The sequence below is a fragment of the Alnus glutinosa genome, chromosome 1 (assembly GCF_958979055.1).
Source record: "Alnus glutinosa chromosome 1, dhAlnGlut1.1, whole genome shotgun sequence".
In the NCBI taxonomy this organism is placed as follows: Eukaryota; Viridiplantae; Streptophyta; class Magnoliopsida; order Fagales; family Betulaceae; genus Alnus; species Alnus glutinosa.
Window position 1 is genome coordinate 38208301 of NC_084886.1, and position 71279 is coordinate 38279579.

General features: G+C 38.2%; 7 protein-coding genes and 1 non-coding gene across 8 annotated transcripts in view; 4 read left to right on the forward strand and 4 right to left on the reverse strand.

Annotated features, from left to right (window-relative positions):
• The first annotated feature begins 16771 nt into the window (after positions 1-16771).
• Positions 16772-17821, forward strand: LOC133880346 (protein SRC2-like). The gene has a single exon (XM_062319306.1). The coding sequence runs from the start codon at positions 16837-16839 to the stop codon at positions 17692-17694; it is 858 nt and encodes a 285-aa protein (XP_062175290.1). The 5' UTR covers positions 16772-16836; the 3' UTR covers positions 17695-17821.
• A 2575-nt stretch (positions 17822-20396) lies between these two features.
• On the reverse strand, positions 20397-20467 carry TRNAG-CCC (transfer RNA glycine (anticodon CCC)). The gene has a single exon. It is a non-coding gene; the product is annotated as a tRNA-Gly (tRNA).
• Positions 20468-25446: 4979 nt separating this feature from the next.
• LOC133858862 (flowering-promoting factor 1-like protein 3) lies at positions 25447-26175 on the forward strand. The gene has a single exon (XM_062294322.1). It carries the CDS (start codon positions 25545-25547, stop codon positions 25887-25889), a length of 345 nt encoding a protein of 114 aa, XP_062150306.1. The 5' UTR covers positions 25447-25544; the 3' UTR covers positions 25890-26175.
• A 9242-nt stretch (positions 26176-35417) lies between these two features.
• On the reverse strand, positions 35418-39444 carry LOC133880387 (vesicle-associated membrane protein 724). The gene is made up of 5 exons (XM_062319341.1): positions 39088-39444; positions 37352-37493; positions 37137-37260; positions 36076-36138; positions 35418-35990 (listed from the first exon to the last, which is right to left on the reverse strand). Exons 1-5 carry the CDS (start codon positions 39275-39277, stop codon positions 35841-35843), a joined length of 669 nt encoding a protein of 222 aa, XP_062175325.1. The 5' UTR covers positions 39278-39444; the 3' UTR covers positions 35418-35840.
• Positions 39445-50385: 10941 nt separating this feature from the next.
• Positions 50386-53462, forward strand: LOC133858863 (uncharacterized). The gene is made up of 7 exons (XM_062294323.1): positions 50386-50693; positions 50784-50822; positions 51005-51058; positions 51185-51238; positions 52797-52850; positions 52942-53013; positions 53148-53462. Exons 1-7 carry the CDS (start codon positions 50640-50642, stop codon positions 53268-53270), a joined length of 450 nt encoding a protein of 149 aa, XP_062150307.1. The 5' UTR covers positions 50386-50639; the 3' UTR covers positions 53271-53462.
• Positions 53463-55601: 2139 nt separating this feature from the next.
• LOC133858864 (heavy metal-associated isoprenylated plant protein 35-like) lies at positions 55602-57031 on the forward strand. Its single transcript, XM_062294324.1, has 3 exons — positions 55602-55834; positions 55928-56003; positions 56178-57031. Exons 1-3 carry the CDS (start codon positions 55787-55789, stop codon positions 56906-56908), a joined length of 855 nt encoding a protein of 284 aa, XP_062150308.1. The 5' UTR covers positions 55602-55786; the 3' UTR covers positions 56909-57031.
• Positions 57032-61639: 4608 nt separating this feature from the next.
• Positions 61640-64920, reverse strand: LOC133859813 (uncharacterized). The gene is made up of 2 exons (XM_062295356.1): positions 64417-64920; positions 61640-64309 (listed from the first exon to the last, which is right to left on the reverse strand). Exons 1-2 carry the CDS (start codon positions 64918-64920, stop codon positions 61640-61642), a joined length of 3174 nt encoding a protein of 1057 aa, XP_062151340.1.
• Positions 64921-66881: 1961 nt separating this feature from the next.
• LOC133880398 (probable protein phosphatase 2C 40) overlaps positions 66882-71279 on the reverse strand; it is a 5476-nt gene continuing 1078 nt past the window's right edge. The window contains exons 2-4 of the mRNA XM_062319349.1: positions 68938-70134; positions 67943-68207; positions 66882-67280 (exon numbers count right to left, since the gene is read on the reverse strand). Coding sequence (XP_062175333.1) covers positions 67153-67280; positions 67943-68207; positions 68938-70128 — 1584 coding nt within the window. The 5' untranslated portion in view covers positions 70129-70134 and the 3' untranslated portion in view covers positions 66882-67152. The remainder of the gene's footprint in view (positions 67281-67942; positions 68208-68937; positions 70135-71279) is intronic.

Consider the following 71279-nt stretch of genomic DNA (forward strand, 5'->3'; position numbering starts at 1 on the left):
AGCAAAGAAAAGACTGCCCAAGTACAGATACATCTCGGAGGCATAACAACGTCTCGGTCTTGACACTCCAAGTCACGGAATACGGTACGGCCCGAGATCTTCTAACCAGTGAGTGCATCTCGGGTATTTATATCTCGGAGTAACATCATCTCGGAGGCAATATCAATTCGGTACAGTAACATCTCGGCCTTTTATGACTCCTTTATGGTGCGGCGACATCCCGAGGTCTTCAACCCAGAACTGACATGTCTCGGACATCACCATCTCGGCGTTTGGTTGAAAGTTTACAGCGGATGTATCAGAGTACGATAAGGATAAAGTGTTGAAGAAATAATCAGTTCCAAAGACATGTAGGCTTGAGCTTCTCCGCCTATATACTGCACTCTTCCAAAGTAGCTGCCAGCACCTGCAAAAGGACGAAACTCTGCAGAAAAGCGACATCAAGACAACATGGACGACACCTTTCTCCATTCCAGGCGGCACTTTCCCCAAGCCTCTTGGACAGCACATGCACTCAATAAAATAATCCCACTCAGCTATAAAGCAACCGTCCACTCGCTCCTCCCAAGATCATGCACCTTTCTACCAACCTCTTTCCACTCATTACCATTTCCACTCAGCATAAAGTAATCTCCAAGCCCTCTCTCCACTCGATGACACTACAAAAATAGGTATTAAAGTGCTGGAAAGCAGCAGACATGGGGGATGGACGAGGAATCAGACTCCCAGAAAAACAGGACATGAAGAATTGAAAGAAGAAAAACTACAAGCTTATAAATAGAGATCATGGTACCAGATACAAGGACACATGCAAAAGTGGGCAGAAAATAGGCAAAAGAAAAGGAGAGAAGAAAGAAATACAAAAGAAGAGAAGGGAAAATACATGAGCAGGCAGGCGAGATAGATAAAGAAATGAGTGAAGGAAATCAGGGTGTATCGGGGCTTCGGGCTTAGAGTGATTTCCTCCTTGTAACTGTTTTTAATAGTGAATTTTCTCTGAGTCACCTACAGTGGATGTACCTCGGTCTGAGGGAACCACTTAAATCTTTGTGTCATCTTTTACCTTATCTCTTCAATTTTCCTACTCCTCACTGATCTCAGAAAGTAAGATCAATTTCCTGACTTAACAAACCGCCAAGCGACACGTCACCATACCGGAAACTGTACCAACAGTTTGGCGCCGTCTGTGGGAACGATAATCGTTCTTACGAAAAACAAATCCGCGATGGTGACTACAAGGCGTTCCAAGCCAATCCAAAATGAAGCGCTGTCTACCAGCCAAGGCGATGTTCGTGGAGAAGTAGAATCTGCCGGACTAGAGGTCCGAATAACCCAACTGAGTCAACAGTTGATCCAGGCACAGAAGAATGTGGAAGATTTGCTGGCCCAAAATGCTGTGCTCCTAGCCGGGCGAACTCCGCCGCCGTCCAACCACGATGCAGTGGATAGGACAAACCCCGAAGGGTCAGGAGAGAGAGCCGCGGATCATGGGAATCCCATCAACCCGGTTCCACCCAGTGAAGCGGAAAGAAGGTTGCAGAAGATGGTCCAGGATCTGGACGCAAAATACGACGTGCTGTCAAAGACGATGGATCAGCAGCGTGGTGGGAAGGAGTCTCTCGTAGACCACCTCTTTCAGCACAAGGAGTCGATATTCACCGAAGAAGTATCCAACTTCGATCTGCCTGCAAGATTCAAGGTACCTGACATCCCGGTTTTTTCAGGCAGTGAAGATCCGGTGGAGCATTTGGACAATTTCCGATCACATGTATCACTACACAAGACGCCAGATGCCGTAGCATGCCGAGCTTTTCCTCTCACCTTGTCAGGAAAAGCCCGAGACTGGCTCAGAAATCTCGCGCCAGGGTCCATCGATTGCTTCGATACCCTTGGTAGGAAATTCCTGGCCCAGTTTGTATCCGGGAGAGTTAGAAGAAAACCCCGAGGATACTTGCTCTCTGTTCAGCAGGGACCAAATGAATCTCTAAAAGACTATCTGTGGAGATTCAACCAGGAGAAGCTGGACACAGAAAGTGCACCAGACGACTTCATCTACGGTGCAATCTTTCAAGGCTTGAAAAAAGATGGACCTCTTATGGCGGAGCTGGCATTGAAGCCGCCGAAAGATCTTCATTCCTTTATGGTGAAGATGGACAGGTACATCAACCAGGAGGAAACGCTCCGAGCCCTCCTCAATAATTCCCAGCAACAACAACAGTCCCCCTCCGAAAAGCCTAAGAAAAAGAAAAATCCTGAGCCCGTGCAGGATGCTGGTCCCGCAGAATATAAGAAGGCGAAAAAGGGTTTCGGGGATTACAAGTGGACACCATTGAACACCTCCGTCACCGAGGTGCTCATGGAACTCAAGAAAGACCCGAATTACCAGAAACCGAGACCCATTCCAGGGAATCCCCCTCCGTACTTGGCTCACAAGTACTGCGCCTTCCATGGTTCATACGGTCATCTGACCGAACAGTGTGTCTCGTTAAGACAATTGATTGAGAAATACATTGAGAACGGGAAGCTAGTCCGATTTCTCGCCAATGAGAGGAATCAACAAGAGCAAGACCGTTATCCGAGACTGAGGAGGGAAGAAGATCGGGACAATAGAAGAAACTACCAACCGAGACAAGAAGAAAGGAGAGGAAGAAGCCGAGATCCAGCCCCTCGGCCTCAGAGGGACCAAAGAAGGGAGAGAAGTAGAAGCGGGCCTCGGAGGGCGCAGCAAGGCAATATCCCCATCATCCACACCATCTCGGGGGGTTTCGGAGGAGGAGGTGAGACCAGCTCGGCTCGGAAGGCGTATGCCAGACAGCTAGAGGATTTCGAGGTTTACTCGGTTCAGAGGCCTCCAAAGTCTCGAAAATATAACCCTCTGGTTATAGGATTCTCTGATGACGATTATGCTGGAGTTTCACTTCCGCATACCGATGCCCTAGTGATCACCTTGACCATAGCGAATTATCAGACTCGACGGATCCTCATCGACACGGGAAGCTCAGCTGATATTCTTTTTAAATCAGCTTTCGATCAAATGGGTGTTCCATCAGAAAAGCTGATTCCTGTCTCATGCCAGCTACAGGGTTTTGCTGGAGAAAGAGTGTTGCCTCTCGGTTCTATCGAGTTGCCTGTGACAGCCGGGACTTACCCGAGGCAGAAAGTCATCATGGTAAAGTTCCTGATAGTTGATAAGGTCTCGGCTTATAATGCCATTATAGGGCGCGCGGCTCTTAATGACTTCAGAGCTATAACCTCAACATCACATCTCAGCATGAAATTTCCAACGGAAGAAGGAGTTGGAGAGGTAAAAGGAGACCAGAAAGAAGCTAGGAGGTGCTACAATCTGTCCTTAAAAGATGCCCCGAGGCAGCATAGTCGGGGGGAAAAATCCAAGGAGGATGGAAAATAGCAATCACCGTTGGGGGAGCCTGTGGAAGCCTTGGAAGAGTTCGAGATAGGCGACTCGGGGAAGAAAGTTCATGTAGGCTCACAACTCCCTCAACTCATAAAGGAAGATTTGGTGGCATTCTTAAGGCGCAATAAAGATGTATTTGCCTGGAGCCATGAAGATATGCCCGGGATCGATCCCTCGGTTATTGTCCATAAGCTAAATGTGGACCCAAATTATCGTCCAGTGAAGCAGAGAAGAAGAGCTTTCGCTGCCGAACGAAACAAGGCTGTTGCCGAAGAGGTAGAGAAGTTGCTAAAAGCGGGATTCATCCGAGAGGTGGATTATCCCGAGTGGCTGGCCAATGTAGTGCTGGTGAAGAAATCCAACGGGAAGTGGAGGATGTGCGTAGATTTCACCGACCTGAATAAAGCATGTCCGAAGGACAGCTTTCCCCTGCCTCGGATAGATTTATTGGTGGATTCGACAGCTGGACATGAGCTTTTAAGCTTCATGGATGCCTTCTCGGGATATAATCAGATTTACATGGAGGAAACAGACCAGGAGAAAACTGCCTTCATCACAGACCGAGGGCTTTACTGCTATAAGATGATGCCCTTCGGACTGAAGAATGCTGGAGCCACATATCAGCGACTTGTGAACCGAATGTTTCAAGGTCAAATTGGTCGAAACGTGGAGGTATACGTGGATGACCTGCTGGTTAAGAGTGCTCGGGCAAACGGGCACATAGAAGACATCCGAGAAACTTTTCGGACTCTAAGAAAGTACAACATGAAACTCAATCCCGCGAAGTGCGCCTTCGGAGTTTCTTCGGGCAAGTTCCTAGGGTTCATGGTGTCGCAGAGGGGCATTGAAGCTAATCCAGAGAAGGTCAGAGCTGTCCTCGAAATGGAGGCTCCAAGAACAACAAAACAACTCCAACGGTTGACAGGAAGGATTGCGGCCTTGAACCGTTTCATATCACGGTCGACAGATAAGTGCCTACCCTTCTTTAAGATTTTACGAAAAGCATTCACATGGAGTGAGGATTGTGAGGAAGCTTTCAGGAAATTAAAGGAATATCTGGCCAACCCACCACTGCTGAGCAGCCCAACTGAAGGGGAGATTCTTTATCTCTATCTGGCAGTCTCTCCCTCAGCCGTAAGCTCGGTACTAGTCCGAGAAGATTCAGGAGTTCAGAAACCGGTTTACTTTACAAGTAAAGCGCTGCATGGAGCGGAAGGAAGGTATCCTCGGATCGAGAAGTTGGCATTCGCTTTGATCATTTCAGCCAGAAGATTGAGACCATACTTCCAAGCTCATGCTATTAGAGTTTTGACCGAGTACCCAATGAAGAAGGTATTGCAGAAACCTGACCTCTCGGGAAGATTAGTCAACTGGGCGGTGGAACTCGGACAATTTGACATCGAGTTCCATCCTCGGACAGCTATCAAAGGACAGGTCCTAGCAGATTTCCTGGCAGAATTCTGCAACATTCCCGAGGCAGAAGAACTGCCTAAAGAGTCGACCTGGGTGGTGTTTGTTGATGGCTCATCCACACGGAGCAGAAGCGGAGTAGGAGTCCTCCTCAGGAATCCCGAGGGGCAAGAGTTCGATTTTGCCGTAAAGCTGGACTTCATTACGACGAACAATGAAGCTGAATACGAAGCTGTGATAGCAGGGTTGGCATTATCCCAAGAAATGGGAGTAACAAATGTCGAAATCCGGAGTGACTCTCAGGTTGTCGTAGGCCAAGTCCAAGGGCAATTCGAAGCACAAGAAGACAGAATGGCTAGGTATTTGGAGGAGGTGCGGCGATTCCAATCCCATTTCGAGAGGTTCGTTATCACAAAAATACCTCGGGAGGAGAACATCCAGGCCGATGAACTCTCAAAAATCGCCTCGGGAACAGAAGAAGAGATCGAAGCCTCGGGGAAGCAGGTTATTGTTCTGACCGAACCCTCGATAGCCCCGAGAACCAAGGTTATGGAGGTAGAGTCAGCGCCGGAGGGACCAGAATGGGCAAGGGACATTATCCAGTTTCTCAGACATGGGTTGCTGCCCGAAGATAAGGTTGCGGCTCGGAAAGTGAAGATGCAAGCAGCACGGTACTGCCTTCTCGGAGGGATACTGTATAAGAGAGGATACTCTGAACCCCTGCTCAAATGCCTCTCCGAGGCCGAGTCGAACTATGTTCTGAGGGAAATTCATGAAGGTGCGTGCGGAGACCACTCAGGAGGAAGGATGCTGGCACAAAAGGTCATCCGAGCAGGTTACTACTGGCCTACGATCAAGATAGATTCAGCTCTCCTTGTCAAAACCTGCGACAAGTGCCAAAGATTTGCAAGAATCATGAAAGCAAGTCCCGAAAAGCTCATCCCCCTCACTTCTCCGTGGCCATTTGCGAAATGGGGGGTGGATATAGTCGGTCCAATGCCAGTGGGAAAAGGTGGACGGAAGTTTTTGGTTGTAGCTGTGGACTACTTCACCAAATGGGCGGAAGCAGAAGCACTAGCGGCTATAACAACGGCGAATGTCATAGCTTTCCTCTGGAAATCGGTGGTGTGCCGGTTTGGGATTCCTCATGCTTTCGTCACAGATAATGGGAAACAGTTTGACTGTGAACCATTTCGGGAGTGGTGTTCAGAATTCAATATCCGAAACCATTACGCCTCGGTACAATACCCAAAGGCGAACGGTCAAGTAGAAGCGACAAACAAGACCCTGGTAAAGCTCCTGAAGAAAAAGCTGGATAAGAAGAAAGGAACGTGGGTTGAGTATGTTCCAGAGGTGCTGTGGGCATACCGAACCACCAGAAGGACCCCGACGGGCGAGACACCATTCTCACTTACATACGGAACCGAGGCAGTGATACCGGTGGAAGTGGGATCTTCAAGCTTCCGTGTGGCTCACTACAACCCAGGACTCAACGACGAAAATGTTAAGGTACACTTGGATCTTTTGCAGGAGAAAAGAGACGACGCTCATGTCACATGGGCGGCGTATCAGAATCAAACGGCCCGATATTTTAACAAACGAGTGGTGCCCAGAAAGTTCCAGCTCGGAGATTGGGTACTCAGGAAGATGAGCTTAATGACGAAAGATCCGACAGAAGGCAAGATGGCACCCGGATGGGAAGGTCCCTACAGGGTAATCGGATGTCATTGAAAAGGAGCTTATCGCTTGATGACCGAGACAGGGAGGATACTTCCGAGGCCATGGAATGCCGAACACTTGAAAAGATATTTTATATGATTTATTGTTTTTATCAGCTTTTTCAATAAATAGAGAATATCTATTTCTAGAATTTATTAACAATGGCAGGAATTGAAAAAATCAACTTGATTTATGCCAGGAAAAGTCTCTTGGTCATTCAACACCAAGAGCATAAGAGGTCTCTCGGTTTTGTAGGTTTGTACATACCGAGAGCCGGAAAGTCTCTTGGTCATTCAACACCAAGAGCAGGAGAGGTCTCTCGGTTTTGTAGGTTTGTACATACCGAAAGCCGGAAAAGTCTCTTGGTCATTCAACACCAAGAGCATAAGAGGTCTCTCGGTTTTGTAGGTTTGTACATACCGAGAGCCGGAAAGTCTCTTGGTCATTCAACACCAAGAGCAGGAGAGGTCTCTCGGTTTTGTAGGTTTGTACATACCGAGAGCCGGAAAAGTCTCTTGGTCATTCAACACCAAGAGCATAAGAGGTCTCTCGGTTTTGTAGGTTTGTACATACCGAGAGCCGGAAAAGTCTCTTGGTCATTCAACACCGAGAGCAAGATTGCAGGTTTTCGGAAGGACAAAAATATCCAAGAAGACTCTCGGTTGAAGGTCTCCAGATGTTTAAAGATTGGAGCATTCAGAGATAAAGAAAGATAAAAATATCATGATTTTATTTCATCAATATATAATGCCTCTTGCAGATTACAAGGATTTCTGAAAAGAACCTGACTACCTACATCAAAACGACTTAGCCTGCTGTCGCAGACTAAGGTTATGGGGGGTAGCTCATTAAGGTAAACAGGAAAGTCTCTCGGTCGGTCAACACCGAGAGCAGAAAAAGTCTCTCGGTCTCTCAACACCGAGAGCAAGAAAGGTTTCTCGATCTGTCTGAAACCGAAAACAGAAAAGAAAACGCCTGAATAAAAGGCTTCTTCGAATGCCACAACCAGAAACGAAAGAATTAAAAGGTAAAGTTTCATTCAAAATGTTTCATATTTTATACAGGTAAAATTCCAAAAAGAGATGCGGCTGCTAGCTTGCGGGATCTTCAAGAGGATCGTCTCGGGGATTCGGGGCATCAATATTCCAATTCGGGACATCCGGCATGAAGTCTTTACCGAAATTTTCCATCTCCTGGAGGGCCTCTTCAGGAAAGCCTACAAGCATCGGATCAACTGTGGCGGGGTCGAATTTATATTGGGGGTTTGTTACTAAGGTTCGGAAGTTTTCGAAACCCCAATGACACCCCCGGGCCCAGCTGTGATCCCGAATGTGCGGCACATAGCTCAACTGCTTGAGATAGCGCTTAAGCTTTGCACGATCCGTGTCATACCGAGTCCTCAGCCTGATCAAGAGACTCTCCGAGTGATCCTGCGCCTTGACTGCTTTATTTCTCTCGGCTTCGAGCTTTTCAACTATATCTTTCAACTTGTCTTTTTCGGCCTCGGCACTCATAGCGTTTTTACATGCTTCGGAGCATTCATTTTGTATGGCCGACAAACGAAGATTTAACCGGTCGATATGATCCAGCTCGGCTGAAAGATTCTGAACAGAATGTGCATATCGATCATTAGCATCCTTCAATTCTGTCCGTAGATTGGCATTGACTGAGCGCATCTCGGATATGAGAGAATCTCGGAATGCGAGCTCCTCATCTTTGGAGCGAAGAAGAGACTTTAATGCTGCAACTTCATTCTCCAAGCCCGAGATACGAGCCTGCACTTCAGGGGCAGGAGGAGCTGGCGGGGGCGTCGGACGACTCTCATACTTCTGCCAGAGGGCCGTCATCTTCACAAGGAGCTGGAAAGAGAAAAGTAAGCAAAGTCAAAATTCGAAAATGCATGAAGAATGAAAAGGCTCGGTGTCGGAAACTTACTTGATAATGAGAGATGAGAACGCCTTGAGCGATCCTCTCGGGAGAAGACACCCCAGTGGTTCCCAGATATCCCTCGGGGATGAGGTTCTTTATAGCCTCCATGGGGTGCCCCAGAAGGCCTCTGCCCAAAATTTCGAAACCGGCCGAAATCCCGGAAGAAGAACTAGGACCCACCGGAGGGATGGTCCTTGCACTTGGGGCCGCCTCGGACCCATCAGGCCTTATTCCAGAAGGGCTGGCCCTAGCACGAGACTCGCCCCTTGCAGAAGTCTCGGGAAGCCCACTAGCTTCGGGAACGATATTCTCGGAATCCATCCGAGACTCTTCAGGAACTCCGAGAGGAGGAGTTGTTTCGGGTTGACTTATACCTTCAGCTCCGGAAGCAGAGCCCGGTACCTCCTCATCAACTACATCCCGAGATGCGCCAGGTTCTTCTACATTTACAGCCTCGGATGCCCCAGCAGGAGCCTCAGTTTGAGCAGGCGCAGAACATGAAACTTGGGGGGTAGCATGCCCCGGTTCACGGTTTCCCTCATGAATTGGTGACGACTCTGAACGATCAGAAGAAGGAGTTCGAAGAATACCTTCGACTTCAGGTTCCTCGGCAAGAGGCTCATCTCGGGGGGTGCTGACTTCCTCCTCTTCAAAAGATTCCTGACGCACTTCCTCGGCGTCGGAAGGTGTTATGACCACCTTACCCCACAGTAGCTCGGCGTCCATAAGACTTTGAGCGATTCGGTCTTGGGCCGAAGGCTTCCGCTTCCTTGCTGGATGCTTATTTGTAAAATCATCAGCAATAGATAGTTCATCCAGTGAGCTCATTTTATTGACTAATATAGAATAATGCACGTATCACTTTCACTTCGTTAAAGCAATCGATTCATTTTTCTTGTATCTACTTTTTCCTTTTTCTTTTTTTCTTTTTTGTCTTTTTTGGTCTTTTGTCTTTTTCTTGTTTGTTTAGATTGTTTTTTTTTATGGTTGGTTAGTTTTAATCTGCTTGTTTTTGCAACTCTTGCACTTGGATGTAGTTTTAGTGTCTTGCTTTATATTATAATGAGTTTGGATGCTTACTTTGTTTTGTCTATAATTTTTTTTCTTTTTTAAGAAATGCTAGGGGTATCAAATTTTTTATAAAGAGATGGGTACCAATATGATGTGAAGTTTATTTTTTGGAGATAATCAAAAATAATTAATAAAAAGAAATGTTATATGTATTAATAAAGAAGCTCCACATCATCTTGATATTTATTTCTTAGTAAAAGATTGGTACCTTTAGCATCTCTCTCTCTCTCTCTTTTTTTTTTTCTTTTTTTTTCCACAATCCCATCCGCCTGCAATTGCGCATGTTGAAGTTTAGTTGGAACGGAACCTTCTAGGACACCAATCTTGATCTGTTAAAAACAGGAGCTTGAGAAAATATTTAGGAGATTGTGGAAGAAAGAGTAATGTTACATATCATCCCTTTGTCTTCCTTTTATCAACACATAATTTTAAAAGTTAATTTGTAATTTTAAAGGCTAAATTGTGATTTTGTCAAAGAGTTTTTTAAACTTACTTTTTTTAAATCGCATATTTTAAGAATCGCTATTTTTAAATTACACTTTTTGAAATCGCATATTCAAAAAGGGACCCTTAGTTTCCTCAACCTCATGAGCCCCTCTCTCTCTTTGGTCTCAATTTTTTCTCCCTCAAGTTTTGCCCTCTGATTTCGAAATGCAAGAAAAAGGGAGTGAATGAAAAAGAAATCCCAAAGACTTAACGGGTGCTGGAGCAGCGGAGGATAGGGTTCCTGTTTGGTGGTAACGTTTTGTATATATATTATATTTTTTTTTTACAGCACTTCACCTAAATTTGAAGGGTACATAGCTCTTAGAAGTTGGAAATATAATAATTTTTATTTCATAGTTAAAATTTTATTTTATTGCATCTAATACCGTGCATGTTGACACATAATGAATATAGGGAAAAACATATTTTAGCCCCCTAAACTATCACCCTTTCTCCGGATGGCCCTTCAAACTACCAATGCTTAGATTCTGGCCCCCCAAACTACCACTTTCTGATTTTTTGGCCCCATCCGTCCATTTATGCCGTTAATTCTGAACAGAATTTCAAAAATACCTCTCTTATACTTTGAAATTTTCACGGTTAAAGGAGGGGTATTTTCAGGTTTTTGGTCAATTTCTGTTAGAATTAACGGCATAAATAGACGGATGGGGCCAAAAAATCAGAAAGTGGTAGTTTGGGGGGCCAGATCTAAGCATTAGTAGTTTGGGGAGCCATCCAGAGAATGAATGGTAGTTTGGGGGCTAATATATATTTTTCCCATGAATATATTATCACACCAGTTAAAAATTTCAAATGATGTGATATCTTCTATACTACTGCATGAACACAAATTGTTGACTATAAAATAGTTTGTTTTAACTTCTTTTGTTTTTTATTTTAAAAGAAATCCTTATCTAATGGGTCTCTTTCTTCTTCTTCTTCTTCTTCTTTCTTTCTTTCTTCTTCTCTTTATTTATTTATTTATTTTTTTTAAAAAAAAAAAAAAAATTGGTCTTATCTAATGGGTCTTAAATTCAATGGAACGGTGATGGTAACCTCGGTCGGCCTGTACAAGACCACCATTAGTGAGGTGGTCGATTAAAAGTAAAGATCGTTTGGGTGTGCGGTGTGCGATGATATTATATTAAAAATTGTGAATATCGAAAAATTTGTTTTTTAAAATTATGTTTGGATGATTTAAATAACCTAAAACAAAATTAAAAAAAGTTGGATAAAACTTGAGTAGAATTTAAATTTAAAAAACCTACCCAAACATATTTTTAAAATATAATTAAAAAAAATACTACCCAAACATGTCCTATGATATTCAAAAACAAAAATAGGACTGGCTCTATCATCTACAATATCATTTTCCCAACTTTTCTATCATTCGACCAATTTGGACAGCCACTCATTAAAAGACAAAAAATCAACTGCAATAGCCCAAAGATGTGGACTATTCCGTCTCTTGGATTGGAGTTTAATATTTTAAAATTTAAGGAGCTTTCTTTCAATTACAAACAACATTTTTCTGAAAGCTACATATTTTATTATTATTATTTCAAAAAGGTTAAGTTAGTTAAAATAGAAAGAGTGATTTTGACATCCATATCGTCTGTGTATGAAAATGGATATATGCTTATATGCATATTCACATATTTTTTGACATAACGTGTTTTAAAGCCGTGATGACCATGAATCTATCAGAACTCTCCAATTAAATATGCTTTTGCGAGTGAAGTACTGGAATTGGTGACATCATGGGAAGTCTGAATCGAGGGAGCAAAAAAGCGGACAATATTATGTTGTTGTGATGGGTCGTTACAAATGGTATCAGAGCCATTACCCAGCCTAATATGGTGGAGCGTGCACAAGCCATGAGGGTCACTAGTGGGCACTCGCTAGGATGCCAAGAATATGGTGATCCCATAAGGGTCGCTAGCGAGGACGCTGAATCCCAAAAGGGGGTGATTGTGACGTCTCATATCGCCTGAGTATGGGAATGAGTACGCGTTTATATGCATATTTGCACCATTTTTGATACAACGCGTTTTAAAACTGTGATGACCATGTTCCTATCAGAATTTCGCAGTTAAAAATGATTCCGCGAGAGAAGTACCGAGATGACTGACCTCCTGGGAAATCTAGATCGGTAGAGCCAAAAAACGGACAAAATTATGTTGTTAGGGGTGAGTCATTACAGTGGTTCACAATTCACTCTTTATGGGTTTTTTTTATTTTTTTTTCTCAAGAGAAAAAAAAAAATTCATTTTGTGGAAAATTGTTTATGTGCATTATTTTCATTGAGTAATGCTATACATCACTCATCATCTTCTCAAAACTTATGTAACATGGTCTCCTATGGCATTTGGTACATGTCATATGTGTTGTAGTTTTTTTAATGATTCAGATGTAACTCCATATTATAGTAAATCTAAATCATTAAAAAAAAACTAAAGAATATATATTATAATTTTTTTTCGCACCTAATTTTTTTTATTAGTCCTGGCGCCTCTTTGTTACAGGGAAAAATGATAATGACTTTCAAAAATGGAAAAAATGGGTGGCATCTAATAATATATATATATATATATATATTATATTATTTACCTTTTTTGAGTGACCATACGGTGATAAAGACGTGAAAGACTAAATTTAAAAATTGTGTATATATTTTAACTTCTCCTTGTAACTTTCACTCCATCTAAGAAGTGATATTGGTGATGACTGCGTGGTGGCATCTTGACCATACACGTGTCAGCCAAATAGCTGAATGCCTACTTGAAAAGGTAAGTAATTTTATATGCCATATAAATGTTCATAAAGTATTCATGAAATAATGAGATGGCTTTTTAAATCATCATTGGGCATGTAATTTGTTGGGGATAAAATTAACCCTAGAGACACGTGGCTTCAGAAACGTCTCGGGGCTGTGACTCGGACAATTATTCCAACCAGCAAAGAAAAGACTGCCCAAGTACAGATACATCTCGGAGGCATAACAACGTCTCGGTCTTGACACTCCAAGTCACGGAATACGGTACGGCCCGAGATCTTCTAACCAGTGAGTGCATCTCGGGTATTTATATCTCGGAGTAACATCATCTCGGAGGCAATATCAATTCGGTACAGTAACATCTCGGCCTTTTATGACTCCTTTATGGTGCGGCGACATCCCGAGGTCTTCAACCCAGAACTGACATGTCTCGGACATCACCATCTCGGCGTTTGGTTGAAAGTTTACAGCGGATGTATCAGAGTACGATAAGGATAAAGTGTTGAAGAAATAATCAGTTCCAAAGACATGTAGGCTTGAGCTTCTCCGCCTATATACTGCACTCTTCCAAAGTAGCTGCCAGCACCTGCAAAAGGACGAAACTCTGCAGAAAAGCGACATCAAGACAACATGGACGACACCTTTCTCCATTCCAGGCGGCACTTTCCCCAAGCCTCTTGGACAGCACATGCACTCAATAAAATAATCCCACTCAGCTATAAAGCAACCGTCCACTCGCTCCTCCCAAGATCATGCACCTTTCTACCAACCTCTTTCCACTCATTACCATTTCCACTCAGCATAAAGTAATCTCCAAGCCCTCTCTCCACTCGATGACACTACAAAAATAGGTATTAAAGTGCTGGAAAGCAGCAGACATGGGGGATGGACGAGGAATCAGACTCCCAGAAAAACAGGACATGAAGAATTGAAAGAAGAAAAACTACAAGCTTATAAATAGAGATCATGGTACCAGATACAAGGACACATGCAAAAGTGGGCAGAAAATAGGCAAAAGAAAAGGAGAGAAGAAAGAAATACAAAAGAAGAGAAGGGAAAATACATGAGCAGGCAGGCGAGATAGATAAAGAAATGAGTGAAGGAAATCAGGGTGTATCGGGGCTTCGGGCTTAGAGTGATTTCCTCCTTGTAACTGTTTTTAATAGTGAATTTTCTCTGAGTCACCTACAGTGGATGTACCTCGGTCTGAGGGAACCACTTAAATCTTTGTGTCATCTTTTACCTTATCTCTTCAATTTTCCTACTCCTCACTGATCTCAGAAAGTAAGATCAATTTCCTGACTTAACAAACCGCCAAGCGACACGTCACCATACCGGAAACTGTACCAACATAATTGATCAAATTGTGATTTTAAAATCCACCTCACTATTTGATGGACTTTTATATGACATTTAGAATTACTCGTAGATTTTATTGAATTTGGAAAATGTTAGATTTACAACATCAATACAACAACTGTATAACAACCCCTCATATGAGAGTGGACCTCACACACTGGGACCCATCCTCACGTGAGAGATTGTTGTGCAGTTGTTGTGATGGTGTAGTGCAAGAATCAAATCCCATTGAATTTTGATCAACTAGTGATTTTAAAAGCCGAGAAATGATTGTTGTACAACTCTTTACACAATTCTTGTACAACTCCAACAACTTTTTTTCAAACTAACCATTGGATATGTTTTCTTACATGTGGTCCTACATATCCAATGGTTATTTTTTTAAAAATTGTTGGAGTTGTACAAGAGTTGTAAATGTATCATATATCTTAAAAGACACTTCATTTTTGGATGAACACAAGATAAATACAAGACGGACATTTAGAATTACTTGGACCTATAACTATAAGGAAATAAGAAATTCCCGTTTTACTAAATTAACCCCATTTGATTTATTTCTATATGAAGCCTTTCTTTTTATATTGTTAAAAGAATAAGGAAAAAAAAAAAAAAAACGAAATCTTACCCCAACAAGAGCTTAAAAATATTTTACGTCAAATATATATCATATATGTAACTGATCCTCATAATATTTTATAATTTTTTTTTTTAATCTAATTAGACCCTAATTACACACGGACAATGTTGGTAATTAACTCCAATCGAGCATTAAAACCAAACCGAACATCCTTAAAAACTAAACTGATCGAGTCAACTATAAGAGAAATTTTTAATTTTTAATTAAATAATTAATTTTAGCTTAATTAAAGTTTTAAAATAAATGATAATTTAATATTTCTCTCGACCTAATAATATTTTCAAGTATTATCTTCATAACACTGCATCGTTTGGGAGCCAACAAAGTCAAACCCCTGACATGAGCTAAAGCCTCTCAGGCCCCGACTGATTCTACCATAGAGAGAACTAGGAAGGCACCCATTTATTTGAAACGATATTCTTCCACGGGAGTTGTGTTCTCAATTTGTCATTACTTACTAAGTTACTACTGACAAATTGATAATGTATTTTTATAAATGAATGAAAAAGTTTGTTTATAGTAAGTGTGCGAAGTTATACTGTAAGAATTTTTTTTTAAAAAAAATGATAATAAGGATGTACAACAATGAAGAGAATTAGGATTACGATCGATAATAACTACATTCCGAGAGGAGCAGTGATAGGCAGGGGTAAACCAACCTGCCCTTGCCAGTCCCTTTTCATTAAAAAATTAACAATTTCTGATATCACATAAGAAGTTTTTTCATAAGAAAATTATTATTTTTTATTAAAAAAGGCTGTTGGAAGACGGTAAAACATCCCCAAATATCATTTCCCTTCCGAAAGACCTTAATTTGTTGTCCTTTCCCGTTTTCAATTTAAAAACCCATGAAGAGAATTAGGAACACGACAATAACAACATTCATAAAGACATTTGTTGTCCTTTTCTGTTATCATTTATCAATTAAAAAATAAAACATATATAACATTAAGAGAGAGAAGTAAATATATATATAAGGAAAAAATATGCATACTTTTCTTAAACTACTACCCGATTTGTAATAGTAATAATTACACAACTGATTCTTAGGGTTGGCTTAAATTACAAATTACTACTTATGGTACTCTAATTATAAATCACTCTATAACCCTGTTTTCCGTCCACCAAGTAAACAAAGTTCGTTAGTAGATTACAATACAAATAATATTTAGAGGTTGTCTCACTATTTATATGACGTGACAAACAAACGAATTCTGTTAACTTGGAGGACGAAAAAAGAGTTTAGAGAGTGATTCGTAACTTAGGTCAATCCTAGAAACTAGTGGTGCAAGTATCCCTTTGTAATATTCTCTCAAACTACTACATTATAAAGTTATATGAGAATTGCATTTACAACAATCCATTAAATAATATTACTATTAAAAATGAAACCAACACTACAAGAAATTCTTTCATTTTTTTGCGTTTATTTTGAGTCAGGAATTAGTTATTAAAAGTCAAGAAACCCTCCCTAATCTTTAATTCCTGACATTAAATTCCCTGACACATCAGAAGATGGTCTTCCTAGCTAGCACATGGATTATGTTCAGGAAAGATAACCTATGCTTGTTTAATGTTATTCCGATTATAAAAAATTTGATTATACCCAAATTAGCGATTCCAGTATAATCAAATTTTTTTAAACTTTGTAAATAATATTAAACAAACGTCATTTTCAAAAAAATAAAAAATAAAAATATTAAACAAACACTAAAAATGAAATTCATGATAACTCATTATTAGAATTCATGAAATTCATAATAACTCATCTTAAAAATAAAAATAAATCGAAATTGACAAACATATAGTGTCAAGCATTTTATATGTTTAATCAATGTAACAAAATAACATCAAATAATCTCAACTATTAATTAAGAAATTATCAAGATTTTCTATCAATTTGTATTTTTCTTTTTCCTTTATTCCCGCACCTTAATTCCATACATATCATATATATATATATAGTGCACGGGGCAGGAAATTAAATGTGTCGCGGGATTATTTTTCAATGGAACCCTGCCTAAAAGCTCTAACATGGAGAACAGAACATTAGAAATAAATCTTATCTCTGCCAGAGACCTCAAAGACGTCAACCACTTCTCCAAGATGGACGTATACGCCGCCGTCTGGCTCTCCGGCGACTCACAAATCAAGCAAAAGGCCAAAACCAACGTGGACCGAAACAGTGGCACCAGCCCCTCGTGGAACAACTTCCCCATGAGGTTCACCTTCGACGAGTCTGCCGCCAACCAAAACCGCCTGATCCTCGTGTTCAAACTCCGCTGTGAGCGCAGCCTCGGCGGCGACAAAGACGTCGGTGAAGTGTACGTGCCCGTCAAAGAGCTTCTCGACTATGTAGGAGACGGCAAGTCCATGCAGTTCGTGAGTTACCGGGTGAGAAAACCCTCCGGAAAGCCCAAAGGCGCGCTAAACTTTTCATACAGGTTTAGCCAGAAAGTGGCTTATCCGGTCGAGCCTAGTGCGCCACCATTTCATGGGTCATATCCTCCTTCCCCTCTAGGAACACCCATTCAGTTTGTAAATTACCAGGCGATCAGAAAACCCTCAGAAAAGCCAAAAGTCGTTAATGGTGAGGCTCATGATCAACAGCCAGTCACTTCATATCCGGCTCAGCCTAGTGCACCGCCATATACTTTTCCTCCTCCAGTAGGATATGCATATGCTAACCCACTACCGCCGCCGCCGCCGCCATCATACCAGCAATATGGTGGGTACCCGGTACTTCCACCGGGATACTGGTACCCGCCGGTGCCGGTGCAGGTGCAGCAACCACGGAAGAAGTCTGGGACGAGGTTGGGAGCTGGACTGGTAGGAGCGATCGGAGCGGTATTGATGTTGAAGGTAGCCTTGCTGGCATGCTGGCCGCTTTGACGCCGGATCCGATCAAGTGTAACTGTGTAAGGTGGTCAGTTTGCAATTACTTTATTTTCATAAGGGAAAAATGTAAAATTAGTGCAACTATTTATTTCTTATAATCAATTTTTGTCTATTGAATTAACAGGTTCTATTAGTATGACATTGACTTAAATAAAACACGTGTCATAATTTTATTGGCTCTGACGTATCACACTATCAAAATTTGTTAATTCAATGGATGAAATTTGATTGTAAGAAGTAAATTGTTTTTTTTTTTACATATCTCATAGACCTCTAAATTTATTTTATGCTTCGTTTGTTTGGGCGTAAAATATTTTCTAAAAAATACTTTCTGTATTTTCCGGTGTTTGGTGCAACAAAAAATGATGGTTAGCAAACATCATTTTCAATTGACCGAAAAAACCTCTTTAATTTTTAGAAAACGATTTACGATTTTAAAAACTGTAAATCATTTTTTTGGATTTAAACTCTTCATTCTTACATGCACATTTGTGAAAATCCACCACCACCAGGCATTGGAGTTTGTTGGTAGCTTGAATCTACTGCCGAAGGTTCCCGAATTTCGGTATCCGATCGTCGGAATTCGTGCGGCAACCCAGAATCTAGCAAAATAGGCTGAAATCTGGCTAGTACAACTGGAATCCGGCTAGTTTGCCCGAACCAGCTGTATTGTGCTAGATTCCAAACACTTTCGTCCGAATCTGGCTAACCCAGATTTTGGCGAAATTGGCTGGAATCTAGCATCTCCGTCGAATTCTGGCCTCCATTGCCAGAATTCAGCAATAGTAGCCAGAATCTGGTGAAAATAGCTGAAATCCTACCAGCTAATGATGGAATCTCATCACCGGTAATTTTTTATCGTTGGTAATTTTTTTCGTATGACCGACGAAAAATATTTTACGTCGAAACAAACAAATGATAAGATTCTAATTATATATATATATATAAGAAGTAAAAATTGGTTGATTCTTGAACAGGGCCACGTACGTGCGTATACGATGTTCTTAAAAAGGACCAAATTTGTATATATACAATGTTCTTTCTTTTCATATCTATGCAATGTTGCCCATAGTTTCTGTTTTCATTTGATATGATGGACATGATTTTGTTTCAAGATGCGTAGTCCCCCTGTTTTTGGAAGAGGGGTTTTGACTTTTGAATACAACCGCAGTACTCTAATAATTGATCATTTTTTATTTTTTTTTTTCAGGAAGAAAATTATCCGAGTGGTTCTAGAACTAAAATTGCTCACTAACATTCAAAAATTAATTATCAATTTACTTGTTTAAGGTTATAATCTTGTTATTAAATTGTCAAGTGTCCCTTAACATGTGAGAACTACGAACCTTTTTATTAATGCTATTAAAAAAATATGTGAAAAGTATATGCTATTTAAAAAACATGTATTTTTTATATGTTAATGAACACTTCATAATTTATTAGACTAATTTGTAAAAATTAACTACAAACAAACGAGTCTTTAGCTAATTTTTATCTTTTATTTTACTTTCTTTTTCTTTTTTTTAAAAAAAAAAGAAAAAAAAAAGAAAAAAAAACTTGTAAATGGACAGGTAGTCTATGCTATTAAAGCATAAGTGTACAAATTTTCTTTGAAAAATGTTAGATTTACAACACTAATATAACAACTGCATAATAACCCCTTACATGAAGGTTGGCCCCAAACACTGGAGCCCACCCTCATGTGAGGTGTTGTTGTGCAGTTGTTGTAATGATGTAGTACAAGAATCAAATCTCATTTTCTTTTCTTATCATCTGTTTGGGTGTGATTTTTTTTTTTTTTTTTTTTTTGTTTCCTCTTCATTTAATGCCCTTGATTCCTATGTCTCCTTGCATTTAATCCCTTGGCATACATTGTCCAAAATTAAAATTTTATCTTTTAAACACTCTTACCGGGTAATTATGAGCTGAGCTATCACATGTAAACTTGAAGAAGTTGGGGTATTAGAAAGATTGGTAAATTCTAATCTTTTGCAACGGAGAAATGCTTGATATCCCAACACTTTTTATTAGAATTTAGTTTCAACTTGATGTGTCACAATCCTATAAGATTGTGGTACGTTTTTCAAAATAATAGATCTCATAAAATTGTGACACATCATGTTTGAACCAAATTCTAAAAAAAATAATTAAATATCTATCGTTCCTCTTTGCAATGGAATCTTTAAACTGCTACACAAAGATTGATACCGTAGTTGACGCGGGACAAAGGAAGAACAAAACAAAAGATAGATAAAATTCCATGCATAATCCAAGTACTGCTATTGGCCCTATTGGGAATATATATGATAAGATACAATAAAAGATTATCAAGAAAGCATAGCATCAGATCACACAAAACAAAAATTTGCATAGTTAGGAATCATTGGAAAAACTGTGGCGTGGAAGCGTAGCAGTGCGGACCCGAGGAAAATTAGAAAAAACAAAAAGAGATCCTATATATACTTTGCGCCAATAAAATGGCATACGTGTCACTTTTAATAAATAAATACAAATATATTAAACTAAAAATATTATTATTTTGTTTAAAAAAAATTATAAATATATATATTTATATATTTTTTAAAGAAAAAGGAAGGCGTCTGCGGGATGGGAAAATTGGTCCACTTCTAAAAACGTGGAGCACATGAGGAAAAATAGTGCCTCGAAAAAAGAACAAGAAAAAGCTGAAAATGATGTGCGCATCCAGGGAATCGAACCCTGGTCAGTACCGTGGGAGGGTACTATGATACCACTACACCAGATGCGCTTGACGGTTCTTCATACATTAAAGTTATACTTATCAGACATATTTGGTTTCCAAAAAGCCCAATTCACTTTCTTACCAGCAACATAGGATGGAAAAGTAGGTCAACTCAGAAGCGTCATTGATTGGATCCTGGAAACAGGCCACAAATGTAATGAAACTTACCATATTTTCAGCCACCATCCTATCACCCGCAGCTTTGGGCCCAAATGAACGGCCCATAGAAAGAGAGAAAATGGGCCCAAGAGTGTAGTTACCAATTACATAAGCTGGATTTAGCACAATATCATGTTGGTTGCCACTCTCCCCTTGTAAATGTGTTTTAGATGGTATTTTTTTTTTTTTTTTTACTTTTAGTTTGGAAAAGTGTTTTGATGGTACGGCATAAGGATAAAAACAGTATTGAATTATTTGTTAATATTTTTATTTTGAAAAAAGGAAAGAAAAAACATCAACAAATATAAGCTTGAGTATGGTTTGTCAATGTGTTTTAAGAAGTGTTTTCTGTTTCTTAAAACAGTTTTTTTGTGTTTTTGGTTGTTTGTTAATAATTTCTTTTACTTAAGAACGTACATAGAACAAAAGACAGAAAAAACAAATTTATGGAATACGACGAAAAAAATAAAATCCCCCCTTGATTTGTTTTCATGAGGGAATTGATCCTACATTCCAAATGTTTAGTACTTTATTCTCATAATCAATGTAAATGGCCTCATTCCATCCATTTTTTTAATCAAAGTTAAGCATAAACCTAACAATAGATAAGCAAATTTGTTCTGTATTATTCCCTTTAATTGCAAAGTTCCTCATTCTTTTGGGAAGAAAAATTCCCAGTGATCTGTGGACAATCACCATTAAGGAATACTCAAACTTTAATCAACCCAATGATTGTGATTGTATTATTATATTACCTTAATGGAGAATAAATTCAGACAAATAAATGCAGGGGCCGTCTGTAATTTAAATTGCAGATACTAAAGCCTAAACTACTATAGACGTTCATTTGGAAAGTCACTTTTTAAGGGAGAAAAAAATCCCTTTAATATGCAGACAGCTATTATTAATTGCACATTCCATTGAGCTTTTAGAAGCTAGAGATCAAGGCCATGTATCATGTCCTCGATCAAGTCCCCCTAATTAACAGCTTTGAAAAAAGAATGGTTAAGACTTAATTAACAGTCATTAATTACCTATAAATACATACATACATACATATATATAAAAGTTAATAAAAAAATTAAAAGAAAACTTGAAAACAAAGAGAGGTCATTGCTCCCCTTGGTCAGTGTGTAGTTAATTCCGTCAGTGCTACCACGTATTAATCATCATATAGGCGACAGTCATTCCTTGAAACGATTAGAGCAGTGTCGATTTTTTTAATACCTCTAAAAAAATGCTTTACTTTCCAACAATTTGATAAGTGTAGCACTTTCTCATATATCTATACATGACATATATGCTTCATCAATTTAGATGAATGCTAGTGATGATGATCTATGATCTTCTTTTCTTTTCTTTCTTTTTTTTTTTTTTTTTTTTCTTTTTCCAAAGGATTATGCCCTAGCTAGTTTACATATATATACAAATATTGTTAAGTCTTTTTGGGGGGAATAAGGGAAGCAAATATATATAGGAGCATAGGCTAGAGAAAAATCAACTCCCAACACTAGCTCTCAAATTAGTAAGCCAAGAGCATTAAAATCCCCACACCAACTCAAGATTTAAAAAGACTAAGGATCTACTTAACCCTAAGAACATGTTATTATAGCTGACAAAGCTGACAATTTTTGACACGATCCGCGAATCTAATACATACCAAACACGAAATTAGCAGGCCAATTAGAGTTGAAAGGTCTGGCTCGTTTAATTAAATAAGTTGAGTTAATTAAGATTGACATATATAGTCTTATATATACCTATGCCTCGACACACCCGAATCCTACACGCAACATTTAGTGTTAAATTATTACTTATCCCAAAATGTTAAACTGGTAGGAATTGAAGTGATAAATTTAAACACTTAATCAAATACTTTAATATTTAAGACTGTCAATTTTTAACATGATATGCGAATCAACCCAAGACAAAATTAATGGTTTGGATTGAGTGGTCTAACCTATTTAATTAAATGAATCGAATTAAAGTTGTAATGTTATATATACTCATACCTTAACACATCTTGAACCTACACGCAAATACGAATTGTCTCTCCTAATTAAGTGATATGTTCAAAAGACGCGATGACATATATTATATGTCATTAAGAACATTATAAATATTCCTAGAAGTTTCTATATATATATATGTTAGCTAGCCAGTTACGTAGGCATACGTACTGCGAATTGGCATAAAGCAGTAGAAAAATTGCACGTCTACTTTTTCAAAATGATTCCATTTCAAATTCAAATCCTTAATATCGATCTAACCATGCCCAACATTCATATACATGATGATGGTCATGGCATAAACCTCTGGGTCATTCACAAGATTATTGTTTAGCAGAAGACCAACAATTAGCTTTAGTGATGAAGATGGATCCTTGCTTTTCTTCAAAAAAGAAGAGGTTACCATGGAAAGGCATATGCATTTAGGAAAGATATTATGCAACAAATTAAAAGTATATTAATGCTAGTTAAACTTTGGACTCAGATTTTGGCATTTGTGAGGGCAATCACATGGGCTTGTTGTTGTATTAATTTGTTGAGTGTGAGAGCTTTCCATTAATTTTTGGTGGAGCCAACTCCTCCTTGATGATATATTCTCATTGCTGTGATAATAGGTTAAAGCAAACATGTTAAGAAAGATGGTCGGATTTTTTATTTTTTTTGGATGAATAAAAGACGTACGGTCGGATTGGGGCTATGGAAAAATGCTCCCCGTATAACTTTAATTTATATATATATATATATATATATATATATATATATATATATACAAATTCAGGAAATATTTTTGAGGTGGAAAACATGATTTAATTGGTGACGCCAACTGATCACTATATATTTACGTCAAGATCTCGAGAACTTTTAACTGTATATATTCTTTCCGTGAGTGTTTGATATATATATATATATATATATAATATATCGATGCCTGATGATGATGATCTTCAGAAAGAATGTGACTGTTGAATAAGTTCTAGAATGATCTGAAACGATTCTCATCGGTCGTCACGTTTCAAACGGAAGGAATGAAGGTGATCATGATCGAAGGAAGGGTACGTGTACATTATATATGTATAGGGAAGTAATTTAACAGAATAATTTTCCGTCATTCTTGAAAATGACCCTCTCGAGTAGTCCCAATTAATAAGCAGTCGGTGCCTGCTTTTTGGAAGCTTTTCGAGATGAGATTAATTATTGAATTTACTATAGGAAAGTTTTGGTAGCTGGAAAACAACACGTACGTACAGGGAGATAGATGGAATTGCAAGGTGGTGGTCCAAGGAGAGATTTGAGTGGAATTTAGGGAAGGTGACAAGTGGGATATTTAAGCAGAGAGATCATTGTCATCGGAAGGGCAATGCCGAGTTTGGTCGGGAGCAAGATTTTGCATCTTGGACCATGCGGCAGGAGGAGGAAGGAGCAAAATCTTTTAGTGTGTTTTGCCTAGTGCTGGATAAAGGAAGAATGTGTGTCCTTAGCCCTACACACTATATATATCCATCACCTTTCCTTTGGTTGGATTTGGTGCTACAATTAATGTTATTAACCACTACTTTTAATTAATTACATCGATAATCTACATTTCCAACTCCTTAATTCCACCTAGCTTGCTTTCCATACACACTCAGGCTTCGATCAATACCTAAGATCCGGCACGTATATATGAGATTGATTATATATAGAGTTGATTTACAGCATATATATATATATATAGTGTTTCTATATATACAATCTGTATCTATGGATTACACAAGAACTATAACTCTAAGTGAAGCTTTACACGTATAGAACTACAACTAATCTAGCTGCTAGAACTCTAATTAAGATAAACATTATCTTAGACTTGTATTTGAAGTAGACTTCCGTTGATGGCTTAGAGTAGAATTCTGATCTGATGGGGATGTGAGTGATCGAACGGTGTTCGATCTTAGCTTCTTTATCTCTAACGTACAAATTATAAGGTCTTCTTGCATTGGGCGAGGGGGCTAGCTAGTCAACAGTTAGGCAAAAACCCTTTTACCAAAAATATATAATAAAACAATAGTTAGGCAACATGACTCGGGCTATGAAATTAAGCCTAATTAACAACCAGAATTGAGAATTCCTCTTGTTTTATTCGGCCCCACCCCACCCCACGCCCACACTCAGCTTCTTCGTTGTCTTTTCCCACAACCATTCACAAGCTAGCTTCGGGTAAAGACGTATGCTTTTATAACGCTACCATATTAATGCATGAGCATCCACTTTCCAATCGATTAAGGATATTTATTAATTTATTCATGCATGTGAGACATGCATGCGCATATATATATATATATATATATAAGATTGTGAATCAGTCCCTCTAATAATTTCTTAATAATTTAATAGATTTTTAAACTAAAAGAAAGAAATATAACGATCGATGTTATATATATATATATACATATATATAGTGCGCGACTCTCTATCATGCATGTCTAAATTCTTTTGGTCGATTCCCCATATAAGAAATGGACAGTGATATATGTATATATATATAACAGTTGGCAATACTTGAAGTCTTTTTCTAATAACCTTTTCTAGAATAAGCTCGATCTTAATATTTATTTCTACAAACAAAACAAAGATTCCGGACTGCTAGTGCGGTTAAAAGACATGCATGTTAAAAAGGACCAGCTAGGATTCCCCTCAATCCGATTATATGTGCCCACACAGATGGTAAATGTTTTCCAAACACTTAAAAGTGACCCCACATGACCAATACCAACACCCAAACATCCCCCATATTTATACATTAATTTATTTCACACTTCACCTATATATATATACCCTACTCAACTCCCTTGCTGCTCCATCTCCAAGCTAACAAGCTCAATATTCATATTCTCAACTCATTTTCCTCTTTCATTCTTCTCCATCAGCTTCTCAAAGATATGTCTGGCGTTTGGATTTTCAAGAATGGGGTTCTTCGCCTGGTTGAGAACCCCGCAGCCGAATCATTGGACGGAAGCGGTGGCCGGCAGGGCTCCAGTGCTCGCCGCAAGGTGTTGGTTCACACTTCCAGCAACGAAGTTATTACCTCGTACGCAGTGCTTGAGCGGAAGCTACTATCGCTTGGGTGGGAGAGGTACTACGACGACCCGGACCTCCTTCAGTTCCACATACGATCCACCGTCCACCTCATCTCCCTCCCTAAAGATTTCAACAAGTTCAAGTCCATGCACATGTATGACATCGTCGTCAAGAACCGCAACGCGTTCGAAGTTAGGGACATGTAGTAGTATGTTCTTCTTGTCGTCGGCCTTAGCTTCTTAATTGGTTTGCTCGTGTCGTGTGTTAATGTTTGCTTCTGTTTGACCTTTTTTTTTTTTTCTGCAATTTGTCGATCGGTCCAATTTGATTTAGTCGGTCTTAATTTGCATGGTCTTTCTCTAATTAATCGAATAGGTCCCGTCGTTTGTGCTTACGTAGGGAAAGCCAAATGTAGTTCAAGGGTGTGGTTGCTATGCTTATGTAAATTCTTATAGTCATCGTGCATTAATGGAAAATTGGTTTCTTACTTAATTCTGTGATTTAATTTACACAATTTTCACAACTTTTTTTTTTTTTTTTAGTGGAAATAATGTTTGAACAGAAAAAGATTTAACGAGGAAATAAAACTTTTGGCATTAACACCATGAAGAGGTTTCAAAGTTGCCAAGTGGAAAAGTCTATCCGATTCTTATGGAGAAGAGAGGGAGAATCTGCATCCGATCTCTGTCTCTTTCTTTGAAATATATATATAAGAGGATGGGAAATCTCGAAAAAGTCCCTAGACATACATGTGAAGGCAACGGTCCAAGTCCAACTTCATGTTCACCGGGTCAAAATTGGAATATCGACAACAATTACACAAGTGAGTGGCGTTAATTATATTTTACCTGCCTGCGGTAACAAATTAAAACTTTATCTGGACCTGTCAATCTGGCATACCCAAAATAGAAATTCGTTCCAGAAATGGAAAAGGACAATATTATCTCCTTAAGAGAATAACTTCAATAATGATGTGGCATAAACTAGATCTTTTGTGCCAACCAATAGACAATGAACACGTCAGACTATTGTACCAAATGAAAGGAAGACGAAAAACATGCACAAGAATATTATTGTACCAAATTCTCTTCATTTTCCATCTACCAAGCACCTTCCCCGGTTCAAAGATTCCTCTTGCGAATATTTTGAAAAGTATAACACCCCCTTTGTTAATTTAATGATAAATCTTAGCTTAAAGGAGATGTAAAATTGAAAAAGAAAATAAAAGATAAATTTTTTAAATTTATAATTAATTATAAATGTGATGAAAGTTAAGTAAATTTAATTGAAGTTTTTTCTTATTAGTTTAATCTTTTAAGATAATTGGTACGTACATATATAACAGTCAACAATTCTTCCCCTCTCTCTCTCTCTTTTTTAAAAAAAAAATAAAAAATAAAAAATAAATTGGGCACCAACATTTTTCTATAGGGACCACCCATCTTCAATATAGATAATTAGCTATAGGTAGCGTTGCAACCATATCTTTGATAGCTATGGCATCCACGTACGTATGGCGGTAACGTTAACAGGACATGCTAGTAAACGAGTTGTGCGCAGAAAACATATATAGAGGTTTGGTTTGGTCGATCAGAATACTGAATATATATCCTGCTGCCTGCCGCCTGCCGCCTGCCGCTTCCATACTATATATCCACAAGAAACAGGGACGTACGTACAGTAGTAACAGTACTATGTATGTATGTATGTATGCATGCATGCTAGCTGTCTCTAACTTCTTATCCGATCCACACAAAAGAGAGGACTTAACTTTTGCTAATTATCAAGATCATCTTGTCCTTTTTCATATATAAAATGGACCATTTCTTTTTTTAATATAAAAAACTGTGGTCGAAACTCACTGTACGTACGTGTTAGTTGGTGTGGTTAGTCAATTCGTCTTGATGTTTCATGAAGCATTAAATGATCGATTTAAGGCTCGGATACCCTTTGAGTGCAAACATTCACAATTCTATCCTACCCGTGTGGAAGAGACTCTTGTCCCTAATATCTAATTGGGATACCTAAGTTATTTTTAATTTTTTTAAAAAATAAAAAATAAAAAATTGTGGTTTAGATGCTTTCATTTAATTTATAGACAACGTCGCCGTCCAAGACAATGCTATATACTAGCAGTTTAGCGCGTACAGCTCCTGTCCATCCCAGAAAAAGAACTAATTAAGCTGCTAATTATTAGTGATTGTATTAATTAGACAAGAATTAAATTTGTTTTATTTTATTTTTTTGGGAACTATATATATATATATTGATTGTGCACGTAAATAGTTAATTTCCGATGGAGGAGATTGGATTCCAAAGACGTCCATATATATATATATATATATATATATATATATATATATGTGCGCGCGCGCTTCAAAGGTTAAGGTTGGGTATATAGAAGATAAAGATAACAGGCCGGCATTAGAAACTCGTGTGGATAAGAGCCTTATCAACACGTGTCCAAATTGTGCATGTGAAAATTAGCTGTTTCTCTCAAATTCATATGCATATATATATATGCATGCTACTCGATCCCAAACCCATTCCTTGTTTGAATGGGCTACAATGCACTTATTCATTGAGTAGTCAGTTTCCTTGGCTTTGGGATCAGACTCGAAAATAAAGTTGCAGAGAGGATGAAGATCGAGCTGAGCTTCTTTCTTTCACCCTATCCACATCCACAAAGGGATGGGGCAAGAGAGATCTCTCTTTGTCTTCGATCTCATGATCGAGTTTGCTTTTATGGCCACTACACTGAGCTTCTGTCTTGTCATGCATGCATCCAGTTTTCTTCCACTGCTCAATATTTTCCTTTTTTTTCTTTTGAAAAGTAAAAAAAGTTGGTGCATGGCTAGTATCAGTGTATCACAGATTTTCCGTTAATATATACCTCTCTCTTGCCAAAAAGATTCCAAGTCTTTCGCATAATTAAGTTAGATAATTAAGTACAATATCTGGTATATAAGTTTTTGAATATTCTATTTTTGGAAGTCGGTTTTTAATGGTGATTTTTAGGGGTGTACATGCGGATGTGAATATGATTATTTGTATTATTCGCAACTGTATCAGTAAAATTGAGATATCACTTTTAGATATTCGCATCTACGTTATGTTTTATTAACCATATCCACACGGCTATTAACTGCGGTTATTATTCGCTATCCATATATTAGGTGATGGGTCTTATTTGGGTCTCTATTATGGCCTATTTTAAACGACTTTAAAAATAATTTAGGCCTATTTTTAGTGTTTTGGTTTGTTTTAATTTTTTTTTTTAAGCTTTAATCTTTTGAAAATATATTGATTTCACATTATTTTTTACGTTTTTGTCCAAGTGTTACACGAGAATGTAATACAACCAACTAAACCAATATAAACATAACTTATACCGTACCTAATCCAAAACAACATAGAATTTATTTTATATATATATATATATATATGGTACCGTATATATATATTCTATATAGAATTTATATATATAGAATTTATTTTATATATATATATACATTTATTTTATAAGTCGATTTTCAAATGTAAATTATACCCGAAGCTTGTATAACGATAAAGTAAGATGGCAAAGGATTTGGGCAATTTTAAAAAACTTTCTTAATTATGATAGTTGTCATTCTTAATTAAGAATATTTTTGAAAAGAACATTATTTTATATATATATATATATATATATATATATATATATATATATATATATATATATGGTACCGTACTTACACGTGCCCTATGTTAGAGTAGGTGACAAATGGTGATATAAAAACTAATCCCAAAAGTTGATTTGAAATGAAAGAGGCATAAAAGCTGTAATTAATGAGTTAAACTGGGAAGTAAAGTCAAAAAATAATTATATGTGACATTCTTCTTCTCATACTTTCGGTAATTAAAATTAGGCAAATTAAACCATGCCAATTGACAATTGACAAAGCAGATAAATTCTCACGTTTCCTCCACAAACAACCGACAGAGTTAGACCACTTTTGTAGAGCCAATCATGATGAATTGATGGCTATTGGCTAGCCATTATCAAGACTGCTCTGAGCTAGCTAGCACGCCTTTGTATATATTATATTATATATATATATATATAAGCATTTTTGAACCATATTCCTCAATAGTTTTGAATTTTAGTAACTTTAGTCAGTTTAGTGGGTTAGATTTTTTTCCTGTTTTTTCAAACTGCGTGGAATTTGAGCCATTCTTCTTGGCATATATGCCTTTTCCTGCGCCCACCTTAATTTCATGGAGATCTCCTCAAACTGAATGTACTTGCCATGTGGTATGGTTGGCAAGCAATGACTTGTGATGCTTCTAAAGTTCTAACTAATAATCTAATGCCATCCCACCCCCCCTTTTCCCTTAAGTCTCCCCATATTTAATAAAAATAAAAAAAAATAAAAAAAATAAAAAATAAAAGGGGCCCTATTCAGTAATCATAACGTTGAATAAAATTTACACCGAGTTGGAGTGTCGAAGAAAGTGGAGAATGTCTTTGAAGAGGAAAAAAACAAACAAGAAAGCACAAGAGTTCGACTGAGAACGTGGGAAGAACAAATTAAATATCTGCCAGCCGTCTAAACAGTAAAACAGAGAAATTTATTTTTATGAATATTTTATTTTATATGACTGGTATTGAAAATTATTCATTGTACATATATATACACATGCCTATGTAGTATGTATTTACCAGAATTTGCACATGTCTTACAATTAAGAGCATGCGTGCACTCCTCAATAACAAAAGTACGCATATACAAACGGGATGATTATAATTACTCTGCATGCAACCGCTTATAATTGTTAATCGATAACCACATAACTATTTTAAGAAATTGTTGTTTCGTCTAGGTAAAGGCGCGCGGTTAGAGATTTTAAGAGTAGGTGGAGGTGGTTAATAACCCTTTTATATATATATAAAATTGAAAAAAAAAAAAAAATATATATATATATATATATATATATATATTAAAAATTTGTTTGTATTTGGTTATTTGGATTCAGTTTTGGATTTGTAATTTTTGGTTTTAGTAATGTTTTGATTTTAGATTTGTTTGTTTTTGGTTATTTAGATTTGATTTTTTTAATAGAAATTTTGGATTTATATTTAGATTTGTTAATTTTGTACCAAAAGGTAAAAAATTATTTTTTTTTTTAAAAAAAAAAAAATTAAAATTAAAGCCTACACAAAAACCGGCCCAAAGCTCAAATTAAAAAACGGTTTTCAAACCGTTGGTCATAGATATAATAACCACTAACCAGTGATTATAAAAATAGCCGCTAATCGCCTAGGTGGAGGAGGTTGCGGTTGTTAAAATTCAATAACCTCTTTAGGCGGTTGCGGTTAGCAGTTTTAGCCAATAACCGCTAACCATAACCACTTGTACACCCCTAGATAAAAGCATTGAACGATTAATGCTGCTCTTCTCGATCTCCTAAAAGAAAATGCGTCAAGGATGATAATAACAAGGAATTGTAATAAAGTTTTTATCCGCACAGATAGGTCTGAGTAGGATTTGAATATACGATAATTACTTGGTTAAATTACTAATAATTTGAATTCACCTGTTCAAATATGTGGTTGAACAGCTCAAAATTTATTTAAACAAATAAATCTTATATAAAATCACTCACATTATCTATTCAAATTATAATTCGATCCGATAATTACAATAAATCTATGTAGGAGTCAGTGGGCCTCGCTAAGACATGGATACTGTCCCTTGATATAGGGTGAGGTTAAAAGGTAGCCTTTAGTTGTCAGAGTGTGACCAAAGTCCAAAGCATGGGATTTGAACGGCTGTTGTCAAATTGTCGGAGCAACCAAGAAGTAACGGTTTCAAAGTCAGAGTAAGATTATGAGCAGCCCGGCCCACATTTCAGCAGTTTAAAGGCTTAGACTTGGGCCTAATTGTGGTCCAATAAGAAAAGGCAAAAAAAAAAAGCTGATAAATGGGCTGCTTCCAATATAATTTTTGAAAACATTCTTACTTCCTGTCCCTTTTTATCTTTGATTAGAATCAATAGCAGGAAACACCCGCTTTGTAATTTTCTTTTTCCCTTTTTTAATTTCCCTTTTTTTCTCGTTTCAATAGAAAAATAAAATTCAATAGCATTCCTAATTCTTTCTTTAACATTCTACTACATGTACATGTAGTAGCTTGAGATAAGAACCAAAAGACTTAGACTTAAATAGAAAAGAAAAAATAAATAAATAAATCTATAATTAGACTTAGAAACCCACAAGCCACCCCACTCTTCAGTAAAAGGTGCACATGGACTTAATGCACGATATTTTCTAACACTTATTCATAAGGTTGTAAATGAATTGAGTTATTCGTAAACAGCTGGAGCTCGACTTGTATAAATTTGCTTGAGTTTGGTTTGTTTATAAAGTTAATTAACCTTGAACAGGAATTCAAGTTTGTTTATTAAACAAGTCGAACTCGTATAAACTTAACTCCGTTTGTATAACTTTATTATTAATTTTTTTTTTTTTTTGTAGCATTGTTCTTATCTCCATAATGAGAATATCTTAAGTATGTAAAAAGATAAAATACAATTTTCATCCTAATGTGACATATATAGTTTGAATCATTGTAATTGTAAGTCTTGGTATAGATGTGTCTGTATTCATGTATGTACGTGTAATATATATATATATATATATATATATATATATATATATATATATATATATATATATATATATATATATATATACTCGAGATTGAATTGTATAAAATTCTAGATAATGTTATAAAATATGATAGTCCATTTCGTGATAAAAAGGAATACAAATTTGATCCCTATAGCTTATTACTTTATCAAAAAGCTACATAAACTTTCAAAAGTGATAGATTTGGTTCATGTGATTTTAACCTTTATCAAAATGATCATTATGTCTATCTATACGTAAAAAAGAAACTAACATAAAATTTTTGCCACATGTAAAAAAAGTCACGTAAAACCTATAAAACGTTGTCATGTGAACATCCTTCCTATATTAGTATACTCCTTACAACAAAAAAGAAAATAATAATAATAATGAAAAGAAAAAAGGTAGGAGTTTCTCCTCCACCGGTTGTAGTGGGGTAATCATGCAGCCCTCCCTCACCCTCGCTGAGGGATATTAAATATATAAAAGCAGTGGCTTGTGAGGACCCACATCTTGCTGAAGTAGTTGCGAGGATGGGAGAGTTCCCCACGACCCATCCTCTCTTGTGCTGGAGAGGGTCGCGGGGACCTACCCTTGCAACCACCTCCGCAGGGCAAGAGGAGGTGGGAGCTCTCCTTGACCACCCATGTGGAGGTGGAGCAGTCCCTATGTGACCCATCCATGGGGTGGGGGGTCCCTTGTGACTCACCAGGGACGAAGGGAGAGAGGGGCTGGTAGGAGCCATGCAACCCCCTAATTTCTTAAAAAAAGAAAAAAATTATAAGGTTGAATTTTATTTTTTTTAAATATATATATATATATATATATATATAAAAAGTAAAAAATAAAAATTTAGCTTACTGGCCCCTGCAAAAAAAAATAAAAATAAAAATTGGCCACTAGCCCCTGCCCATAAGAGCTTCTGACTCCGTTCCTAGACCCACCGCAACATAAAAAAATGTGGGTTGTAGGAGACCCATGCTTGCAAAGGTGGTCATAGGGAAACCGCCCTACCGCCATGATGGTTGTGATAATGAGGGAGTCACTTGTCATCCACCACAACACGGGAGAGGATGGATCGCATGAGACTCTCCCATCCTCACAACAATATATGGGGTTCCTCACAACCTACCATCTCTCGCGTTAAAGCATTCACAGCAGCTTCTTTAAAGGGGAGTTATTCCCTAAAATTTAGGAAAAATTTCAAAAAAGTCATAAAATCATCTCACAGCAACTTCCCTATAATTTTCTTTCCCCTGGGAAGTAAACAGAAGCACTGTTAACTTCCCATTCATTTGTTTAATAAAAAAAACTCTCATCTCTCTCTCTCTGCACACGTCTTCTTTCTCTCTCTCTCTCTCTCTCTCTCTCTCTCTCTCTCTCTCTCTCTCTGTGCAACACGCTCCTCTCTCTCTCTCTCTCTCTCTCTCTCTCCCATTTCGTCATTCACAGCAGCAACCGCCGAGCTACAGCCTACCGACGAGCCCAAGCCATCGGATCATCAACGCCACCACCCACAACAATTGTCTCCGCGCGTCGCAGGCAGACCCTGCGCCGGCGATGATAGGTGATCGATCTTCGGCACCGAGAAGGACCAGCTGGACCACGTCAACTGTCCGTTCTACTTCAAGATCGGCGCAACGGAGATCGGTGCTCTCACCTCCACAACCAGCCCACGATCTCGCCGATGATCCTCCTCTCCAACATGTACCAGCAGCCGGGCACCCCCCCCCCCCCCCTCCCCCCACAGGTCTCAACCCTTCAAAACCAAACAACCCATCGACTCCAACCTCCTCCATGTCGGAACCCACCACATCACCACCAATCAACCATCAACGACAAACAAAAACCCAATCCAAACACAACACCCTATCCCATCGGAAACCGCCACCAAAATACACATAAAAAAAATAATAATAAAATAAAATAAAAAAATCCCCAATCAGTCCAAACGCGCCTTGACCTGGCATCCCAAATGCGCCACCGCGCCTTCACCTTCCAGAGTCCACCAGTAGCCCACGACGAGAGAGGCGAGAGTGACGGAGATGAGAGAAAGAGACGAGAGAAGCGAGAGTGACAGGCGAGAGAGGAAGAAGATGAAGACTGTAAAATAAAGTAAAATAAAAGAGAGAAAAAAAAAAAAGGTTTATGTAATAAAGTAAAATAAAATAAAAAATATATATTATTTTAATGATATAGGGAAAAGTAAAGAGAAGCTGCTGTGAGAATTTTTTTATTGGGAAGTAAAAAGTGTTTTTGTTCCCTACATATAGGGAAAATGACTGAGTAAGGAAGGGAAGCTGCTAGGAATGCTCTTAGAGCACTAGTAGCAGCTATCCTATATTGGTTCCATTCCCTATATTTAGGGAAAATTTCATGAAAAATATCAAAAAATCTCCCACAGCAGATGCCCTATATTTAGATGAGAGGGTTGGGAATGAATAGTGATTCCCTATGTATACATGTCTACTATTCATTCCCTATGTATTATTTTAATATAAAATAAGTATAATTAATTGATATAGGGAAGAGAGAAAAAGTAGGAAAGAGAGAAAAATAATAAAATAATATTAAAAAAATAATATTTAATTGATATAGGGAAAAGTAAATGAATCTATTGTGGGGTATTTTTTTATAGGGAAGCAAAAAGTAGTTTTGTTCCCTAAATATAAGAAAATAGTTGAGAATCTACTTCTAGTGCTCTTAGGGTGGGTCATGGCATGAGGGGAGGTGAAAACCATGTAGACCAATTTTATAACTTGAAAATCCAGCAAGCTTTCTGATAAAGTGACAAACCACAAGTAACAAATTTATATATAACCCTAATATATATATATATATATATATATAAAAGGTTGGTGATGTTAATTTTTATAATTTTAGTAAGTTTATAAAAAAAAAAATTTATAAGTAATTAGTAGTAAGGATTTACAAAAAAATATAAATAATGACCATATTTATTTTATATAATAAATGAATAATTAAGTTAATTGATCATAACAAGTTTAAGCTCGTTAGAAAAATAAATGAACTGAATTTAAACAAATTATCTAGTTCAGTAAAAAGCCCATGTTTGACTCGTGTTAGAAATAAAATTAAATGATCCAAACTTAAACATTTAATATTGGACTTGACTCGGCTTACCCGACCAAATTTTTGCCATTTAACAGCTAATTTCTTGGCAAAAGGTGACTGGAACCATGAAAACTAACGCAATAATGCACGACTGTGAATACACATAGAAGAATAACAACATATCATTGAACTATTTTACAAGACCGACAATGACACATCTCTCTCTCTCTCTCTCTCTCTCTCTCTCTCAACACACACACACAAAAAAAAAAAAAAGATCTACTCCAACTAGCAAAGAATTTCTGGAGCACAATTTCACTTTTGATTTTGCAGATATATCCAATTACAGAAGATTGTTTCATTCGCACCAATTGTTGAGTCGAAGTCATTGCTGTGCACTGAAGAATTTCTACTAGTTGGTGCAGTCAAATCCTTGGCAAATAGAAAGCCAGATTATCAGAACCAGAAGTAATAGGATTCCAAGAACCACCAACTTTATTTTCATGTTTTGATACCACATCTTCCGTTTAATTTGTGTTCCCATTACTTTGTATCTTTGGGCCTGAAAATTGCAACAAAGAAAGTAGTTCAGCAATGAGCAGAGCTAATTTAAAAGGCCAAAAGTTGATCCACCTCTGGTCAATTACCTGATCACGTAGATCTTCAGCCTTGTCAGCAACACTAGTTATGTGCTCCCCTCTTTTAAGAGCCTGAAAGGCATAATATATAAAGTCCAATAACATAAAATACAGCTTCTGTTACTTGGTTTTGCTATAATATAAGAGACCTTCAACCGGTGTAATTTAAGCAAGCAAGGTTGAATCGGTTGATGCATGTGAGAGGATATAGAATGAAAAGAAAAATACATTTGAATTTGTATAAAGCCTTGTGATACCATTTTAGTCATCAATTTCGAATACAAGTTTCACTAACCAAACCATTCAAAGTTTCACAGACAATCATTTAATCAAGAACATAACACGAACACTTTAATTTAGTCAGTATAGAGCAATTACGGGTTGGAATAAATTTGCCGAAAGGTTTGACGTGGTTTAGTTACTCCACAAAACTGAAACTTGATGACATCGGACAGCATGGTATACCACCTAAACAGTTATTTAACTGCAATCAAAAGATCAAACCAAAAAGCAGGGAGCGCAGAAAATTTGTTCCATAATTTTCATCATCTTTTTCGCTATCAAAGGAAAATAGAGATACTTCATTCTGAAATTGCACTGTTTAGATGAATATCTTCACTTCGTCAAGTTTCCTCCCAAGTACAGTGAAAGAGAGCACCCATATGAGCATATAATCCTCCTATTCCTCAAATTACATGGAAATAACAACATATCATTGTAAATATAACCATTCCATCCCCGCCCCCCCAGAAAAAATAAAAGAACCCCCAAACACCAAAAGAGGAGGGAGAAGAGCTCTAATTGCATCTAGCGCTTATTTTTTGGTAGCAATATATATTTGAGCATTGACAGCTACCCACTCACCCCCCACCCCTTTCCTATTTAAAAGATATATATAAATAAAAGATAAATACGAAATCCTTTACTGACATCACTCATCAGAGCTATGCGTGTGAAGAGAATAAATAGATGCATACGGTCAAAGCCGAAAATAAAGAACCCCCAAATTTGAGCAAATGAACAGTATTGGGGAAAAGCGAACGTATCTATATTCAACATGAATTATTTACCTGATCAACATTGTCTAACATGATACTTTTAACTTCTGAAACTTGAGCCTTCAGTTTTAACAACTTGTCAATCTCTTCAGCAGCATGGTCAACAATATACTTCATGTGCTCTTTCATGATTGGTCTGCAAATTTAAAGTTGCTTTATTTTTACCTTTTTAGTAAGAATTATCCACTCAAATGCATAGAGATTCAACATTTCATAGATGAAAATACCCAAACTCCTTGTTAAGGCTTTTGGCCATAGCTGTATCTGCTTTACCACCCCCATATCTTTTCTTAAAGTCTGCCTTCACCCGTTCCAAGAATGCAACAGATATCTGCTTGCCAAGAGATTCTTTGGCAACAACACAATAAGCTGTACAAAATCACAAAGCACTGCAGTAAGCTGGTCTGGGCCACAAATTTTCTGCTTTAGAATCAAAAGAAGAAAGACAACACAGGGAGGGAGGGGGGGGTTAAGAAATGGAGCAATGGTTAGGTTCTCGACTATTATAACTAACTGACTTTAAAAACTCCGTTTAATTTCAATACAATTTGGGCAATTATGCGGCTCAAAAGAAAAGAAAATATCCATTATTTGATCATATGACCTTCTATCATATAAAACTACTTTAAGAAGTAAAGAAAACATGTAATATATCTCCACAACTATTTTGGCCACTTCACAGACATTCAAAAGCCTCTAGAACAAAAGACCCATAGCAACAAATTATTAAAAAAAAAATTATAGAAAAGGCATATAGATCCAGTAATGGCTCATCAAATAGGAGTTACATTGTATGATATGTATCTGGTGTCCAAAACAGGAACTGCTCTGATGCAGAAGTATATCATGCCACATGGCCAAGGATATATACAACAAAAAAAGGTCAACAATCTGGTTGACACCCAAACCATTGCATTTTCATATTGTAGAAATTCTACTTTAATATCAATCCAAGCACTGCCACCCCGCCCTCCCTCATGTCATACATGTGCTTCTCTATTCCTAAGCTGATATAAATATAAATAAAACCACCATACTTCAGCTTCAAAACCAGAACAGGAAACAGCCCATTCACAAGTTCAAAATGAACCCACCGAAATGCTCTTATTAGGTCACGTGTCCTTGATGGTAAATCTTTTCTAAAACCTAAAAATAAATAATTTTTTTTTTTTTTGAAAAAATAAAAATAAAAAAATCATCTTGTACGGATATTTCTCACCAGCCAAGCTAAGCATATATAAGAAGTAATCTTTTGGTCAAGGAATCAAGCTCAACTTTTGGCCAAAAAATAAGGTAGAATAATTTGTTGTGTGTGTGCCGGGCTTAACCCACATCATGACTATCCTCCTGCTAACTATAACTATTTATTCTGATTAATTGCCTCCATATCATATAGCCACAATAGCAGCCTCCATGCCCAACAACAGATATCCATCCATTAATCAAACAAACCAAGGTCAGCCCTAGAGATCAATACTAACCAATCTCAGACCTTCTAAAAATGTTCATTGGCAATTTTATATCACAATTATTTTGGAAAATTGAACTCGTGCTACATGACCACAAGCACCTGAATTCAGCTAAATAATAATAATAGAGAATTAAACTGGGGTACGAAAAGAAATAACTTAATTAAACCAATTCATTGATGGGATAGGGAAGAACTATAACTCACTAAATTCTTAGCTTACATCAAGAAACCCTTTCATTTCTTGGAAACCAAAAGGACATGGAACATCAAATGCAACAATTCGATTTTCAAAAATTCCACAGCTTTCCCAGCACCCAAACGGCTGCTCAACAAAACCTCTAAGAAAACAAGAAAATAAACAAAACCCAGAAAACAAAACTCTATGTGTGAGTGTTTCAGACCAGATCCAACCACTTCCTCTAGCAATTCAACCTCTAACTCAAAGAAAATCAGTGAACAAACAAAAAAAAAAAAGAAGAAGGGAAACTTTACCGTAACCATCCTCGACGAGAAAATTGAAGGTATGGCCGTCGCAGGTGTAGATGAACTTCTTGTTGGAGGAAGGTAGTCTCTGAAGGCACTGAGCCGCAATCGCTGGGAAGTTGCCAGTGAACTCCGTGTACTCCGCCAAGACCACGGTGCCTCGGGCCACGAAGCTGTATATGAACGACTCCTGACTCATTGTCTTTGAACTCAGTAACGGAGATTTTGCTAGAGCTTAACGCGATCAAACGAGAGAGAGAGAGAGAACAAAAAGAGAGAGAGAGAGAGACAGAGAGCTTGTTCTGGTTCTACGTTAGCGATTTCTAGGATCCTTTGTGTCTGTTCCTTTGCTGCAAAGATTATAATTGTTGTGGACTGTGGTATTTATCATTCATTCAACAGGTCTGTGTGACCACTGACCTTGTCTTAAAAACATAAATAAAATAAAATACTAGACAAGAAAAGTCCGTGTCTAAACTCGGATCTTTTGGTCTGTTTCTTCGCCTCTAAGAAATAAATAATTGTCGTGGGATTTAAAAAAAAATGAATTAAAAATATTTCAAAAAAAAAAACTATAATTAATCTCCCAATTTTACATTAAGTTGTTCATGTGAGAATGTTATATCCTTTTCACGAAATAAAACATATAAATTTTTTAAGCTGATATATATATATATATATATATATATATATATATATATATATATATATATATATATATATATATATATATATATATATATATGAGTTCAAATTTAAGGATTACATTTAACATAATACTTTTTGGAGACCTCCAAAATTACGTAATTTGTTTGGCCATTAAGGAAATAAAATTAAGAAAGAAAAACTATTTTTTATTAAATTAAAACTCATCAATGAGAATGAAATTTTCAAAAATGTCCAATGATACTAATATCTAAAAGTTTTTTTTTTTTTTTTTCTCTTTGTATTGAGTGAATTAAGTGCTGACAGATTTATATATATGCATGTTTAGTTGAAGTAGGTAACCTAAACAGTACATCTTTATTGATGAATACATGTTAGTTGATCAATCAAAATCAATTATAACTCTTATGAGGCAAATGGTTACTTCACTATAAGAATACCCTTGATTTTTCTTTAAAAAAAAAAAATCAAATATTCAGGCATTGATATTTTTACAAATTTCGTTAAATTCTAACCAACTACTTAATTCTTGAAATTTTTTTCTTAAAAAAAAAATAAAAAAAAAAGGATATTTTGAGAATTTTACCCTAAAAATTCAAATCAATGATTGAAATTGAAAGATGGATACCATAAATTAACACTTTTTAAAGTTTGAGTACTTAATTTCAAAAGTGATGAAAGATTAGAAATTATTATAAGTAAAGTTTTTCCTTTATATTATTAAGTCAAAGACGTTATCAAACAATTCAACACATAAAACACTCTTTAAAATTATAACAATTGTTTTTACTTTTATGTCATCTCAAAACACTTTTTATAAAATAATAATTAAAAAAAACACATTAACAAAAATAAGTATCTAGAAATACCATCCTTGATCCCTTTTCTCTTGCCCAAGTTATTTTCAGAGAAAAAAAAAAAAAAAATTATCTAGAAAGTGGGGCTCGGCAAAAAGTTTCTCATTGATAGCATTTGTTGTCCATTCATTACCAACTCAATTTCAAAGATATATTTGAGCCTAAAAATTAGACTTTGTCTCTTTCAAAATTAAGCCTGTCCCTCATTAATTTATTCCTGTTTCTCATGTGTACATGTGAAGGGTATGCATGAAGAATATTAGCTACTTCAACTTCCATATGCTTTGACTAGATTCTCTTCATCTTATTTGAAATGAATAGTTAAAATTTATTTTATGATCATGATTTAAAATTTATGTATATAATTGTGAATATAAAGTTAATGTTAACACATTTTTTTTAAAAATAAAAAATAATGTAAAATCACGTACAATATTAAATACACTAACTTTATATTTCAACTTAAATGAATAATCTTAGGACAGAGATGGACTTAATACATTTATGACTTGGTAAAATTTGTACAAACAAAAAGTTGCTAGAAGGAAATATAGGAGGGAGATGCGTGTGGTGTGGGAAAATTCTCAGACAGGGGGGGGTTTAATTAATTAACTTTATAAAGGTATTGAAAATATAATACTTAGTAAATAATTAATAATATTAAATTTTGAAAGATTGTTAATGAAAAACAATAAACTAAACACATTTAATGAGAGGGTCAAAGGCAGGTGGAATGTCTCCTTGGGGCCTTTGCAATTTGGATACCACAAAAACACACAAGTCTCCTTCAAGCCGTCACTTCAATTCCCAAATTTCTATTTTGCTTATGGTCGTTGAAAACTTGCTTGGTTTAATGGTTTAATCTGCTCAATTTGACTTTTCCTTTTGAGTAGGTACGCTTCTAATGATTGGTCTACTTGCGCGTGCCATTTTAAGCAATTACAAAGAGAGAGAGGGGGAAGGGAAGAAATACAAAGTCCATCACAATACAAAATAAGGGCAGGAAAACCTCCTACGTCTAGAGAGAGAAGCTCTTATTTTCTTGTGAGAGAAGTTTTTTTACTGATTTGTTGTTCGTGCCTCCTAGCCTTCAAGGACTATGGAGTTTTTTGTTCCTCCATAATGTGTATCATTGGAGGTAGTTTTCTCCCTGCCATTAGGGCTGTGGAGCTTTGTTTCTCTGAGTCCTTACTAGGCTTTGGAGTTTTGTGTTGGTTTTCTTCTTCTTCTTCCCGTTTCTCTGATAGGAGGTTTATCTTGAGGCTTCCGATGGGAAATATTGTTATTGTTGTGTCGCTGGTGAAGCATTTCCGGACTTTACTTGTTAAGCTATTTTGATGTTAAATCTACGCTTATCCATCGGCTTCTGAGAGACACGCGCCACTCAGATGGGTCCACCGACGTGTTCTGGTTCCGTCGTTCTTTGTTGCGGCCGTGTGGGTTACCGGTGACCGGCGCGTGGCTGTCACGCGCCAGAGAAGTCTTCTCTTTGTGCTGCTCGTGACGATCACGCTCCGCTTCTTTTCGCCGAGCAACAGTGGTGCTCAGACTCAGGGAGGCCGATCTGTTGTTAGGTAGCTTCGGGGGAGGCGCGTGCCGTACACGCGCCGGTTTTCCGACGATGGCAGTGTCCCTTCCGACGACTTGGGTTGATTTTCTGTTAGATCTGTTTGTGAAATTCCTTAGTTTATAAGTACAGTTTGCCTATGTATGACTCAAATTTTATTGAAATTTTCTTTATAATGGGGGCTTATTTGTAGTTTTATGCTCCGTTTGTTTCGACGTAAAATGGTTTCCGTCGTAAAATGATTTCAGGGAAGTCATTTTTCAGGAAGCCATTTTCCGTCGAAAGCATTTTCCGGTGTTTGGCGCGTACGGAAAATCGCAAATATTTTTTTATATTTTTATTCAATCATATTAACTTATAAAAATCAATTTTTATTCGCAACTTTAAAATATTAATGTAAAATAATATAAAAATTATCGATGACGAGATTCCGTTACTGACCGACTAGATTCTGACTATTTTCACATGATTTCGGCTAATATAACTAGAATTCGAGATAAATGCCGGAATCCGGACAGTTTTGTCGGAATCTGGGATAGCCGGATTCCGGCGAAAGTGGCCGGATCTGGCCAGATCCCGTCAGGATGGCCGGATCTGGCCAGATCCGTCCGGCCAGCCGGCCGTTCTGGCCAGGACCGGCCGGGAACCGGCCTCCCTGGCCAGGGCCGGCCGGGAACCGGCCTCCCTGGCCAGGGCAGGCCGGAATCCGGCTCTCTGGCCAGATCCGGCCAGATGGCCGGAATCCGGCCTTTCTGGCCAGATCCGGTCAGATGGCCGGAATCCGGCCGGTCTGGCCAGATCCGGCCAGATGGCCGGATTCCGGTCAGATTCGTCGCCGGAATCCGGTCAGCCGGATTCCGGCGAAGGTGGCCGGATTCCGTCGCCAGATTCCGGCGACATTAACGGATGTTGGATTCCTATACCGGCAATATTTCGATGGTGGTCGGCTGCTTGAACGTGAAGGTCGACTGTGCCGTTTAAAATAAATCGACTGTGTCTCGCGTCTTCGGAAAATGATTTACGCTTTTAAAAAGCGTAAATCATTTTCCGAAATTTACTAAGCATTTTTGGTCAAACAGAAATCATTTTCCGGTTGACTATTATTTTCGCCCCTACCAAACACCGGAAAATGCCGAAATCATTTTCCAGAAATCATTTTACACCGAAACAAACGGAGCATTAGTAAAGTTTGGAATTCTGCATAGGCAGCTGTTTTTTAAGCCAGATTCTTCTGGCTTAAGAGTATGGGGGGCCTGTCCCTCATTTCTCAAGATGTAAGCCTTTGGCTTTTAAAATTTAGGGATAATTGCACCGTTGGTCCCTGTGGTATACCATAATTATTTTTCACTCCCTATGGTTTAAAAAGTTCATGGGAGATCCTTGTTATATGCAATAATTACAAATTGATCCCTGGCGTCAAATTCTATTAAATTTTTTAACAGATTCCGTCAAATGCCACCTCAGCGACACGTGTCGCCAATAAGATGGCGACACGTGTCCACCGTAATAAAAAAAAATAATTTTTATTAAAAAAATAAAAATACTTATTTTTAAAAAAATAAAAATTCAAAAAAAAATTCAAAAAAAATAAAAAACAAAAAAAAAAACTGAAGGGGCCGGCCACCCCTTTGGGGGTGGCCTGGCCGCCCCCAGCCACTGGGGGTGGCCGCGCGCCACCCCCAGTGGCCGGGGGTGGCGCGGAGCCACCCCAGTGGCCTGGGGGTGGCCCGAAAGGCCACCCCTGGAAGATCCAGGGGTGGCCCGAAGGCCACCCCCTGTGGCTTGTGGGTGGCCGCGCGCCACCCCCGGCCACTGGGGGTGGCCGCGCGCCACCCCCGGCCACTGGGGGTGGCCGCGCGCCACCCCTGCGGCCACTGGGGGTGGCGCGCGGCCACCCCCAGTGGCTGGGGGCGGCCAGGCCACCCCCCAAGGGGTGGCCGGCCCCTTCAGTTTTTTTTTTTTTTTTTGTTTTTTTGTTTTTTTGATTTTTTTTTTTTTTTTTAAATAAGTATTTTTTTTTAAAAAAAAAAAATTTTTTTTTATTACGGTGGACACGTGTCGCCATCTTATTGGCGACACGTGTCGCTGACGTGGCATTTGACGGAATCTGTTAAAAAATTTAACAGAATTTGACGTCAGGGATCGATTTGTAATTATTGCATATCACGAGGACCTCCCATGAACTTTTTAAACTTTAGGGAGTGAAAAATAATTATGGTATACCACAGGGACCAACGGTGCAATTATCCCTAAAATTTATAATAACACATGCTATTAGTTCAAAAAAAAAAAAAAAACAAACAAACAAACAAACAAGTACAATATTAGAAAAGTCTAAAGATTATTGGAAATGGGCCAAAAAAATGACCCGACCCATTTGATACTTGGAACCTCAACCAAGAAGAAGGCCGCCAAGAACAGCTGTTTGAAACAGTATATCAAAGACGGATATATATATATATGCTTGTTAAAACACCAATCGTGGCAAAAAGCTAGTTTCGAGGCTGAAGCAAAGAGAGCGCTAAAACTGGTTGGATCGAAGTTGTTGGAGTTGTACACCATTGCAGAGTCTAGCGAGAATGGTTCCTGATGAATAAGGTAAGCGGGACTTCGCATGTGGGTCTTTAATTGCATTTGGAGCTTTCCATCGACAAAAAAGGGGAACCCACTATGGGAATCCTTGCAAAAGAGAAGACCGGAGCCATAGATATGAAGAAGGATCGGAGCCAACAAAAAAAAATTGATGAGTGGCGCGTGCAGGCCCACATGAGCCGTGGCGGCGCATGGGAAGCATGAACAGTGTAGGGGAAGGTCGGCTAGGGGATCTAGGGGTGGGGAAGAAGGTGAGGTGGTGCATTTAGGGCGGAGAGATTGAGTGTACTACATATATGACTCTCAAGATTAAGAGAAAATATGAGAAAAAGAAAAGTAAAATGAAAGAGAAGAATGGAGGAGGAGGAGGAGGGACGCCTCTTCAGGTGACACTCAATCGTAAGAAGCAACTCACAAAAGAATATTATGGAGAAGGACAAGAACTCTTTGGGAGATTTGACTTTTGTCTTTTCTTTTAGACCTTATATAAGTTCCAACATAATTTTTCTCTAAATTAGGTTGAATGAAGTTCTTCTAAATAGTCCATAAAAATGTTATGTGTTATTTTGCATTGTGAGGAGCACGTGTTTTTTTTTAATTGTAAGGGCAAAGTTGGAAGAGCAAATGTATTTTAAATAAAATTTATTCCAACTTTGTCATTGTAATTAAAAAAAACATGTGATTCTCACATACAAAAGATCATATTACATTTTATTTCTTTTAATTCAATTTGAAAGAAATCTTTGTCATATAGGAGCATTAGCAGCAGATTCCCAACCATTTTCCCTACTTTAGGGAAAATTTAGGGAACCAAACCACTTTTTTTTTCCCTATAAAAAAATACCCCACAATAGATTCCCTTAATTTTCCCTATATCAATTAAATACTATTTTTTACTCTTTTTTTTTTCTCTTTCCTACCTTTACCACTAAATTATTATTATTATTTTTATTTTTATTTTTATTTTCACTATATCTCATTGTCACTCTCCCTCATTTATTTCCGTCACCGTTGGCCTCCTGAGTCTTGAATGGCCGAGCAGTCTTCTTCGTCAGTCGTCTTCTTCGACGATCCCCGTAAATCCTTAACAAAAACGAACCCGGCATGGCCGTTTTCCTCTATGGCGTCGTTTAGGTTGCCGGTGTTGGAGGCTTCCTCAGGGATTTGACGAAGTTGAGTTCCTGAGAGCGAGCGGATGGCGTCGCTCAGCTTGTCGTGGAGGACGGGGATGGGCCCGGAGAGCTGGTTGGCGGTGATGAAAGGTTGGAGAGGAAGAGCGCGCTGGAGAGATTAAACTTGGAGAGGGACGACAACTCGCTGGCGATTATCGCCTTGTTTTTTTCTTGGCTTTGCTGGAAAGGGCTATATCGGTAGGCAATGGAGCGAAGGAACCATGAATCGGTGAAGTGGCGGTGGCCGTGAGAGTGGATAGGCGCATCTTGTTGACGGACAGTGTTGCAGTGGCGGTGGCCGCGAGTCTTGCAGTGGGCTACAAGGGGGAATTTGGTGAAGAAGAAGAGGGAAGAGGATCCGGTGAGTGAGGGTACAGCAGGAGAGTCAGAGAGAGAGAGGTGTTTTTCTCTATTAAAATATTAGATTGGGTAGCACTGTAGCTACCCAAGGATGAAGATGCATAATAGGGCTTCTGCTGTGACATACTTTTTTGTAATTTTTTTCAAATATTCCCTATTTTAGGGAATAGAACCACTTATAAGGCATCTGCTACTAGTGCTCTAAGTTCTATTGACGTTGTGATGTAATCATAATCTGTAAGTATTACATCTTTATCTAAATAGCTATCGAGTCTAAATAGAAGTAATAGTTTGAATAAGATGCTTATCTCTTATAGTGAGAGAAGATGAGTAATAGTTTTCATTTAAAGTTCTCTTTGAATAGTAGTAAGATTATTTAGCTAAAGGGAGTAGTGAAACTCTATCTAGAATATTAGAGTTACACTCCTACATGAGTTTGCTAGCCTAATTGTATATTTTTTAAAAAAACTATGGAATAATATGAAGATAATTATTGTTATGTGAAATACAGTTTACCATATTTTTTGGGAGATCAGACTTTCTCGAATTAGCGATTAGAGGTTACGGTTCTTTCGAACGAGCTAATCTATCATTTTATGTATTTTGTATTAATTGGTTTGCATCAAGTTGATATACATTCATCTTAAAATATTATTGAAATTTATTTCCAGTTAAATGTTTTACTTGTAAATAAAAAAATTAGGGTTAAATACCTTTTTAGTCCCTGAGTTTTCACAACTTTATTTTTTAGTCTCTGAGTTTCAAATTGCATCACAGATAATATTTCAATTTTGGGAAAAAACCGAATTGATACATCGGTTAAGTTATCCGTCCAAAAACTAACGGTTTGCTACATATTAACCTCAGGGAAAATGTTAGATTTACAACACCAATACAACAACTGTACAACAATCATTCACATGAGGGTGAGTCCCACATACTGGGACCCACCCTCATGTGAGGGGTTGTTGTATTGGTGTTGTACAAGAATCAAATCCCTAACCTCAGAGGTTGACACGTGGCACTATATAAAAAATTAAAAATTAAAAAATTAAAAATTTAAAAAAAAAAGAAAAGAAAAAAGGGGGGGGGGGGGGTGGTTGAGCCACCTCTTGGCTGGTCTGGGGTGGCTCGGCCACCCCCTGAACAGAAAAAAATAAAAATGGCAAGATCGGTTTGGCGTTTTGCCCTTGGGGGTGGCCGAACCATCCCCAAGGGCAAAACGGGCCAAAATTGATCTTGAATTTTTTTTTTTGTCAAGGGTGGCCAGCCGCCCCCTTGTTTTTTTTTTTTTTTTTTTTTCAAAATTTTAATATATATATATATATATATTTTTAATTTTATTATTTTTTAATTAATTTTTAAAGATTTTTTATTTTTTATATAGTGCTACGTGTTAATCTCTAAGGTTGACACGTGGCGAACCGTTAATTTTTGGACGAAAAACTTAACTGAGGTACTAATTCGGTTTTTTTTTTCAAAATTAAGGTACTATCTGTGATGCAATTGAAATTTTAAAAACTAAAAAATAAAGTTTTCAAAACTTAAGAACCGTAGGAGTATTTAAACCAAAAATTTAAGTAGCTTAAGTTTTTTATAAAAGTCATGATTTAACAATATCTAACTTATTTTCCTAGGAATCGATTTTTTGCTTTGTCGTTTTTGGTATACGTTGGATAGATTTTGTCAAATCTTTCGCTGAAATGAAATTAAAAAGATAATGGAGACAATGAGCGGGTGTGATTAGGAGGCAAATTACCTAATTACGTCATCATAATTCACTTAACAGAAAGAAATTCCCTGATAATGGAAGGATTTGATAGGGAAGCAAAATACATAGATATGTGGGTAAATTTCATCTAAAAAAACAAACAAATAAACACAAAAAACTACCATACCCATAACTAATTTATAAAAAGGATAAATGTATAATAAATTCTTAACTCACAACGCAATTTAAATTTGGTCTATTAATTTCCAAAAAATCAATATTTACTTCTTTAGTTTTTCGCCGATTTGAAATTAGTCATTTTGTGATTTTTTCTTCCATTTTCGCATTTTTTGTTATTATCACATCAACTTTTTCGTCACATCATCTTAGAATATATATATTTTTGTTATATTATAAATTTAAAAAACTTATATTTTATATTTTATTTTTTAAAATGAAAATGGAGGTTTGGGGCGGCCGCTTGGGGAAGGGGGGGGGGGGGGGGGTTGGCCTGCAAGCCACTCCTAGAGGTGGCCAGTGCCGATGCCACCTTTGGGGTAGCTTGCGGCCACCAACTAGGGCCAGAGATGGTGCGTGACCAATCCCAAGGCCACCTTGAAATTGATCTAGGAGTCGCCCAAAAGCCATCTCTAGGGGCCAGGGGTAGCCTCGCGGCCACCCCCAATGGCCGGGGGTGGCCTTCGAGCCACCTTGAAATGAATCTAAGGGTGACCGCGAGCCACCCCCCTTTCCAAAGGTAGCAGCCACCACAAACTCTTATTTTTCATTTCTTTTAATAAAAAAAAAAGTTTTTAAATTTATAATATAATAAAAAGTGATAATATTTTGAGATGATGTTGCAAAAAGATTGACGTGGCACTAATAGAAGTTGCAAAAATAGAAGGAAAAATCACAGAATGACTTATTTTAAATCCGCGAAAAATTAAAGGAATAAATATTGATTTTTAGAAAGTGAGTGACCAATTTTAAATCGTGCTCCGACTCATAAATTTATTATATATTTATCATTATAAAAAATAATAATTAAAAAAAAAGGTTTATAAAAAAAGTAGCAAGTTACGTGTTTATCTTCAAATTTTGATAGTGGGTTACATGGTCATAATATTTCCTCATTTTTAAGTTGAATTAAAGTTAAAGATAATAAAGCAATGAACTATATGTGAAGATTAGTACTGAAAATTCAATAAAGTTTTTTTTTTTTTTACTGAATATAAATAAAGCCTCAAACTCCGCAATGGAATTCTTCTTTTTCTCCAAATGCTTTTTCATCCCCAAATTCTGGCATTAGATTGCATTGTGTTTGATCATCAAATAAACATGAAAAGCAAAATAATGTGAAACATGATTTATGAATGTAATTTGGCTTTTAGCTTACTCGATCCTAAGATAAATTAGATAATCGTGTTGAGGAACTTAATATTAAAAAAAATTAATAATCTCTGAAGCTAATATTTCTATTGCCATTAACTTTGGGAGATTATTACAACCTGAAAAACCCCTCTTCTTTCATTTTTCCAACAAACAATCCACTTATCAATGATAAAGTATTGATTAAATATTCAATTTATTTTATTTTATAAATTTAAAATTTTAAAATAAATGATGATTTAATATGGTATTATAGTATCAGAACAAGAGGTCATAGATTCGAACCCTTATTCTACATTGAATACTTAAGGACTCAATCAAAACGCACCGTTTTGGGTGCCTTTGTTGTTAATTTTATTTTATTTTTTTTAAATTTTTTATTTAGATATGTTTGATGTTATTCTCTTACATATCTCTTTTACAAAATATACTATTGAACCTATGAAACAACAATAAATTCAATAATAAATTTGCCCATCTTTTATACCGAAATTGGAAAGAGAATGAAATTAACAATTTTTTTTTTATTTTTTTTTAAGAAACAAAAACAATCAATAATGACCTGGCATGCCAGTGAATTAAGACCCTGAGTAGACATGCTGACTATGTTATCGTGACACGTGTCAGATTTTAATTGAATATTATATTGCATTGACATTATAAAATAACGTGGAGTGAATAAAATGATCTATTTGATAATGATTGGAGTCTTGGGAAATAAATTGATAAAATTTAAACATTAAATAGAAATTTAATAAAGTCATACCTTAAGAACCTCTAAAAGCATATTTTTTTTCCTTTCTTTCTAATAATTCAAGCTAATAGAAATAAATGTAACCCTTTAACTAATAGATTAACTCTTAAGACATTCATGATGACTCTAAACTCTTTAAACACCTACCTTAAATTGGACTGCTTTATGCAACTATTGGTACATGGGAGGCTTTAGGCCCAAGGACAAGACATGTATACATATTTGGTTGTCTACGATAATCCTTTCGTTTTCTCTACAACTCAAGAGTAAAAACCTACACTTCACTGCATCAGTTTCAGATTGCCCGCCCAAACACATCCTTAACTCAAATTTCAAATCCACGGGGTTTTGGTTCTTTCTCTCTCACACTTCTACTGTCTAATCCTTATATACCCCGACAACCTCAAGGATCTCTCAGATTGGTCGTAGACACAAGCAGAACCCCCCACACAAGCCCTAGAAACCTCATCACCTCATCGGAGTTCTCGATCCAATGGCCAACTCTGACTCCTCACCTGCTCCGGCTCAAGCCGAGCCACTCTCCTTAGTACTCTCTCTTTCTCTGTGTGTGTGTGTGTGCCAATTTGTATGTGTTTTTGTGCTTGGAAATTTGATAATCTGTGATTTTTGGTTGCAGAAGAAGGAGAACATTACTCCGATCGGCTCAAAGATCGCGGTAATTTCCAATCCTTGTATGCTCAGTGTCCTTTTTGTTTGCTTAGGAAAAATGTAGGTTGCGTTATTGGGATTTAGATCATTTTATTTTGTTTCTGCTGTCTGTCCCCAATTTTCTCGTTAGCCAAGCAGGAATTCCGAGAAGCTATAGCGTTCTCATATCTGTTGGGTTTTTGCTCTCAGGAATTGAATGAATCGAGGGCTGAGCTGCTTAATAGAATTCAAGGGTTGAAACATGTGAGTTTAAGCATTACTTTCTTAATTAGCACTGCAATAATGGTTATTATTTGTTCAATTTGCTTTAATGTGTTTCAGTTCTGACTGCGGAACGATTTGTTTTGTTTTATTTTTATGGGTAATTAGGATTTGCAAAATTGGAGATCAAAGTTAGACACTCAAGTTAAGGTCTATCGCGATGTAAGTGTTGGATAATTATAACAAAATGTCTTTGTATATCCATTCCATTTTTGTGCTTTATATTTGGAAAGTGTGCAGATGGCTCTGCGTCTGTTTTGGTCTCTTGGAATTATTGATATATGGACAAGTTTTGATAGAATAAGATGTCTGGCTTCCATGGGTGATTGATACAAGATATGGGTACTTGTTCTTTGGTACCTGCTATGGCATTCAATTCCTTTTGTTTGATATTTGGATCTTATTTATGGATCGATTTCTTCTCGCATAGACCTGTTTTAAACTGGGGTTCTAATTATTACTCCATGATGGCATGGTTACAATTTAATGGGGAAAACTTCTTTAGATCTTATAACTATTTTCAGCGACATTGATATTCTTTAATTAAACAGTCCACTAAAGTTGCGTGAAGGTCAACTTTTATGGAACCTCTTCAATTCAATATGAGTTGATTTTGATTAATGTTATATGGCTAATTAGAGATATTCTTTTACCAGACAATAATCTCGATTAACAACAGTGATTATGTTTTGATTTTTGTCTCATCACACTTTCTGTTAGATTCTTGATCTATGTCAACAAAATGTTTTTGGAACTTTAGAAAAACTTATCAGACACAATGAATACTCCATTATAATAATGTATGATTCGACTCCGGCAAAATGCCAGGAGTGGATTAAAATGTTTCTGCACCTGTGGCATGCTTTGGTGCTTCAAGACCCAAAGCACTTACAAAGCGACTGTAGAGCTAGAGGGAAGAAACTGGAAATAGATGTGGGAGCCATATTTGTTAAGAGAAATGTCAAATGTTCGATAAGTGGTAAAGAGCAACCTCTATGTCTAACAAATCATGTGGAGATTTTACAGGCAACCAAGCTAGTAACTAGATATCTAAGGATATTGTTAGACACATCCTACAACATCTAATGTATTCCCTTGCCAGCTAAGAGGACTAAGGACTTCAGAACACGTGTTGCTGCTTGGAAGATGCTGATGTGATAACAAAGTTTGAATAAATGGTGCTTGCACGCAAGCAATTGATATTAGAAATTCCCAAATTGTCCTGTTTTAGGGATGAAACATTGGAGCTTGGCTTTAAGAAATATCTTCTTTTCACTTGTTAATACCAATGGTTAAACAAAGATGGTCTCTTTTGAAGTTATGAGCTATAGTGGTGAATGAGTACTTGAAATCTAACATGATTGACATCCATAAATTTTTGACATGAAGTGACTAAACTCATACATGGTTTGACTGCAACATATATACATGGTGATTTGTGCAGCCAAATAAGTTTGAAAGAAAAAAGGACTGTCCATCATTTCATATTCTAAAATCATCTTTAAACTATGCTCTATGGATTTCAGTATTTAAAGTGCATCAATGTGCTGAATATGTCAATATTGTAATCTAAATGTAAACTTGGTTTCATTGCATTTCTTTCTTGCTTGCTTGTTTTGATTTGATACTGGAACTCAACTCTGCTTCTAATTGGCATACAAATCACTTTGCCCATAAACTTCAACTTGTAATTTATGCAATTATCTCTTGCTTCATACAGGAGCTTTCAGATCTCAAGAAATCATTGAATGTCGAAGTGGATCAACTTCGATCAGTAAGTGGTGCTCTGCAGATTTATCCTTCCAAGCTTGATTTTTCAGATATATCTTTGTCTGATTTTTTTTTTTGAATAAAATTGGATCTAGGAATTTCAAGAACTGAGGACCACTCTCCAGCAGCAACAAGAGGATGTCACTTCTAGCCTAAGAAACTTGGGGGTAAACTATTACTAGACTAATTAATTTTCCTATGCCTTCCAAGGGCTGATCTATTAAACAGATTTCTGGTATTATTTTATGCTTTGGGAACTAATCACAAGCACCTGGACTGATTCATAATGAGCTTTTTGCAGCTGCAGGATCTCTCAAGTGATGCTATAGACGCCCAGGCTCAGGATCCTAAGGTTGAAGGGAATGACAAGGAAGGACAAGTTTTGCCTAAGGAGGATAATAATGATAAAGAAAGTGAAAACTAGATGGGTTTGCACTGAAGTGTGCATGACTTATAGGTTATGCCCCAAAAGGAGATGAGCAGAGCATTTTTCCATGAATGTGTACCACTGGTGCTTTATCTTGTTTTTAACTTAAGTTTACAACAACGAACTCTTTTCTCAATCAATTATTGTGGAATCTTGCCTACTTGTAGAATTTGGAATGCCGTTCTATGTCGTTTCCATTTTCGGTGTGGATTCAACCTAAGATGAAGCTTTTCTCTAATTCTTTCTCATCTCCATTCACTGAGTACTAGTTTCTTAAGCAATCTGGGTGTAGTTCATTCCCATTTTTCTTTTCTGTTTAAAACTCATGCTCCTAAATTACTGTCTGAAAATGTTGAGAGATACCTTATTTCTTTTCTCTTTTTTTTTTTTTTTTTCAATATATATATATATATATATATATATATATAAATATTATATTTCGTGAGTTATCTTTTAAAGGTGTGTACTTGAACTTCATGAGGTGCTGCAACTAGAATTTAAGACATACAAGCACATACAAAAGTAATAATAAAAATCCCCAAAACCAGATCGATTTTCAAGTAGTCAAACATTGAATGGCTCATCAATGAACGGAACTCTGGCGGGAAGTTCCATCAAAATCTTAGAGTTGGAATATTTTAATCCATATCTACCCCCCTATCTACCACTTCAATGTTTATTTATTGTGAAAGTAATGGGATTCATTTTGTTTAAAGTGTTGTCTTGTCAATCTCTTTCGTTTTTTTTGGCTCATTGTAGAGTGTTTCCTGCTCCATTTTCCGAGTAACCCACAGAAATATGTTCACTGGCCTTGCGGAGGGAGACGGGAGGGGAGATTCCGTGTCAAACTGTTCAAAAGTTAAAACCGGTAATTCCGCCACCACTTTCAGATTTAAAGCAATTAATCTTAATTAAAACTCCATTTGTTTCCACGTGTTTTTCATATAACCTTTTCATTTTTTTTTTTTTTTTTTTTTTTTTGAGATAAATGAACAAGCTTATTGCACCGGGCTATCTATGTGCCGCCATGTCACTAGACAAGCTACTTCTTTCTTTTCTCTCTCTCTCTTTCTCTCTTCTGACCTTCCCACCGTTTCATGCTGCTTGCCGGGGGAGGGAGGCTCTAGCCTCCCTCCTCCTGATTTGTTTGTTTCTTCTCTTAGCCTTTTCGGGCTAGAGAGGTTTTTGTGCTAGAGTCTCCCAGCCACTAGGGCTGTTTGGAGTTTTGTGTCCCCCAGACTTGTCCGGTGGTGGATTTTAGTCCTCCTAGTCCGTTTGGACTATGGAGGTTTGTGTAGTCTTTTAGTTTTTTTTTTTTTTTTATTGTTTCATTCGGTTAGCAGGAAAACATTTCAGAGAGGCGTTGGAGGAGGAGATTCCGTCGCTTCGGTGGCTGGCAAAAACTTTGGTTGGGTTTTAGTTTTTTCATTCTTTGAAGGCCAAATCTGCGCTATTTCACAGCCGCCCAGTCGACACGCGCCCCTTTGCCGTGCTCATCGTCGTCCTCTGGTTCAGACGCTGCCTTCTACGGCTGGGTAGCTCAGCGGTGACCGGCGCGTGGCATCCACGCGCCAGGGTGTTCTTCGTACTTTGGGCCGCTCGTGATGGCCATGTTCTGTATCTTTCCCGTGCAAGGTGGTGCCCAGGGGTTTTTCTTGCTTTAGGCGGTTGCAGGGGTTGTCCTGTGGCAGTGCGTGTGCTGCATGCGCCGTCTCCAGTGGTGTTTTCTCCGACGGCAGATCCTGCTTTAGGTGTTTTTTTGCTTTTGACAGATTGTATTTAACAGCTTGCTTTGGGTTTGATTTAGTCTGGTCATTGCTTTTAAGCACAATTTTGTGACTGACTCCATAGTGCAAGTAGAGGTTCATATCTCAACGTAGAGGCACATTTTTGTTGGCTAGGCTTATTAGTAGCAGCTGTTGGTATAATCTGTGATTTGGGTAACTATAATGGGGCATCTGTATTTTGTTAAGTTTCTGTTATCTGTAATCTGTACTTTCGTTACCCTTTGGGTGTTATTAATGAAATCTTTACGCTTTCCCTTAAAAAAAAAAAAAAAAAAAAAAAAAAAAATTGTCACTAGACAAGCTTCCCTCCGGTTGTGGATTTCAAAAGTAAATTGAATTTTAATAAATAACATAAATAGCAATAGTTATGAATAAGGACAAATACGAGAATACAAAAAAAAATAAAATTGTAAATTGTGGGGGTTCACGAGGAACAAGGTAAGATCAGATGTAATTAAAATATGAAACCCGTTTTCTTCAGGAGAGAGAGAGAGAGAGAGAGAGATATTTTTTGTCATTTTCATATAGAATTTGATTGTTATATGTGTTGCGCAATTTGCTCCGTACGGAATACATATAATTGCAGTGCTTTCAGAGTACAGAGGACTTCGACAGAGTTTTTTCTCTCACATTCATTCCTTCATCTCTCTGAACTGAACCTCTTCAAAATTACTCCCCACTTCCAATACTCTTTCTTCGCCTCCTTCATTCTCCCAGCTCCCTCTAATGGCTACCAAATCTGCTGGAGAACCCTCAGAACCACTTAAATACCAGGTATATCCCTGTTTAAACACAGACGTTCTTCTTCTTCTCCTTCTTCTGTCACTGATTTTGGCATTTCAAAGCTCATTTGCTTTGTTTTCTCAGACATGGATCCTGAAAGTTTCCCTCCACTGTGAAGGTTGTAAGAGGAAAGTCAAGAAAGTTCTACAGAGCATTGATGGTACTAATTACCAAAAATATGAAAACCCTTTTGCCATTTTAATCTTACACCTTTTTCTTCTTTCTTTGCATAAATTTTCTCATCAACCAAATAGGACTCTATTTACTCTCCCTTTTTGTGTTGCTAGCTTTTTGCACATAGCCTTTATTGTACTGTCTTTTTTGTATTTTGCAGGTGTTTTTACCACAGCCTTTGATTCACAGCAACACAAAGTTACAGTGACCGGAAACGTCGCAGTTGAGACCTTGATTAGAAAGCTGCTTAAAACAGGGAAACACGCCGAGATTTGGTCGGAAAATATCGCCGCAAAAGAGAAAAAATCAGGGAGAGCAAAGAACAAGGACAAAGATAGTGACCCAGAAAGTGGCATAAACGACAATGACAAAAAAGACGAGAATCCATGTGAGAAGAAAGTTGAAGAGAAGCTTAGCTCTGTTAAAAATAGTGGAAAAGAAAAATCGCCGGAAAATCATCCCGGCGATGAGGAGTCGCCGAAGGTGGATCAAAAGGGCAGCGAAAGTGAGGGCGCTGCTAGTACTGCTGCAAAAGGTGGCGGTAAAAAGAAGAAAAGGAGAGGGGAAAAAGGTAATAATGCTAGCAGTGGTCTGGCTGCACCATTATTTGGTACGCCTGCAAGCACCGGATCTCAAAGTCATGATCTGGGTATGAATCATGGTGTGGGGCTGATGAATCTGAACCCTACACGTCAGTCATCAAGCCACCACCCACAAGGAAATTACCATCAACCGGTGTATGTTGCAAGTTACAACAGGATACATCCTACCCAAAGTTTTGGTCCATCATATGCAGGTACCCACCACGAGATTTATCCAGTGCAAGCAACACCGTTGGATTCCTTTCAGATTTTCAGTGATGAAAACGCCAATGGGTGTTCCATCATGTGATTTCCGACCTTGTGGAGATCGGACGGTGGGTATTTTGAGCTTACAAGGGGGTGCATCTTTTTCTGGAGATTTTGTTAGTATTGTAACTTCTCTTATTAGGTAAAAGCTGAAATCTCCTCTTGATGTTTGGACTTTACAATATGCATGTAATCTTTCTCTTCAATCAGGATTTGGGAGATTAGTAAGTTTTAAATTCGATTATTATTAGGTCACTTCTAAGCTTCCCGCTAATTTTCAGGTAGTACACATTACTTTGACTAAAGTTGAGCTTGTAGGATAAAATTAACCTCTTTTAAGGACTAAGTCTACGAGAAAGACTAACGTTTTCGTTGTGTCATTTCAAAATTGATGCGGCTTTTAATAGTAATGTTTTATTACATCAAAATTTAATAATGTTCTATCACAAATCTAATAGTAATTTTAAAAACTAAATCAATTTTAGCAGGAGATTAGGAATACATGATCTTCCTTTTAGTATTACTCTATTTTGAGTTGCTCCTGTGGAAGTCATCATAAAAGTTGGATGGATTGTATTGTTGGGGAGTCCATTCATTTTTCATTTGTAAGATTGTTCACTTTTTCTTCCCTTTGGATCTGGAGTGGAAAAGATCCTTCTTTGTAGCCTTTTTCCTTAATCAATTAGAAAAAAAAAAGAAAAGAAAAAGGATGGATTGTATCCTTTGTCATGTCCTAGGATTAAGCAACTTGTTCTGTGGCATCTGTGTCTGTGTGTCATGTCTTAGGATTAAGCAACTTGTTCTGTGGCATCTTGTGTGTGCAACTTGTTCTGTGGCATCCTTAGGTTACCTTTGTTTCACTATATGTGTGTGTGAAAGATACACCTCTCCTCGATCGATAGCATAACGTGCCTATCCCTTTAAAGGAATGCAATTACTCCCTTAGCTGATTGCCACCTCCTTGCGCCTCTTGTCTACCATCCTCCCACACCATCCCAACCCTTTCCAGTCCCCTTCCGTAGAAACAGACCCTCTCTATTTCATTTGAATCGGAGAGAAGCTGGTTAGTATAATAATTATGGGTAAACTTGTCATTTTAAATTTTTGGACAATTTTGGCCCTACTTTTTCACTGGCCGGCTCCTCTCCATTTCAAATGGATCCGTTTGCCCTTCCCGTGCGATGACCCTCACCTCGATAGTGGAGCCCAACCGTCCCCCTTTCCTAATGTCATTTTGTTCTAAAAAAAAATGAATTAGAAAAAAAATAGAGGATATTTTTGATGTGCATTCATGTTCCATAAGTTATTTTTTAATGAATGTGTATTCATGTTCCACGTGTGCTGAACTCATCCAAAGCTATTAATGGTAACTTTTTTATTTCTAGGCAAGATAAGGTTTTATTGAAACAAAAACATATAAAAGTATCCAAATGGGGAGATCAATTTTGCTTCAGGGTCTGCCACGAGGCATACTGGGGGTGGTGTGGCTGGCCGACCACTGTAAAGGTTGTTGTTGTTGTTGTTTTCTTCTTCTTCTTCTTCTTCTTCTTTATTTATTTATTTATTTATTTTTAAATGAGATAAAATATTAAATAATGAGTAGTTTTTTTGTGAAAAATGTAGTCTATTCTTGCAGGAATAGCTATTCCTCTTCGTAAGGGAATAATTATTTTTATGGAAATAACTATTACATAGAATAGACCCATACCAAACAAATGAATGATTATTCCTATGGAATAGTTATTCCATTCTATAGGTTTATTCCGCGAACCAGACGAGATCTTAGTGTGACATATTTTTCAAGATGGGTGAAAGAGTGGCGATCACAAGGGACTCGGGTGACATGTCTGGATTTGATGGGATTGGGTGGGGAAATCGAAAGTTTTGAGTTATGTGAACAAGTGATTTTTGGAGGCAGAGCATCAGGTTTTGAAGATTCCATTGAAGGGTTTGATGAAGGAAATTTCAAGATTTTGAGAGTTTGATAATTCACAGTGAGTAGAAGGTATGTAATACCCAATTCAGTTGAATCGCCGGTTGAGTTGCTTGACTCGTTCATTGGGCTCATTATCCGCTATCCGCATCCACATTCACATCATACGATTACTAACTGCATCTGCACGGTTATTACTCGCTATTTGCATATCAAGTATGGGCCTTTGGCGCCTTCTTTGAATCTCTATTGAGGCCTAAAACAATATTACAAATTCAAAACGATGTCGTTTTGGTGATTTTTATTTATTTATTATTATTATATAAAGGGGACGTGCCTCTGTGTTTGCGTCCGCATCTGTTTATGTGGATAACGAATAGTTGCGATTAATATCCATCTGCCTGTACAATCCTACTCTGAGCCTTTCGTACCTTATTTGAACTTATGCAGATTTGAGTATTTCTGTGTTGAGACAAAAACCTAGGCATTAAGGCTCTGATATGTCTATCTCCACAAGTACTTGAAGATATATATTTGCTGCATATGAGTCATTGGTTGAAATCGTCAAAATCCAGTAGCTTTCCCACGTACGCTTTTACCAATTCTTCTAGTATTGTAAGCATTCATCGTTTAGAGTGGAAGGTTGTGTGCTTGTATCCATAAAGCAACTTTGTTTAGCTCTACTTCATCTAGGGTGAGGCCAGGAGGCCGAGGGTTTTTTTTAGGTTTAACAGGCATCTCCTAATCTTCCATGGGGCTAGCTCAAGGATTTTGTCAACATCACGAGGGTTTTCAAAATAGAAAAAAAAGTATGTGCTAACGTCCACATCCATGATTGAAAGCATAAAACTCCATGCAGTTTAGAGGGTGCACTTGATGTTGTTTTTAAAGACAGGTTTTGGGCAGACAAACTTTCCCGCCAAAGACAAACTTGTTTTGGCTGGTTGTTCTTTGGTGGCGAGAACTAGAGTGGAAGGAATGTGTTCCCCGGCCACCAAAGGCCTTTGTTTTGAAGATAAGGTGTTTGATATTGTTATCCATAAAAAAATGTGTTACACGTAGATTACTGTTTAGGGTTTTATATGGAATTTAGATGGAATTAGAGAGAGAAAATGGAGAGAAAATATACTGTAATTACTGAAAGTTGCTAAGAAAACATAAGCGGCAGATTCGAGGAGCCACCCTCCAAGGAACAAGTCCAATTTTCCAGATACCTCATTCTTCCCTAAACGAGACTTATATAGTGTCTCTTACAATGGCATTTCTAACCCTACTGAACGACAGTACTAAGGACCCATAAACGACTATCTTAAGGAATAAAACAGCAGTTCCTTATTTAGTAATACGCACCGCATCAACCATCCTAGGACCCCCAAAACGCACCGTATGAGGCTTCTAGAATGCCTAGCTGGACCGCCCACTCCCACGTTTTGATGAAGCCACGTAACCCTCATGTTCGACCACACAACTCCTCAACTATCTTTCTTCAAGCTTCAAGCTTGATTTCTCTCTCTCTCTTTTGCAGAGCTCTGACAATACTCCCCCTCTCAAAACACCTTGCCCACAAGGTGTGGGTAGGCTTCTCGAAGGCTTTGGAGGTCCTCCCAAGTGGCGTCGTCCGGGCCTTGGCCATCCCAGCGGACCAGCAGCTCGATAAAGGGACGGTGGTCTTTCGGCCGGGAGCGGCGATCCAGAATCTCAACCGGTTCCGGGCGAAGAACGCCGTCTGAGTCCACCGGTGGTAGCTTCGGCAGGACTGATGTGGAAGATCCCAGCTTTAGCTTCAATTGGGACACATGGAAGGCCTGGTGGATTCGAGCGGCCGGCGGTAGATCTAATTCATAGGCGACCTTTCCCACACGACGAATGATGCGAAACGGCCCGTAAAAACGGGGTGACAGCTTAAGGGCTCGGCGGTAAGACACTGTCATCTGGCGATAGGGCTGGAGCCTTAGGTACACCATTTGCCCTAATTCAAATTCCCTTTCAGTACGCCTTATATCTGCATATTTCTTCATCCTCTGTTGGGCAAACTGAATGTTCTGCTTGAGAAGGGTTAGGATTTGCTCGCGGTTACGAAGCACTTCGTCAACCGTTTCAACACGGGTAGTTCCCGGGATGTAGCTTAAGAGTCTTGGGGGGGGGGGGTACCCCATAGACTGCCTCATAGGGTGTCATCCGAATGGCCGAGTGCCATGTAGTGTTGTAGCTGTACTCTGCCCATGGTAGCCAGTAGGTCCACCTCTTAGGGCTATCCTGTGTGAAACATCTGAGGTAGGTCTCGAGACATTTATTCACTATCTCCGTCTGGCCGTCTGTCTGTGGATGGTAGCTCGTACTGAGCTTGAGTGAGGTCCCTTGTAGCCTGAACAACTCAGCCCAGAAGGCACTAGTAAACGTCGGGTCCCTGTCTGAGACTATGGACTGTGGCATCCCATGTAATTTAAGGATATTCTGGATGAATAGCTGGGCCACTTTGGCAGCTGTGTAGGGGTGAGCGAGGGAAATAAAGTGGCTGGATTTGGTAAGTCTATCCACCACCACAAGGATAACCGAGTGGCCCTGGGATGGGGGTAACCCTTCCACAAAATCCATCGAGATATCTGTTCACACCCGGGTTGGGATAGGGAGTGGTTGTAATAGCCCGGCAGGGCAAATGTTCTCACTCTTGTTATGCTGGCACACATCGCACTCCCTGATGAAGTTCTTGATGTCCCTTCTCATGCCATGCCAATAGAAATCCCTTCTAGCCCTTTGCAGTGTCTTATCATACCCTGAGTGCCCAGCTGCTGGGTCACTATGCACATACTGCAGCACCTGGCTTTTAAGAACCGGGGACCCTCATAATAGAATCTTGTGCTTGTAAAGTAAGAGCCCATCTCGGAGAGAGTACCTACGGTTGTCTAACTCATTGTTCAGCCATTTCCCCATTAGCTGCTTGAGCTCCTCATCCTCAGTGTACTGTTGTTTCAAATCCTCTACCCAACTAGCAGTTGGGATAGATAGTAGGGAAAGGGAAAGTCCTTCCTCCCAGCCTTCCTTCCTGGATAGGGCATCAGCCACCCTATTCTCAACCCCCTTTTTATACTCCACCACGAAGTCATACCCCAACAGCTTCGTAATCCATTTCTGCTGGAAGGGGGTCCCTACCTTCTGTTCTAGCAGGAATTTGAGGCTCTGCTGGTCAGTTTTGACCACGAAAGGGCGTCCCAATAAATAAGGTCTCCATTTTTGAATTGATGTAACAAGGGCAAATAGCTCTTTTTCGTAAGTGGACATATGGAGTGCCTTACCCTTGAGTGCTTTGCTAAGGAAAGCTATAGGCCGGTTACCCTGCATAAGGACCGCCCCTATTCCAACTCCACTAGCATCGCACTCTATTAAGAAGGGCTGAGAGAAATTGGGCAGGGCTAGGACTGGGGCTTGGGTAACTGCTGTCTTTAGGGCTAAAAAGGCCCCTTGAGCCGGTTCTAACCACGAGAAGGAATTCTTCTTGAGCATGGCTGTTAATGGTGCAGCTATGGCTCCATAATTTCTTATAAACTCCCGGTAATACCCTGTCAACCCTAGGAAACCCCTCAGGGCCTTGATGGTCGTAGGGTGTGGCCAATCCACCATGGCCTGAATCTTGCTCGGGTCTGCATAAACTCCTCGGCCTGAGACCACATGCCCCAAATACTCAACTTCCACACAACCAAATCGGCATTTGGTCATCTTAGCGAACAGTTGATGTTTCCTCAAGAGTTCTAGTGTCTTTTGAAGGTGGGTGAGGTGTGACTCCATGTCCGGGCTGTATATCAATATGTCATCGAAAAACACTAAAATGAACTTCCTCAAAAAGGGTTGGAATATGTGGTTCATTAGGCTTTGAAAGGTTGAGGGTGCATTGGTTAGCCCAAAGGGCATAACCAGGAACTCATAGTGTCCAGCGTGAATTCTAAAAGCAGTTTTGGGGATATCAGCCTCTACCACTCGGATTTGGTGGTACCCGGATCTTAGGTCCAGCTTAGAAAAAATTTGTGCTCCCCACAGTTCATCCAATAGCTCGTCTACTATAGGAATAGGAAATTTATCTTTGATCGTTACCTTGTTCAATGCCCGATAGTCCATGCACATCCTCCACGTGCCGTCCGCCTTCCTTACTAATAACACCGGAGATGAGAATGGGCTGTGACTGGGTCTAATAACCCCCGATTCCAGCAATTCCTTCACAATTCGTTCTATCTCCTCTTTTTGGTAGAAGGGGTACCGGTAGGGCTGAACTGACACCGGTTGGGCTCCCTCTTGAAGTGTAATGGCATGGTCGTGGGCCCTATGAGGCGGCAGCCCTTTAGGTTCCTGGAAGATGTCACGGTAATCTTCAAGTATAGCAGCCACTGGACCAGGTAACTGGGGCTGTTTAGGGACTGTCCGGAATTGTTTAGGCTCTAGGGCCCCATTGGTAGTCTGTTCCATTAAGTATAGTAGAATGCCCTTCCCTTCCAGTCTTGAGAGTTTGAAAGAGTCTCCTTCCTCCCAACTCATCCGGGGACCTTGCCTGAGTCCACACAGGGTACAATCAGATGTCTCATACCGGAACCTCATTTCCAGCTGAGTAAAATCCCACAGGATGGGTCCAAGGGTTCTAAGCCATTGGATGCCTAGTACTGCATCACAGCCTGCCAGGGGCAGGATAAAAAACTCAGTTCGGAAGATGTACCCTTGCATCTTAACTTCCACCTTTCTGCTCTTCCCTGGGCTTGCCACTTCCTGCCCGTTTGCAATTTTCACCTTGATTCCGTCTTGCCCAACTGGTTGAATTCCTAATGCAGCAGCCAGTTTTGCATCCATGAAGTTGTGGGTACTACCCGAATCAATTAAGATAATAGCCTTACGGAATCGAATGATTCCCACAATTCTCATAGTTTTAGGACTTGGTGATCCCGTGATGGCATTGAGCGAAATTTTCGGGAACTCTTCTAAAAAGAACTCCCCTGGGTCCTCTTCAGCTTGAGAAGCTGACTTGCCTCCTTCTTCTTCCTCCTGGTCCGCAATCTCAATGAGAAAAAGCTTGGGCACTTGGCAGACGTGGCCTCTAACCCACTTTGCATCACAAGAGTAGCAAAGTCCTTTCCTCCGGCGCTCTTCCATCTGGGCCTGAGTGATTTTCTGAACCGGCACCAAGGCTCGGTTGGGACTTGCATTTTCTAACTGGGTTAATCCTCCCCCAGGTGGCGGTAGGACATTTTGCCTTAGGGACACAGGCTGAGTGAACTTAGTAGGGGTAAAACTGCTCCCCTTAGCAACCCCGACTGGAAGTTCCGTGGATAACCCCCGATGCGATTGAGTTATCTGCACCAATCGCCAGCTCGATCGGAAACTCCTAGCCGTATTCATTACACACTCCTCTTGAATCCGAGCTAGTGCATACGCATCCACCAAGTTCTTTGGATTGAACATCCTTACCGGCAGTCGGATCTCTTCCTTCAATCCCCCCATAAAGCAACTTAGCTTGTGTGCTTCGGGCAGTCCCTGGACCTTAAGGGCCAGGGTGTCAAATTTGCTCTTATATTCATCTAAGGGTCCTTCCTGTTTCAACTTGGATAGGGACTCCATAGGATCGTCGTAAGCACCCTTACCAAACCGAATTTGGAGAGCTGTGACAAACTCCCCCCAAGAAGCCTCCCGGTTGGTAGACTTGAATTCTTGGAACTAGACCATGGCTCTTCCTTCCATGTGAAAGGAGGAGATGGAAAGGCGTTGAGGGTCAGGAGTGTTATAATAATCAAAGTATTGTTCCGCACGGCAACACCACGATTCCGGGTCTTCACCGTCAACCGTGGGAATTCCCATCGGATTGTTTTAGGCTTGAGCCCATCGCTGGAGTTAGATCCCTCTGGGTTCGAGGACTCCCCGCGCTCTACATTCCTTCCCCGTTCCTGGTGCCCGCCACCAAACCCATGAGACCTGCTAGATCCCGCCTGACTAGACAGCATGGATTGAACCATCTGTATCATTTCTGCCTGAGCTTGCTGCAGTGCTTCCTTCAGATTTGTCTGGAGATTAGCTAAGTCCGTTCTAGTAGCCATTTCGGCCTGAAGCTGGGTTACATGATTCCTCAATTGCTGCGTCTCTTCTGCCATGGTACCGGACCTAGTTTTCATAGGCCAGAACCGGGGCTCTGATACCAATTGTTACACGTAGATTACTGTTTAGGGTTTTATATGGAATTTAGATGGAATTAGAGAGAGAAAATGGAGAGAAAATATACTGTAATTACTGAAAGTTGCTAAGAAAACATAAGCGGCAGATTCGAGGAGCCACCCTCCAAGGAACAAGTCCAATTTTCCAGATACCTCATTCTTCCCTAAACGAGACTTATATAGTGTCTCTTACAATGGCATTTCTAACCCTACTGAACGATAGTACTAAGGACCCATAAACGACTATCTTAAGGAATAAAACGGCAGTTCCTTATTTAGTAATACGCACCGCATCAACCATCCTAGGACCCCCAAAACGCACCGTATGAGGCTTCTAGAATGCCTAGCTGGACCACCCACTCCCACGTTTTGATGAAGCCACGTAACCCTCCTGTTCGACCACACAACTCCTCAACTATCTTTCTTCAAGCTTCAAGCTTGATTTCTCTCTCTCTCTTCGCAGAGCTGTGACAAAATGTTTGGGAGGCTAAAGAAAATGCAGGGCATCAGAGGGAAGAAAAAAATGAGGTGGTTTTTAAAATCAACATTTGATCAAAATCATTATTTGATCAATTCCACTCTTAATGGTGATATTAAAAGCCACCTCATTTTTATTTATTTATTTTTTTTATGGATATTTGATCGATGGATAGTTAATGTATTTTTAGAATTAGTCGGAGTAAGTATGATGGAAGACTAAAGAGCACAAAAGGGAAGATGAGAAAAACTAAGGAATTTGCATGGAAACTTAGATATGATGGACACCAGGCATGCATGCAACGCGAGGAAGACAGAGTTCAGGAAGAAACGAGAATCAGGTCTCGTGGAAAAAAGCTACAAGACATCTAGGGAACTTGTACGAGAGAGAGAGAGAGAGAGAGAGAGAGAGAGAGAGAGAGAGAGAGAGAGACAGAGAGAGAGAGAGAGAGAGAGAGAGAGAGAGAGAGAGAGAGAGAGAGAGAGAGAGAGAGAGAGAGAGAGAGAGAGAGAGAGAGAGAGAGAGAGAGAGAGAGAGAGAGACCATGTCTAATGCATAGTTTAGGAGAAATAAGGCCACTAAAACAAATACCTAAGCAGTGTGTAGAAAATCAACGTTATCCACAAAATTGACATTTATAATAAACGAATTTTGATACAATGGGCTTAATTAGGCTTAAAACAAGCTCCTAGAAGTTAAAAACAAATAATGAAATAAACATTATAGTGGCAGTAGCATGAGCTATCTATAAAATAATTTAATTTGTTCTTTTTTTTTTTTCTCTCATTTATAAAGGACAAAAAAGTAGCGTTAAATAGAGCAACGTGATGAATATATTTTATCCTTTACTTCACCTTTCTTTGGTCAAAAATAGGTTCCATTCCTCTTCATGCCATTTGGATAGCATATTTTGATTCCTTTGGGTTAGTATGGTCAACCCAAGTGATCCAATTAAACTATTTGACATTCTGAAAAACATAAAAAGAACCTGACGACCATTTTGTTTTTTCTGTGCTATTGTCAATTGCATTGACAATATACAATTGGCCAATTGGGTAAAAGGCTGTCCTGTTTCTCATTAAAAAAAAAAATTGCACTAAGTGCATCTATATGCTGGTGGACTAGAAATCTTGTGAAAACCACCCAAATGAGGAACAAAAAGCTTAAACAAAAATAAAAGCTATTGCCAACAGTAGCTCCATTGTCACAAGCCTGAGGGCCAAGAAGCTAAAAACATGGCTTTAGAAGAAACAAGTGGGATTATTATATTGATGTGAAAAGGCATGTTGGAGATTCTGATTGTTCAACCATTCATTAGGGAGAAAAAGAGATTCTCAGAAAAAAAGAAAAAAGAAAAAAGAAAAAAAAAATCACCTAAATTCCACACTTTGCTTTAGTTAGTCTAATAAAAGTTATTTCAGAATATGGGAACACTTGACCATATTCAATCAAATTTATGAACCACCTTTGCAAGTTTCTCACCACAATGAAAACAATGCTTGCCTTACATACAGACAAGGGCAGCCGTGCAATTTGTGAGTGTCATACAAGAATGTGGTAATAATAAATTTTTGTACAGAACAAGAACAAAAGTGTTTCTGACATTACGTATATACAGTTTGAGAAGTACACCTATAGGGTAGAAACCACCAGACATACACTACTGCAAGATGGAAGATGGCATTCTTAAAAACTTATATGCAAGTTGATGCCTTTGTGGTGCGCTGGTTTGTTCCAAGGATGATCACAATTACAGTTACATCATCATGATATTTCCTCCTCCTCCCAGCTGGAACATTCATCAATTCTTCCATACTGAAACCTGCAACATAGAAATTAATGGTTAGCAACTTGGGGGGATAAGATACTAGAAACATAGTTCATCTGACAAAAATAAGCTACAAAGATGATTAATGTATTTGTTAATACTTTTTTTTTATAAATTCACTGCATTGATAACTACTTTTTCTGACTATCTAACAAACCTGTTTTTAAAGCAGCCGGGTTTTGTGTATGTGTAAATCGAAATTATTGTCTTATAAGTTCACTTCCTGATAATTATCAGTTGAATTAACAACCAAAGTTCGCTGACTCAATGGCTTCCAGTTGGTTTTGTTTTTCAGTGACTTTGAAAGATACCATTATTCTCTGATTCAGAGGGCATAATGTTGTCGCAATATGATAAGTAGCATTAAATGTTAAGGAAGATACATAATTTTTTAGGAAGACAAACTGCTATTTTGATACACTTAAAACAATTACAGCAATTCAGATAACATGGAAAATTTAGGAATATTTGCACAATGTTAAATGGGACAAAAATTCCACAAAAGGATGCGTGACATTTAAAAGAAACAAATCTTGATTAAAATCTAAGTATGATATTGCAACATTTAACACTAAATGACTAAATTGACGACTTTGTACTCAGAGAAGAGGAATTTGCATGACACAGTTTTCACATGAAGATATCTAAAGGTTTACCTGCACGGTGGGCTGCTCTCTCTACAAGCTGCTCCAATAGAAACTTTGCTGGATCACCAGAAGAGTTGCTCAAGATATAAGAATGGACAAGCTTTACTGCCTCGTCATTGCTGAAGAAATCAAACAAACCATCACTGCCAACTATAACAAAGTGATCAGATTTTGAAATTTGACGCACATTCAGTGATGGTTGAGTAGATACATATGGAGGGCTTATAAGGTTTCGAACTCGAAGAATACCCATCAGCGCATCATTCAGTTTTTTCTGCAATAAATAATAAAAAAAAAAAAAAAAAAAAAACAGAATCATTGATTCATCATGAAGGAGAGAAGTATATTTTCTGTGAACACAGATGGATCAATATGACACCTTATGGGCATTAGGTCCAGTATCCATCAATTCCAGGATAGAAGTCTTAATGCCAAAACTTACCTAGGTATACTTCTTGAGAGAAAGACATATTGACCATCACAGAGGGAAAAGACATTTTAGCCATTGCAAATTCTCCCTGTATAACTTGAGTAACAGACTACAGTAGACTCCCGTGAACTTGTAGCTTGGGTCTCTAGGGGAAATGCTTAGTTTCATTAAGGAACATAATACTAAATGTATCAACATGGAGTGATTAGATGAATTTGGAATGTAAATTTTAAATGGATCCCTAGTTTTAGGAAGTAGTCCTGTTAATGTTGGAAAGGATTTGCATGTATAATAATATGAGGGAGGGGGCTGGGGGAGGGCAGAAGGCAAACTAGATCTGTTTCTGCTTCTCAAAACATATCATAGTATGGGGTGCTTCCACTTTTTTTGCCAAAAAGCATGGCATTGGATGTCTTAGCCATGTAACTTTCACATTTGAAGAATTCCCTATGAGCCAAACCAAGATTTGATGCAATCCTTATGTTAGCCTGATTGAGTAGCCAAACACAAATAAACTAATGCTTACCTTTTACCCAAAAGAAGGAAACAAAAAAGAAAAAGAAAAAAGTCATACCTTTTTTAAGTAACCAACTCCAAAAGCACGAGTGAGCTTCAACTTTCCTTTCACTTTTCCAGCTACAACGGTCATTGGGTCATCAGGATGATCACATAGAAGTTGATTTTTTTCAACCTCATTGTCAACAGTGTGACTATCAGTGAGCTGGATAGCTTTCAGTCTCTCATTCCCAGTCATGTCATCGCCTTCACCATATGTTGCCAATACAGCTCTGCTGTCACCCAAATTGAGTGTATACAAATCGTTCCCATGAATAAGCACAACTAAAACACAAGATCCTATTGAAACCAAATCAGGACGGTCCTCCATTTCCTGCTCAACCATGTTCAAAAAATCATTCTCAGCCTGATTAAGGGCCTGTACGAAGCTATCAAGTACCCCATGCCGAAATGAGTTGGATGAGGATTCTATTCTATCAGATGATCCATTCTTGTTGATATGGTCAAGACATGAATCCTTGTTACTACGAATTCTTGATGGAAGCTTTTCCTCGTGGATAATATTACTATCATCTAGAGTATGTTGGAAGGACTGATCCAAATACAGAATGTCAGAAGCTCTTGAGAAATCCTGCTTTGATTCACATCCTAATAAATTAAAGTAAAATATGATGGTCTCATACAGCGTACAAGCCAGAAAATCAGCTGCATCTCTTCCATTAAAGCCATCATAGATTGCACAAAAGAGCCACCCATTTTCTTCAGAACAAACAGCTTGAACCCTGTCTTCACCAGCAGCCCCACCTGCCACTTGTACGTCCATAGCATTAAGAAAACCTTCACTTCTTGAAGGAGCGCTCTTAGGTTTCAACAAATAAGAATCATGATCACTTGGAGGGGAAGGACTGCAACTTAAGTTTGACAAGCTACTCTGAAGAGAAGATGATAATATATCCAACCTTGAAAGGTTTGGTGAAGACGGTACCTTACGAAATGAATTAGGGGAATCCAAACTAGGAAGAATTTCTGCTCCTATCAAACCGTTGCAAATATTTGTGTTTGCCAGTGTGGCATTGGCACTCAAGGCGGCACCAGACAAGCAGGAGAAGCTGCTGGTCTTTCGGATTTCAGGGATAATTTCAAATCCATTGGAAACCTCAAAAGAGCTTCCTCTGTAGCCATTGCATTGATAGCCGAAACTTACTTTAAGTTCTCCATCAGGTTTAATCCCAGTTTCTCCCCACATCATTTATGGCTGAAACAGTCAAAACATCTCGATTGTTAACATTTTAGAAAACTACAAGATAGGATGACGAACTTAACAAATTAGATTTGTACGATCATAACATGCATTCTTGAGTAGCTATAACATTTAAAAACCTCTTCAAAATACACAAAACGACTCTCAACTGGTATTAGCAGTATTTCATGGACGTGAATTGTCAAGCACATCTTAGGAATCTATTATTGTTTACTTTGTTGCTAAAGTGGGAGGAAAGGGATGGAGTTTTACCACTACAAAGGATCTTTCAGCATTAGCACTTCGTTTGTCTGCTTGGGAAATACCCAAGTAGAAGTCTCCAACTATTATGTACTTTTTAAAAACACCACATGAAATGTTGAATGTATTGTTGTTCTAGTAAACAGCTAGAAACAAAACTAGATAAATTTTCAGCACAGTACTTCAAAATCCAAATTTATCTTAAACAACACAATATGGAAGACGTTTGTGTGCATAAGCATGACCACATCTATGTTAGAGTGTGTGTGTGTGTGTGTATTTGTTTTCTTAGATTTTATATGGGACTGTATCTCTGGGCCTCCATGGGTTTTTTATTTTTCCAAGCCAAAAGAAAACATACTCTCCAACTTCAGTTAATGATACTTTTACACTATACTTGATTTAGCATTCAAGTAAGAAAAACAGCTATAAGTAAATTTCAGAAGGCAAGGAAAATGAAAATGCAGATAACATGTGATACAAAATTTCAGTATGGCTTGGTTGAAATTCATCATAAAAACTGACCATAAAACTTAATGATACATTGGACAAAAGCTTACATCAGCAACATGGGCTTCTAGGCAAACGTATCAATGAAATTTGATACACAAAAATAAATATTCTGGTGATCATCAATGAGATTTTCAATTTAAAGAAAATTTATAAATTGTTGAATAATGGATTTATAAGTAGAAATTTTCAAATACTCATAAGTATGATCTTTCTTATTGCATCATCAGACGATTTGCGAGTGATAAATTCACTGAAGCTTGCATATTTGAATCAGATAGTGGAGTAACAAAACTACAAACTTCAGATAAAATTGTGCATATCTTCTGTTTTGAGAATAAGATTTCTCTTATTGGAGTGTGCATTTAAAAACCTTGTGAATTTAGACA

Bases quoted from the DNA above. Each gene is read 5' to 3' on its own strand.
- LOC133858864 (XM_062294324.1), top strand. From the start codon at position 55,787: ATGGCTACCAAATCTGCTGGAGAACCCTCAGAACCACTTAAATACCAG. The intron at 55,835-55,927 runs GTATATCCCTGT...TTGTTTTCTCAG, and splicing joins CAGAACCACTTAAATACCAG to ACATGGATCCTGAAAGTTTC. The intron at 56,004-56,177 runs GTACTAATTACC...TGTATTTTGCAG, and splicing joins AGTTCTACAGAGCATTGATG to GTGTTTTTACCACAGCCTTT.
- LOC133858863 (XM_062294323.1), top strand. From the start codon at position 50,640: ATGGCCAACTCTGACTCCTCACCTGCTCCGGCTCAAGCCGAGCCACTC. The intron at 50,823-51,004 runs GTAATTTCCAAT...TTTTGCTCTCAG, and splicing joins CGATCGGCTCAAAGATCGCG to GAATTGAATGAATCGAGGGC. The intron at 53,014-53,147 runs GTAAACTATTAC...AGCTTTTTGCAG, and splicing joins CTAGCCTAAGAAACTTGGGG to CTGCAGGATCTCTCAAGTGA.
- LOC133858862 (XM_062294322.1), top strand. From the start codon at position 25,545: ATGTCTGGCGTTTGGATTTTCAAGAATGGGGTTCTTCGCCTGGTTGAG.
- LOC133880387 (XM_062319341.1), bottom strand. From the start codon at position 39,277: ATGAGTCAGGAGTCGTTCATATACAGCTTCGTGGCCCGAGGCACCGTG. The intron at 36,139-37,136 runs GTAAATAATTCA...TATGCCTTTCAG, and splicing joins TGTTAGACAATGTTGATCAG to GCTCTTAAAAGAGGGGAGCA. The intron at 35,991-36,075 runs GTAATTGACCAG...TGCAATTTTCAG, and splicing joins CTGAAGATCTACGTGATCAG to GCCCAAAGATACAAAGTAAT.
- LOC133880346 (XM_062319306.1), top strand. From the start codon at position 16,837: ATGGAGAACAGAACATTAGAAATAAATCTTATCTCTGCCAGAGACCTC.
- LOC133859813 (XM_062295356.1), bottom strand. From the start codon at position 64,920: ATGGCAGAAGAGACGCAGCAATTGAGGAATCATGTAACCCAGCTTCAG. The intron at 64,310-64,416 runs GTAAGGGTGCTT...CTTAAGGTCCAG, and splicing joins AGCTCTCCAAATTCGGTTTG to GGACTGCCCGAAGCACACAA.